This window comes from Oncorhynchus nerka, linkage group LG9a, assembly GCF_034236695.1.
Source record: "Oncorhynchus nerka isolate Pitt River linkage group LG9a, Oner_Uvic_2.0, whole genome shotgun sequence".
In the NCBI taxonomy this organism is placed as follows: Eukaryota; Metazoa; Chordata; class Actinopteri; order Salmoniformes; family Salmonidae; genus Oncorhynchus; species Oncorhynchus nerka.
This window is the reverse complement of record NC_088404.1, coordinates 43955455-44013923: the sequence shown is the minus strand read 5'-3', so window position 1 is coordinate 44013923 and position 58469 is coordinate 43955455. Positions and strand designations below refer to the sequence as shown.

Genomic DNA, 58469 nt, shown 5'->3' with positions numbered 1-58469 from the left:
TGAAGACCTATTATTCATCTGTGTTTTGATCCTTTTCCCTTGGTTATATTTGGACAGACTTCAATCTCTGATTGTTGTGTTGTTGGGTATATTTATCCATCTCACTGTGTGTTTTTGCCCACATTTACAGGCATTCATGCTGTGACCTTTACTGTAATTAGGCCAGTGGTATCGGAAAGCGTTGTGTCGCCTGACCCCTATGCCTTAGTGCGTTCTGGTTCCTGTGAGTAGCTGAGTACAGCCCGTTGCACAGGAGCCCTTGTGAATGGAATTACTGGGATGTCAGGTGACATAGTGTCGTACAGTCAGAGGAAAAGGCGAAGTGAGAGGGTTCACTCCTGTCAAAATCTCCACGCGGGAGTAGAGCTATAAGAAGACCACCCACCTTTGAGACAACGACTCCCGTTGTTTGTGCAGGGACAAGACCCTCTCATCATTATATACAGTATCTCTGGTACAGTGTTGCTCTCTGATCACCTCAGGAACTGACACAGTTTCTCCACAACACTTCCCTTCTGCTAAAATGTCCACCTATCGGCGCTCAGCAATGGCACACATTGGTTTATCACATATTTGCACGAGGCAGATGTATCACAAGCACCAAAACAACCAGCACACAATTTAAACCTATGAGTTAACTCCTTAACAAACCCATTTTATACCCTTTATAAGTAGTAACTGACTGTAAAGTGGTACCCATCTAACAAAATACTGTTTAAAAAAAAAAAATTTGACCGGTATATAGAATTGACCTGATTAAACATCACTTGTGGAAGTTATCAGAGTCCCTGATTCTTTCGCACGTCTGCAGTGATGAAGCAAACTTTATGCATGTAGGCTATAGGTATAGTCGTGTAATCTTGATAAGAGTTATAGACACCACCAGCACACCTTGTGTTGAAATTGTACCTGTACATACGAATTGGCTCCTTAACTGTTTTACCTTGATATCAATACAGGAGTAAACATTTGGTGAGACGGAAAAGGTGTGTTGTGTCCAGTACAGTACGATCTGATATCACGTTCAGGGTACATAAATCAACCTGGAACCTTTTTCAGTGAGTTGTCTCTCTCACCCCCAGGTAGGCTTGCGTATGTAATGAACTACATTGACATGTACCATATAGGGGATCCATTGGCCATTAGTATGTCTCCACCCAAGGAACCGGCCAATTGTAAATAAGTACTGTAAATGGTGCTGAAGCCCAGGAGCCAAACAGCCACTATTGAGGGGCATTGTTATTGATTGTGTATCGAGTGTATAACTACATCATAGGAGTTTTTGACACTAAAAGTTTATCAATGCCATCAGGCCTTATTTTTGATTTAGAGTTTGCAGCTGCATCACATCTTGTTTTTGTAAATGCGTGTGAGTAATTCCAGGGTAGCGTGGCTGAAATATCAACTTTCTCCTTAAGAGGAAACCTGAGAGCGAGCTTCCTGTCCTTACAACCAGACTCCTCTGCTCCTCATGTTCAGAAAACATCTCTGGAAATCAAAGTTTTAACAGGGGCCTTGTCAGATCAGCAGGCGCCCATGTCCGGTCAGCTGTGTTCAGGTCTGCATGGCTTTAGGCAAGCAGGAGAACAGGAGTTGGTGTTTACAGGGGTGTGAATGAGATGTTCCATGTCATTTAACAACCATATGAATCTTTTGGAATTGATGGGAGGGCTTATTTTAGGTCTATTGTGTCCAGTGTTGTTTTTAGTGTCCAGTGTTTTTTAAATTATTTTAAGTGTGTCTACTTGTTACCTATTCTTCCCCTTTCTTTGTGTCTCTCTGCCTTTAATTTGTCTGAGGATCATTCTTATGAGTCTTTTGGAATAATTTACTCAATTAAACAATGGAACCTCAACTGCAAAACAATTCATCATGTTTTTTTCCATCATTATGTTTGTTCCTGAACTTCCCTCCAGCTCTATCCTGGAACCCTTAAGGAAAATGGAAAACAGGGCGTCCACGAAATAACCGGAGGCGGGAGCTAGCAGCAGATACCAAAAGATGTGGCATGGGGTGGAACGAGATAGACAAGAACTAAGTAAGTAGAACTTCCTCCAAGCCAGTAATTACTGTAATGTTTTGATTACGTATCTCCATTTGGAATTAACTGGCAAATGCTTGAAATGATGTCTGCCACAAACAGGTATGCAAGTGCTAAGTACTATGTGTGTTCCATTGTAACTACTGGGTCTGTCTTTGTTACCACCATGTAACTCAGAGTCTACACTTCAATGGACAGTAATCTATTTGATTACATTTACACAACAAACAAACACGTAATATTACATCAGCCCAATGCGACAGACGAGGAGTTAAGTTGATTGAAATAGTCAAAACTTTAATAAAGAAACCACAGTAGAAATGCAGGTTTTCACAGTGCCAATGTCAGTCAATTACACTTTCCGTTTAGCAATGTACACCCAGAATTAAACACCTAAAAAAGAAAACAACCCAACACCCAAACCCCCAAAACAGTTTGGTTTCCTTTCCTGACCCCTGGAAACATTCCACAGGTTTAATTACTGACTGACCTTTGCAGTGAGCAGAGTCTCACCTTTTGAAATTACGCACAAGACAAAATAAATCGGTGTGGTTGAAGCTGAGTCTGTCAGTCACTGGTACACAAAATACATGTTTTCTTTGTCTCAGGAGTGCCCTCCCTACCCCCAACAAACAAAGCATGGGGATATGGAGTCTGTGCTTCTCTGTACAGGTTTGTGTGGAAACGTGAAGGGAACTCACTCCCATCGGCTGGGTAAGGATTGTTGGAAGGGTAGGGGTGGGCTCTTGGGATCCATTATCATCCAAAACTCTTTATGTTACTAGTATTACGTCTGTGGCGAAAGCAGGAAGGCAGACATCTCCTGTTTGACTTGGCCGGAGAGCTAGGTGGTGGAGGAGAAGATGCTTGCTTCCTGAAACCCAAAGCGATTGACTATCATTCAGTGATATATACAGTATATTGAAGTATTAATTTACATTCTCTAAAATATTCAGAACGGGATTTTTTAAATGTATTTAATTGACAATTTCAGACTATATCCCTTTTCCCCAATATAACACATTTTGACAGTGCTAGATTATATATATTCTACCTACACGCACAGGGCTTGAAGAGAAATAAGACTGACAACAATCCATCTAGAGACATGACACAATGCATCTAGAGTGATCTTGCAGGGCAGTGCAGCATGGGGATTTGGCCTCACCTGTTGTTGGCTGCAGCAGCAGCCTCAAAACGCATCACACGCAGCATTCTGCAGATCTGACATAGAGTCAATTTTGGGGCATTGCATGCCAAACTCGGGCGGGGGACATTACGAGGGCTACGGTAGGCGATGAGGGACATGTAGCCACACTTAGGGCCCTTCCCAAAGAGTTGGAGAGGCTGATGGAGAGTGCTGTTTCCATAACAGGACGCAAACTGGAGGATACATGTAGAGAGAACAATAAAGTTTTTAGTAGTCTAGTATTCTGAAACAACACAGAATGTCAAGTCTTTTTGTCTGATTTTAGTGCCAAAAAATAACAAATTAGGACCCTCGTCAATGAAAACGACTGTTTTCAAAAATAAAATGTGTTATTTATTTGTTAAGTTTTGTTCATTTTAGTTTCTAACAATGAACATTGTTTTAACAATTTCATCGTACTCGCACAATGCTAAATGTTATGTCTCTACCCAGAATTTCAGTAAACACTTCAGAAGAAACAGGCCACGTGAACCAGAGATATAAACACAGAACATTAACACTATCAGATCACACCCAATTAATTTGCATACGAGCCGTCGCTGGCCTCTTAATCACCCTCTCCATCAGAAACCCAAGCCCAGCACACACTCACAGGCTCCATCTATCACTGGATCCATCCATCTACCGCCATCTACCTCCACCTTGTAATCTCCCACATTTCTCCATTAACTAATAACCATCATTTCATCAAAACTCTTCTGCTGATCCAGTTCTGTTGAGGATCATCCATCAATTCCCCACATTATCCCAAAACCATTCTTATTACCCAAACACAGAAATACTCACAGGCACTACAGTTGCCATCGACTGAGATGGAGCGAGACTGCTCTGTCTGTTCAAAGTGCTGTGGTTCAGGTGGGAGGGTAACTTTGAGCCACTGTGCAGACATGCCACCTTCGTATAGCTTCTGAGACAGTGAAGCTGAATAGGCTACAGACAATAACATTACAGCCAATACAAAACAGACCTGCCCTCTTCTGACATCACCGACTGAGCTCACTGCTCCCTATGAACCTCCACTACACACACGGAAAACAGCAAAGAGGAGGTGTCATGTTTCAGAAAACCACAAGCAAGCTCTTAATTATTAAGAAGGCTTTTGTCCCTATGTGTACATTTAGAAGCAACCAGTGGTTGGAACCAAAATTAGTTTCCAATAATTTCTTTCTGAATTTAACCATTTTTTTTCTACGTTCCGACCAGCAAAATAAAGTTCTGAACCAGGTCGAACCCCCAAAAGTACTGGTTTATATCGTTCCTTTCTGTTCCTTTTTAAACCTCTGTAATCATATTTACATTTAGCTCAACATTAAATTACTTCACCAATCATGCACTGAGGATATAGAGCTCGCTAGGGAGCTTGTTATGGAGCGGGCAAACTATATAGCCCCACCATGGAAATGTCATAATACCCATAAAACATAGGGGTCAAACACGGAAGAGAGAATAAAGTAGACGGCGCGCGTCAAACGTTTGATTTATGACCCTAGGTCCGGATGACGTGTGCATGCCCAAATATGGGCATCCGGTCAGGACATCCTGGCAGGAAGTTATCATGTGGTTATGCCAATATTGGGGCATCCTGTCAAGACATCCTGTTGTCATGTGTTAGAGTGTGTGTTAATTTATGCATATAGTGCATCTATTCCTTTGAAGTTGTCATGATGATTGATGTGTAGGGACCTCGTTGAACTGGGGGGTATGTGTTTGAACATTTCAAAGAGGATGGCCCCACACCCCCTATTTTATTGACCTTAGGGCTGTTGTCTATGAAGCAGGAATGTCCGGGGGGTATTGTGTGTGTGTGTGTGTCTCTGCAGGGGTGTATGAAACAATCTTTTTTATCTAAACAATTCAACAATAGGAGGGCATATATACATAACGATACCCAAACAACAGGTGATTTTCCTGGGTAGGGGATCAAAGGAGAACTGCTCTCCAGGGTGGGGCTCCTCCAAATAGGATCGGACCTCCATTATGGCATCTGCTGAGGGATTCCTTCGTGCTGCATCCCCAGTTGCTCTCTCGTCAAACAGCATCCAAACATCAGAAGTTTGTGGCACTACTGCTGGTGCTTCTGCTCCATCTGATCCCTCTTCTTCCTGTTGCCCTGGTACCTGAGCCAGCTGACTGCTGGGGCTGTCCCTCCCTGCTGCTGAGGTTATTCTTTGAAGAGCCTCATCAATCACTCTGGCATCACGTGATTATATTCCATTCTGCGGAACTTTCTGTCCATTGATGAACATAGGGTGTCCTGTGGTTACATTTGCTTCTCTCTGGCGGCTGGCTGTGATTCGCTGCAGACCCTTACACAGGAGTATCATTTTTGAGGCTGTCACATAGCTGAAAAGAGAGAACAGTAACTTATTAGTCCAGGTTCATGTTTTGTCTACTGATACTACATGCTCATCTACATATATAATACTGGATTAAATAATGATGTAGTAATAACTGCTTACTGTACCTCTCTCCACTGATCTCCACAGTGACCTGCTCAAAAGGTTCCAGGACTCTGCACGCCTCCTCCACCACATCCCATTCCTCTTGGGTCAGAGCATCAACAGGTGAATGGACAATGGCCAGGGGAGAGATGATGGCATCCTTTGACTCAAGAAACTGCTTCAACATATAACATGTTGAATTCCACCTTGTAGTGCAGTCTTGTTTAGGCCTCAGCTCATGCATCCCCATCTGGCATTGTGTAGACTTTCATTTTTCAGAACCTACTGTGCTCCTGTGGAAGTATTCCACAGCTGCTTTCACTTTGTCCACAGTGGACTTCATCACCTTCAGAGCATCTCTTACAATCAGGTTGATTGTGTGGGCAAGACATGGATGATGGGTCCATTTAAAAATGTTCATGGCTTTGGTTATGTTACAACAGACCACTTTTCCATCTCCTTGCCATTCTCTGGCCACTCTCAACAGTTCCTCTGCCAAGTTCTCTGAGGTGTGTCTGTTGCTGAACTCAAAGCAGTCCAGAAGACAGCAAGACATCGAAAAATCTATGAAGTGACATGTAACCGACATGTAAGAAGTGGCTACCCTTGATGTCCAGCAGTCAGTGGTAAGGCAAACTGCTGTAGCTTTTTGGACTTTTTCCCACACTGAAGCCTGTGTGCTCTCGTACAGTTGTGGAATAAGTGATTTTGAAAGGGTTTTCCTGCTTGGAATTGTCTACATTGGATTTAGACTATTGCTATAATTTCTAAAACCTCTGTCCTCCACGATTGAAAATGGCTGGAAATCGGTGGCAATCATTTAAGCCAATGCAATATCAATTTGGCCTTGTTTTGCTACAGGCATAGACTTTGGCATAAACTGGTCCATAGAAGACTGCGTTGCTGTGGGTCGTGGAGTAGGCCTACTTGACTAAGTTGATACATCTCCACGTGTGGAGGTGCTGGCTTCACCACTATCACTATCACCGCTAGTTTCTCGAAGCTCTGCTACAGCTAGCTTCACAGTTGGGCGCACAGTTCGCATATGCCGGTGTAGGTTGTGTGTAGAACCGGCTTTATATGAGATTTTGTTTTGGCAAATTCTACACTGTGCTCTAACATTGTCTACATTATTAAAATGCATCCAAATGCTACTGTGATTCCAACTAATTTCCCAGATGTTGTTTTCACAGCTGTTCTTCCTCTCTCCTCGACTGCTAAGTGTGTGACTGTGAGTGAGTTGGCTTGGCCATCCCTCATGCATCTTTGGTTCATTGCATGTCTGATTGACAGGACAACAGGCGAGGCTGTTAGTCTGAGCAGACAGTCAGAACGAATGTGTGCGCTTGAGCATTTAGGCCTATATTATTTTATTTTGTTTTTCGTTTTTTGAATTAGTTAATTCTATTCATTTAAATATTTTCACGATCTTAATTTTAAAAATATTTTTATAAATAGATTTGGCTCTGATATGCGAGCCGGCTCCCAATGTTCACCTACGAGAGCCGACTCTTAGATCCGACTCGATGGGTCGCGAACGACCCATCACTACTACTTTGAAGTATCTCAAATATAAAATATATTTGGATTTTTTTAAACACTTTTTTTGGTTACTACAACTCTTGAATGAGTAGGTGCATCCAAACTTTTGACTGGTACCTGTTAAATCAATACCATTGAAATGAATATCTGATAAGACTCAGGGACACCCACTGGTTCTGGAATAGACAAGGTGTATATAAATACATTTAGCAATTTAGCTTCAATAACATGACAGTCATTCTATCTTAAAAACAAATGTGTGATTACCAATTAATGTGTAAAACCCACCATAGCAGGTAGGACTAAATAAGGTTACGTAACCTTGCTTACTAGCTATACTAATGATATGCTGTTCAGAGGGTAACCACAAACTGATTCATGTCTTCTTGCAGTACAGTAAGCACACTGTTGACTCAAGAAAGGATGCTAATCAGTCCATCTATGAAACCTCTCAACAATCCAGACCAAAATAATACAGCTAGCTTGGGTAGCTATAAGTCAAGTAGTTACTTAAAATAGACTACCCACCCACCCCTCACACACAGACACAAACAAACATTATTCATTCAACATTATCACCTAGCTTCACCATCTAAGTTAGCTAGCTAGTTAACTAACAAGCTAGACTCTTGGTTTATAAAATCCATGAATTTCCCATGCATTTAAATGGCTAGACAACAGGTTTCGTGCACGTTTTTTAACTTGCCCGAGACAGTTCACAGAATTCTCAATTTAAGCAAGTTGATCCTTCAGATCATCATGGCCCTGGTGAGGGACGTGAAGCTTGAGACAGGAATTTGTAGTTCTGTATGCAGATAATTAGCATATCATTTTGGGGGGGTAAGTACTTTGTCCGATAGAGATATACACGGTTATCAAAACGTCACGCCAGAATCGGCTTAACGTTGGACTAGAGAAGCTAGCCAACAAGCTTGTGTGTGCAGAGTGGCACCAGAATTAAAAACATGTCTGACCATTTTGTAGTTAATGAATTAAAAGTGATAAATATAGCATCCCTAACTAACATAGAAAAAGTTAATTAATTCTTCTCTAATAAAAAATCTCTCTCCCTATCTTCTGAATCATGCTTGTAATGTCTGTAGACACTGGAAGAAGTTCCTGATTGACAGAGGGAGGGTTTGTATAGGCGCTTTGTTGTGTTTTCTTGTGGGACTGGAGAAAAAATGCCTGGTACGTAAAATAATCTTATTAATCGGTTCCCAACAGTAAAGATCACTTTCATTCCCTTTTAAAATCAAATCAAACCTTATTTATCACATGCCCGAATACAAGTGTAGACCTTACCATGAAAGCTTACTTACAAGCCCTTAACCAACAGTGCAGTTCAAGAAGAGTTAAGAAAATATTTACCAAATAAACTTAAGCAAAAAATATAAAGTAACACAGTAACATAACAATAATGAGGTTATACACAGGGGTACCTGTACCGAGTCAGTGTGCGGGGTTACAGGTTAGTTGAGGTAATTTGTACATGCAGTTAGCAGTGTACAAAACAAATGGAGGTGGGGTGGGGGGAAATATAAATAGTCCAGTCACTATTTGATTAATTGTTCAGCAGTCTTATGGCTTGGGGGTAGAAGCTGTTAAGGAGCCTTTTGGTCCAAGACTTGCCGCTCCGGTACCACTTGGTGCTCCGGTAACAGAGAAAACATTCTATTACTTGGGTGACTGGAGTCTCTGACAATTTTATAGGCTTTCCTCTGACACCGCCTATTTCAGAGGTCCTGGATGGCAGGAAGCTTGGCCCCAGTAATGTACTGGGCCGTACTCACTACCCTCTCTCTTTCTCTCTTTCTCTCTTTCTCTCTCTCTCTCGGAGGACCTGAGTCCTAGGACCATGCCTCAGGACTACCTGGCATGATGACTCCTTGCTGTCCCCAGTCCACCTGGCCGTGCTGCTGCTCCAGTTTCAACTGTTCTGCCTGCAGCTATGGAACCCTGACCTGTTCACTGGACGTGCTACCTGTCCCAGACCTGCTGTTTTCAACTCTCTAGAGACAGCAGGAGCGGTAGAGATACTCTTAATGATCTGCTATGAAAAGCCAACTGACATTTACTCCTGAGGTGCTGACTTGTTGCTGTGATTATTATTATTTGACCATGCTGGTCATTTATGAACATTTGAACATCTTGGCCATGTTCTGCTATAATCTCCACCCGGCACAGCCAGAAGAGGACTGGCCACCCTTCATAGCCTGGTTCCTCTCTAGGTTTCTTCCTAGGTTTTGGCCTTTCTAGGGAGTTTTTCCCAGCCTCTGTGCTTCTACACCTGCATTGCTTGCTGTCTGGGGTTTTAGGTTGGGTTTCTGTACAGCACTTCCAGATATCAGCTAACGTAAGAAGGGCTATGTAAATACATTTGATTTGATTTGATTTGTAGCGCCTGCCGAGCAGTTGCCATACCAGGCGGTGATAAAACTGGCCAGGATGATACAACTGGCCACTTTTTGAGGATCTGGGGACCCATGCCAAATATTTTCAGTCCCCACTTCACGACTGTCTTGGGATATTTGGACCATGATAGATCATTGGTGATGTGGACACCAAGGAATTTGAAACTCTTGACCCACTCCACTACAGCCCCATCGATGTTAATGGGGGCCTGTTCGGCCCGCCTTTTCCTGTAGTCCACGATCAGCTCCTTTGTCTCGCTCACATTGAGGGAGAGGTTGTTGTCCTGGCACCGCACTACCAGTTCTCTGACCACCTCCCTATAGGCTGTCTCATCGTTGTCGGTGATCAGGCCTACCACTGTTGTGTCATCAGCAAACTGAATGATGGTGTTGGAGTCATGTTTGTCCACGCAGTCGTGGGGGAACAGGGAGTACAGTAGGGGACTAAGTACACACCCCTAATGGGCCCCAGTGTTGAGGATCAGCTTGGCAGACGTGTTGTTGCCTACCCTTACCACCTGGGGGCGACCCGTCAGGAATTCCAGGATCCAGTTGCAGAGGGAGGCATTTAGTCCCAGGGTCCTTAGCTTAGTGATGAGCTTCGTGGGCACTATGGTGTTGAACACTGAGCTGTAGTCAATGAACAGCATTATCTGTTCACTGATCCGGTTCCAACCCCTAGTGGGAACATAAGTGTAGTTCTGGCAATGAATAGGGAAAATAATAGGATGACACGCTTGGCATTGTGTCATCATTTAATTTTTTGAATTGCGCCCCTGGTGCTCATGCTTGACTTAGACAACTTGAGAGGACTACTCTGTACCCAGAGGAGAGCTTCCATTGAGCATAAAGGTGAGCTGCTGTATGAAAGTATGCCTTATCTATGCTATGCTTCACATCATTGCCAGTAGAAGCTACATTATGTATGTTACATCCCATTCACAGCACTATTCATATACCAGAGCGCGCGCGTACACACACACACACACACACAGACAGACGGGACACCTCATTTTAGGTTAAAAAAACCCCTGCTCTTTACAGTTCATCATGATTATATATAGGCCAGTTATTAATAACTTTATTTTGCCACAATTTTGCCAGGGGAAAAGAAACAGGGGCGACGTCCAGGCAGAAATGACTGAGAGCGGTCTCAACTGGTGTGCCCATAACCGAGTAAGATGGAGGACATTCGTCAATGGCCTATGCTCCTGTCGTAGTAAAGTAAGAACATTTTGCCATCAGAGGTGGTGTTGAATTACTGAGTTGAATCCAGTCTTATGATATGAAGCTCATTTAATGTAAGAATCCTCCTAGAAATGACAGGTTATTTTCCATCCTAATGCATGTTACTTTATGGGTGTGGAAAATACTCTCCTCTGTTCTTCTGCCACCTATGGGGAGACTCTTGAATTGTTATAAAACTTACAGCACAGATGAGTGTTTTTAGAACGCTATAGAACTTTCATGTTTGTAGTTTATCATCACAGCTTCTCTTAGAATTAAAAATAAAATCATTGTGATAATTAAATAGTCATGACATGTCTTTTGTGTTGTTTTGTAGAGCTGGACTATGTGTCTTACTGTTCCACCAAGCATAATGATGTGTGAAAGTGACTGTTTTATGGAAGCTGTGCATGCCATTTTGAGTACTGCAAGCTTTGACCATGTGGGCCCCTAGCAATTCGAGGTTTAGCCAATGAGGTTCAGCATCTTGCCATTTGAGTGAAAGCTAGCAAGAGGCCTGTCCCACGTTATCCAAGAGTATAGAGTACTGGGGAATATAGTACTGGAGAATATCTTTAATATCTAAGCTACCTGGAACTGCACTGACTCCAGCTTTCTCCAACAAAGAGTGCATGCTCCAGGTGGATCGCCAATAACACCTCGCCAGAAATGGACCTGAAAACTTGGCCATGGTAAACTTGGTCTCATTTACGTATATATCTAACAAACAGGTAGTCTGCATTTGCCTAAAAAGAAAGAAAGTCACACTCTATATACAGTTCGGAAAGTATTCAGACCCCTTCCCTTTTTCCCACATTTTGTTACAGCCTTATTTGAAAATGGATTAAATCATTGTAGAATACCCCATAATGATAAAGGGAAAACAGGTTTTTAGACATTTTTGCAAATGTATAAATAAAAAAAGACCTTATTTACATTTACAAGTATTCAGACCCTTCGCTATTAGACTCGAGATTTAGCTCCAAGACAGAATTGTGTCGTGGCACAGATCTGGGGAAGGGCACTTAAAAAGTTCTGCATCATTGAAGGTCCCAAGAATACAGTGGCCTCCATCATTCTGAAATGGAAGAAGTTTTGAACCACCAAGACTCTTCCTAGAGCTGGCTGCCCGGCCCAACTGAGCAAGCGGGGGAGAAGGGCCTTGGTCAGGGAGGTGACCAAGAACTTGAAGGTTACTCTGACAGAGCTCCAGAATTCCTCTGTGGAGATGGGAGAAGCTTCCCCTTCCAGAAGGACAACCATCTCTGCAGGACCACCAATCAGGCCTTTATGGTAGAGAGGCCAGACGGAAGCCACTCCTCAGTAAAAGGCACATGACAGCCCATTTTGGAGTTTACCAAAAGGCACCTAAAGGACTCTTGGACCATGACAAACAAAATTCTTCCTCTGGTCTGATGAAACCAAGATTGAACTCTTTAGCCTGAGTGCCAAGCATTGCGTCTGGAACCTGGCACCATCCCTACGGTGAAGCATGGTGGTGGCAGCATCATGCTGTGGGGATGTTTTTCAGTGGCAAGGACTTGGAGACTAGTCAGGATCGAGAGAAAGATTAACGGAGCAAAATATAGATAGATCCTTGTTGAAAACCTGTTCCAGTCTGCTTAGGACTTCAGACTGGGGCAAAGGTTCAACTTTCAACAGGACAACAACCCTAAGCACACAGCCAAGACAACGTAGGAGTGGCTTTGGGACAAGTCTCTGAATGTCCTTGAGTGGCTCAACCAGTGCCCGTACTTGAACCCGATCTAACATCTCTGGAGAGACCTGAAAACAGCTGTGCAGCGTCGCTCCCCATCCAACCTGACAGAGCTTGAGAGGATCTGCAGAGAAGAATGGGAGAAACACAAATACAGGTGTGTCAAGCTTGTAGCGTCATACCCAAGAAGACTCGAGGTTGTAATCGCTGCCAAAGGTGCTTCAACAAAGTACTGAGTAAAGGGTCTTAAAATATTTTTGTAAATGTGATATTTCATTTTTTAATTTTTTTATACATTTGCAAAAATGTCTAAAAACCAGTTTTTGCTTTGTCATTATGGGGTATTGTGTGTTGATTGATGAGGGAAAAAACAATGTAATCTATTTTAGAATAAGGCTGTAACGTAACAAAATGTGGAAAAAGTAAAGGGGTCTGAATACTTTCTGAATGCACTGTTTGCTCCCCCAAAAATATTATGGGTAAACCTAATAACCAATGTTTCGGCAATGCAGTTCCTTCCTCAGGGTTTCATAATGAATGCTTAATCCATGTTATGTAGACAAAGATTGCAATTAGGGTAACCAATGAACACAGTGAAGGGTGTGTTATAGTAATTAGGCTAATGAGGGATGAACATCAAGATGTTGAATACATTGGGCTATTATTTGCATTATCATATTTCAAACATGATTAGATATGGTAGAATACATGTTATTAACCTCATTAATCTTTGTTGTTTAATTTAATTTAATTTGTTTCATTGTTTCAATTTAATGTCATCTTTGTTTTATGTCACCATCTTGTGGTTCAAACACAAGGCATAATAAACATTAGTAGTCAGCTATCACAATCTCCAGTAGACTGGGCCTCCATGGTTGCTTGAGAAAGTTTGAATCCTATGCAAAACTGACCAGTGTGATCACTTGTGCTTCCTGGAAAACATTGATCATGCAAGTGGTCCAGCTTTAAATGAAGTGCAACTTATGAAGGCTTCATAAGCACTACATACATTTGTCACAAATCATCTCTAACTGTATGTCATGCTCTATAAAGGGTTCATAAATGGGGCCTAACTGTGCGATATAACCATCAATGTCAAATATGATAAAAACCTATGCTTTTTAAAGTGTGGCATAACCACAGCTTAATAAAGGCTTTAAAAATAATTCAAATTGAGGCTTCACAAAGCATCTATAACCTTGTAATGTCATACATTTCTAGGATGTCCCAACCTCTTTCCCTCTTGGGTGCATAGCCAATATTGGACCTGACCACAACCTAAAATGCAGTCCTGGAAGTCACATTACACCAGGCAACACTTACTGTACCTTGATGAAAGCCCCCAACATAAGGAAATTGAAAGTGGCTTTCTTCTGGAACTAAGTTAGTGCCTTGCGAATGTATTCGGCCCCCTTGAACTTTGCGACATTTTGCCACATTTCAGGCTTCAAACATAAAGATATAAAACTGTATTTTTTTGTGAAGAATCAAGAACAAGTGGGACACAATCATGAAGTGGAGCAACATTTATTGGATATTTCAAACTTTTTTAACAAATCAAAAACTGAAAAATTGGGCGTGCAAAATTATTCAGCCCCCTTAAGTTAATACTTTGTAGCGCCACCTTTTTCTGCGATTACAGCTGTAAGTCGCTTGGGGTATGTCTCTATCAGTTTTTCCCATTCCTCCTTGCAAAACAGCTCGAGCTCAGTGAGGTTGGATGGAGAGCATTTGTGAACAGCAGTTTTCAGTTCTTTCCACAGATTCTCGATTGGATTCAGGTCTGGACTTTGACTTGGCCATTCTAACACCTGGATATGTTTATTTTTGAACCATTCCATTGTAGATTTTGCTTTATGTTTTGGATCATTGTCTTGTTGGAAGACAAATCTCCGTCCCAGTCTCAGGTCTTTTGCAGACTCCATCAGGTTTTCTTCCAGAATGGTCCTGTATTTGGCTCCATCCATCTTCCCATCAATTTTAACCATCTTCCCTGTCCCTGCTGAAGAAAAGCAGGCCCAAACCATGATGCTGCCACCACCATGTTTGACAGTGGGGATGGTGTGTTCAGGGTGATGAGCTGTGTTACTTTTACGCCAAACATAACGTTTTGCATTGTTGCCAAAAAGTTCAATTTTGGTTTCATCTGACCAGAGCACCTTCTTCCACATGTTTGGTGTGTCTCCCAGGTGGCTCGAAAGCAGGCTTCACGCTGAAGACATAGAACGTGTTTCCATGGTTATAGCTCTTTGGGAAGTGTGTATACAATGACGTCAAAGTGATGGCAACTTTTCCCATTACAAGAGAGACTTTGGGAGAATGCATGCCCTGAGACTTCTGCTTTAGCTAGAGACAAAATTTAAACAGTTTTATAAGCTTTAGAGTGTTTCCTATTCGATAACAATTTTTAATTGCATATATTAACAACTTTTGACAAAAATTTATCATGGTTTATATGGGTGCCGAATTCCTCCAGAAGGGGCAGTATTCAGGGCTAGCCCTAACAGTTAATGCGATTTGTTAAGCATATTTTTTATTCTTTATTACCATAACAAAGGGGTTGAATAATTATTGACTCAAGATGTTCCAGCTTTTAATTTTTTATTAATAAAAAAACAAATCTATAAACAAAATTTTACTTTGACATTGTGCTCTTATGTGTGAAAATCTGAATGTAATTATTTTTTAAATTCATACATTATTTTAATATTTTAAAGTCTATTATCCCTCTGAAGAGTATGAATTTGTCAAGGCTCAGAAGACCCAGATGCAGACAGTTGAAGTAACAAAAGTTTATTTCAAAAACAGGGTGGCCCGCAAATGACAGGTCAAGGGCAGCCAGAGGTCAGTAATCCAGAGCAGAGTCAGAAGGATACAGAACGGCAGGCAGGCAGAATGGTAAAAACCCAGAAAACAGGGACTAGAGAAAGACAGGAGCACAGGAAAAACACTGGTAGGCTTGATGAAACAAAACGAACTGTCAACAGAGAACACAGGTATAAATACACTGGGGATAATGGGGAAGATGAGCGACACCTGGAAGGGGTGGAGACATGTACAAAGACAAGTGAAACAAATCAGGGTGTGACAGAATTAGGCGGTTTAAATCCTAAGCAACCTGCCTACTTATTGTTGGAAGTACAATAGACCAACATAACCACTGTAATAGGTTAAAGCCGTGTGCTGGAAAACCTTGGTAGAGCATGGGTACACCTTGTGGTGCTGGTGAATTTCCTTTATTTTTCAGCTTCAGACCAATGCCTACTTCTCACTTTGTTTTTAATATCCATGGTTTTTACACCGGAAGGTGATAATAATACATAATACATAATAGAGCAAAACACAGTAATAAAACTAAAGGTGTTACGGTTTTCTTGCGGTGAAGGAGAGGCGGACCAAAATGCAGCGTGGTTATTGGTATACATCTTTAATAAAGATGAAAACACGAACAAAACAAACGTAACGTGAAAACCTAAACAGCCTATCTTTTTTTTTTATATAAAAAATAATTTATTATTACCTTCAATACCATTCATTCTTTACAACTCATAATTTTCATACATACTCCAATAATGGTATTTTAATTTAACTAAACAAAAACCCCAAACAAAACCTCAGGGGAGCATCTTCCCTCCCCGTTACCCTACAAAATACCTCTCCCTATCTCCCGTCCCTAATCTATCCTCTTACAAATCTAAATGACACCCAGCCCTAAACCCCCCTTCCACCTCTCCCGAGCAGCATGCTGCCCCCACTTCCTCTCCTCCCTCTTCATCCTCCCCCTCAAATCTCCTTCCACCCTCCTCACTATCCCTTCCACCCCCCAATCTTTCCCTGTCTTCACCATGTTCTGCCTTGCTTCCCACAGCCCCCGTTTAAAGAGACTCATGAGAAGCCAGAGCAGAAACCTGTCCCTATCCGTCCCTCTCGCTCTCCCTACACCCCTCTCTAACCTGGCCCACGTCAATACAAAATCCCCCTTTACCAAACCTAACAACACCAGTGCCCTAGCCCATACTACTCCGGCAAAGGCACAGTCCCAAAAGACATGGCGCACAGTCTCCTCCCTGCCACAAGAGGATCTTAGACAGGTGGGGGATTGCACCAAATTATACCGGTACAAGATGGAACGTACCGGCAAACACTTATGAAGGCTCAACCAATTCAGGTCCTTGAGCCTGTTATCCAGACCCCGCGACTGCACTCCCTCCCAGACCACTTCCGAGATGCCCACTACAGGCGCCGGACTCCCTGCCTTTCTGACCTCCTCGTACAGGTGCCTGTGATCTAAACCTACTCGGGCAACTTCAACCTCAGGGTGCGCACGCAGCCACTTGGCCGCATGACCAAAGTGCCACGGCAGCTGTTCCGCCCGAGGACCCGTGTTAGACCACACCATTATGCTTCTCGCCTGATACGAGAAAAACACCCGCAGGAGGTAACCGGACGGGTGTATCACTGGCTGAGCAAGCTCCGTTAACAAGAAGGAAACAAAAATTGAGTCCAGCTTGAGGGGGAAATGTGGTACCCCCTACCTCCCTCCCCGATGGGACAGATCATGCGTGCCCTGGCGACCCACTCGCACCTGCCACTCCACATAAACTGAAACACAAGCCTCACTAGAGGCCTCCTCAGACAAGCCGGCAATGGGTAGATGTATGCCAAATACAAAAGAGACGGCAACACATCCACCTTTAGGACCAGGACTTTGCCCATAAAAGACAAATACCTAGCTTTCCACATTGCTAGCTTCCTCTGTACCACTGCGATACGCATGTTCCAGTTTAGCGTCGCTGAGCCGGAGGTCTCAAAATGGACCCCGAGAATCCTCAGGGCCCCCTCACAGAGAGATAACCCCCCAGGCACATCCGTTCTACCGCGCCATCTTCCGAAAAACTTGACAGAAGACTTTGCATGGTTCAGAACTGCTCCCGACGCTCGGGTGAAATCCCCAAAGATGGCAAGGGACCTTGTCAGGCACGAGTCCTTGCACAACAGCAAGGAAGTGTCGTCGGCGTACTGCGTCATCTTAACACGCAGCCCACCACTTCCAGGGATCAGCAAACCTTCCACCCCTGTGTCTGCCCTAATGGCAGCCCCCAGAGGCTCCATGTACAGAACGAAGAGGAGAGCCGAGAGTGGGCACCCCTGCCTGACCCCAGACGAGAGGTCAAAAACATCACCCAAGTGACTATTTACACTAACTCGGCACCCCGCTCCGACATATAATGTACGAATCCATCCTATAAACTTCTCCCCAAATCCTAATCGACCTAACACTCTGAATAAAAGGATCTATTCACGCGATCGAAGGCTTTCGCCTGATCTAGCGCTGCTACCATTAAAGGCAGACCTCTATCTTCAACCCAAGCGATGGAGTCCCTGATTAACTGTAGGTTCCATCTAATAGAGCGGCCCTCTACCCCGCACGTCTGATCCTCATGAACGACGTAGGGAAGGGCTGTGCGCAACCGGTCTGCTAAAACCTTTGCAAGTAGCTTGTAATCTACACACAGCATGGTCAACGGCCGCCAGTTGCCAAGGTCTGTTACTTCCCCCTTCTTATATAAAAGTGACAGCACACCAACAGCCATTGATCCCCGGGACCCCCGTCTCAAGGATGGCCTTCAAGACTTCGAGGACCACTGGTCCAAGTATACCCCAAAACTTGAGATAAAACTCAGCCGGCAGCCCATCTATCCCAGGCACCTTCCCTTTTCCCATCCTCCTAAGAGCGCTCTCAACCTCTTCTAGTGAGATCTGGGCCTCCATCACTTCTCTAATGTCCTCCGGCAACCGCCTGGACAAGTGTTCTAAAAACACATTTCCCTGCTCTACATCTATTTCCCTTTCCTTAAATAAACCTTGGAAATGATCAGTTGTCACCCTGACCATATCCTCTGGTTCTCTAACTATACTACCATTTTCTTCCCTAACACCATGCATTACCTTCCTACTCTGTCTTGCCCTAACCAACTTAAAGAACATAGCAGAACAAGTCTCATTATGTTCTAGAAAGCCACTATGCGCTCGCTCAAGGAAAGCTCGAGCCTTCCGCTCCTGCAACTCCCTGAGCTGCGCCTTTAGGGTTGCGGATCTCTCCCAGTCAAACGACCCGCCGAGGTTGCCTGCCTCGTATTCGAGTTCAATTAACCTCTGGATACGATCCACCTCCCTCCTCTCCTCCCTTTTTTTCCTCTTGCAATACCCTATTATAAAAGCCCTAATCCTCACCTTAACTAATTCCCACCACTCTAACACCCCTCGCACATGGACCGGAGGCCCTCAAGCCTCCAAAAGAAACCATAAAACCCGTCAACAAAAGCCCGCTCCTCCAGCACATCCCGATCTAGCTTCCAGTACCCTCTACCAAAGAGGCAGACTGGCGACCCCACCTGCAGGAGCACCCCGTCGTGATCCGAAAGAAAACAGGCAACAGCCGCCCAGACAACTTACCCAAAGACCTGGGTACAAAAATATAGTCGAGCCTCCGCTCAACCCCCCTGGAGTTACGCCATGTAGGACCGTCCATTTTCGGAGTAGTGTGCAGACCACCATCTACCAGACCATGGCAAGCCATTAGCCTGGCAATGGCGCCCGCACTGCTATCCCCCTCTTCCTAAATCTGTATTAAAATCCCCCCCTATCACTAATTTCCTATTTGTGACACACAGGGGCGTCAGACAGTCCACCATCTCCCTTCTGTCTGCCACCACCTGTGGCCCATACACCACCACTAATCTAAATTTACAATCCCTTATCGTGACATCCACCCCTATAACCCTCCCCTGCATTACCACGAAAGAATCCTCCACTTTTACCTCCCTGTGCCCACACAAAATCCCTACCCCGATGAGTGCACCTGAACTCTGGACCTGAACTCTGGTCATGAGGCGTGCTTCCTTCCCCTCCTCTTCTTCCCCCATCCCCGCTCCTGCTCCCCCCAGCCGCAGACGCATATGACCTCTGACGGGCCGGGCACCCCTCCACAGGTGTGCTGACGAGCCACACCCATGGCACGTCTTAGGCTTGTCACAATCCCTCGCCTCGTGATCCTCAGATGCACAAAATCTGCATTTTCTTGCACTGCATGAGGCGAATATGTGACCATAGGCCATACAGCGTCTGCAAAATGGGGGCTGACGTGCATAATACAACGTCCCCCTGTCAGCCCCTAGGGAGAACATAGCAGGAGGATGGAGGTAGCCACCATGTCCCCTTGGGTCCTCTCTGAGGAGGGCCTGGAAGCCTCTCCTCCCATTCCAAAACCCAAGGGAGTCTTTGAGGTGCCTTGCTGAGGAGACGTTATCCATGTATCTCCCCAGAAAAGCCCTCACCTCTTCGTCCTTAACGTAAGGGTTGTAAATGTTCACAAATCAAATCAAATTTTATTTGTCACATACACATGGTTAGCAGATGTTAATGCGAGTGTAGCGAAATGCTTGTGCTTCTAGTTCCGACAATGCAGTTGGTGACCCCTAATATAGGTTATTGGTATTGAGAGGCGCCCACACGTCAAACAGAACTATGCCCATGAGGAAATAACACATTTACATTTAAGTCATTCACAGTTACAACCCTAAAGTTATTCTTCGCCAGGCTTGTTATTTCGTAGTGGCACATCGGCCTCTCACCTCCCACTGCTCTTGCCCTTCTCAGGATATCATCGTGTTTTTCCTCTGTATATAGTGCAACGTCGTATGTTCCCTCCAACGAGTTGCCTTGGAAACAAAACACGTCCTTTCACCGTCAGCTTTAGAATCCCCATCAATATTATCCTTCCAAAGGATTCCCGTCCTAAAGGCTCAAACTCCTTTTCCTTCCAAGCAAACCGAATCGTGTTGGCCAGCCCAATCCCAGGGACCGACCGTGTTGATGTATTTAGCACCATCTCCGCAAGGAGAATGGCGCTCGTTCTCTTCTCTTCCAAAACAATTGAAAAGAAAAAACCAAGTGACTGAGCCTATCTTGTGCAAACTAACACCGAGACGGGAACAATCACCCACTAAACACTCAAAGAATATGGCTGCCTAAATATGGTTCCCAATCAGAGACAACGATAAACACCTGCCTCTGATTGAGAACCACTTCAGGCAACCATAGACTTTTCTAGATAACCGCACTGTACCACAATCCCAATACCTACAAAAACCCCAAGACAAAACACACCACATAATAAACCCATGTCACACCCTGGCCTAACCAAAATAATAAAGAAAACACAAAATACTAAGACCAGGGGCCTGTTGCACAAAAGTAGAATTAAGACATCCGGGATAAATGACTCAGCTGAGCTCAATGAAGCCAAAACATGTGCGTCCAGGCTTAATTGGTTGCACAAAAAGACCAAGCCAGGATGAGCAGACACGGATTCATTAAGCCAGGTGAAACCAATCCTGGATAGGTGCGCGCTCACGGCTCACTCAATTAGACCCCGCCACAGATCACAGATTAACTGATTTACCATGGCAACTAGAGCCGCGTACTTTTCCCCGTCGGAAGCACAAATCCTCATGGAGGCATACGAGGAGGTAAAAGATATAATTAAGAAGAAAGGCAACACCGCCACAGTGATAAAGCAAAGAGAAAAAGCGTGGCAAAGTATTGCAGACCGCCTGAATGCGTAAGTAGTGCACAATTACACACTCACCGCTCCGCTGAAACATCACAATTACAATTCAAATATTTAATTCACATCTCCAAAAATGCAGTTGTACTGTAATTATGAAACGGTAAAATGTTTAATTGAAATGCACTGCAGATATGAGTGAAATTGTGTAAAGTAACTCCATCACACTGTATAAAGCTATGATAAATTTTTTGATATTTTTACTGAAAACAAGACAAAAATACCAAGTAATTTTTGCAGTGTGACTCCATTAAATGTGTGTGTGTGTGTGTGTGTGTGTGTGTGTAGATTAAACATGAACGGGCCAAAACGGACATGGCAGCAGGTCAAAATCAAATACAAGAACATTCTGCAGAATGGTATGGTCCCTGACTAATATTTAACAAAGCACAAGCATATATTGTACCCAGAAGGTGCCTGCTCACACATTGTCTGTACTGTTTTAGCAGTGAAAAAGAATACCCACAGACAAGGCACGGGTGGTGGGTCACCAAAGGCTGACCTTACCCCAGCAGAGGACATGGCCTTGGAGCTAAATAAAGGCAGGCCCGTCTTAGAGGGGATCCCTGGGGGGAAAGAGACGAGCATAGGTTCCTCCCAAGATGCCACCCGCTTCATTCGAGGTATGTCCTTCCATCTCTACATGGGATACAACCACATTCATATTGAATCAATTTGGACTGTCTGACTTTGGTTTACCTATTGCCTTGCAGTGCCTGGCAGCATTGTGTTCCTGTTAGAGCCACCAGCACAAGCACCAGACGATGCTGATCAAGTGAGTACTCCATCAAAGGCATACTGTAGGCCTGGCATGTCTTGTCTACTAGCTTCAATATGAATCCGATTAAATGTGATAGGGTGAAGGCCCCAGTGCAGCAGCAACAGCACATGATGGAGACGATGATGAGGAGGAGACCATCTCTCTGGATTCCAGAAGGCATGAGGTATCATGTTAAGACTGTGAAAGTACTATTTACTCTACAATGGTGAGGAGTCCTCATCAAAATCAAAAAATAATTTCTTTTACAGGACCCAGATGCTATACAGTGGGAAAACCAGCCTGGCAACATAGTGCGTATTAATAAAAGGACACCACATCCTGCCAAATTCCAGCTGCGCTAATTGTATTGTGTTCACAGAGCTCACAAGCTATCAGAAAGTTGTATGGCAACCACCTCTGGCGCCAAATAGAACTGGCAGACATAGACATTCAGTACAAGAAGAAAAAGATGGAAAATCTTGCACTGGAGTCCGAAATAAAAAAGAGGACAATTAGGAAACTGGACCTTGAAATAAAAAACTTGAGAGGGAGGTGAGATATGCCTTCAATGTACACTGTATGCTAACTGTAACACAAATGTATTAATCATTATTTTTTTCCTCCCCCAGCTCCAAGAAGATGACACAGCTCAAAATAAAAATTAGGTATATTCTCGTAAAGTCAAGTGAGCCATGACATATGAGCTCTTATTGTGAGCACACAGGACGGTGGCATCTTTCTAAGGTTTTTTTTATTTTCCCAGCAATCAGTACAACCAAGTCATCGTTATAAGGCATCGCCCTCTTTTGCCCACCCCCCCAGCATCAGGTGTGGCCACTAGCCTATATGAAGGCCCAAAATTGTGTGTTCCTTTCTGCTCTGACAATGGCATGCCCATTCGTGCGAGATGTGGTGGATGAAGAAGCACTTGTGCTGAGGAGAGCCTTCAGGCGAGAAAGGGTCTTCAGGGACCGGTTGGACCCACTGGCCTTCCCTGATGACCATCTATATGAAAGATACAGGTTTTCTGCAGATGGCATCAGGTATCTATGCAGACTACTGGGTCCCAGGATTAAGCACCGCACTGCACGGAGCCATGCACTGAGTGTGGAGCAAATGGTTTGTGTGGCCTTGCGCTTTTTGCTAGTGGAGCCTTCCTGTACTCAGTGGGGGATGCAGAACAGCTGAACAAGGCCACAATTTGCCGCACAATAAGGAGTGTGTGTCTGGCTATCAAAGCATTAGCAGATGTCTTCATCTCCTTCCCTGGCCACAGAAGACTCTGTGACATCAAAGAGGAGTTCTATAGGATTGCAGGTAAGAGGATCTACAAATTACAGGACAACTGTTAACACATAGTAGGATACTCATTACTTTGTGTGACAGGTTTCCCCAATGTCATTGGTGCAGTGGACTGCACACACATAAGGATAAAAGCCCCCTCAGGTGCCCATGAGGCCGATTTTGTGAATAGGAAATCCTTTCACAGCATTAATGTTCAGGTGAACATAACTTTTGATATTGTCCATTGACGAACACTCTGCATTGCCAGTGATGTGCATTGATTGGTGTAATATTCCTCATCTTATGATTTCAGATGGTCTGCAATGCTGACTGTGTGATCAGCAATGTTGTGGCAAAATGGCCTGGCTCAGTCCATGACTCCAGAATCTTTCGGGCCTCTGAAATCTATCAGTGCCTATCACAAGGTAAGCCACACAACCCCTATTTATAACCATCATGGCTGTGTCAAGAATATCACTGTGTTTATGAGGTAGTAATGATGAGATTTTGTGTTGACAGGTGAATTCTCTGGTGTGTTGCTGGGAGACAGGGGTATGGCTGCCAGCCTTTTCTCCTGACACCTTTCACAGACCCCCAGGAAGCACAGCAGGCCTACAACCATGCCCATGCCAGGACCAGGGCCAGAGTTGAAATGACCTTTGGCCTCCTGAAGGCACGCTTTCACTGCCTTCACAAATTAAGGGTCAGCCCTGTTAGGGCATGTGATATTACTGTGGCTTGTGCTGTCCTCCACAATGTGGCCTGCCTGAGGAAGGAGAGGGCCCCCAGAGTGCCACCAGCCATGGACTGGGACAATCCGGCAATCTTCCCTGATGACGACAGTGGTCGGCTGCTGAGGGACCAATATGTGTTGAATTATTTTAGTTAGTATGTGTGCTTTCAATTTTGGTTAAATATGTCCTGCGGTGGCAGAGGAATTTGGTTTTTTTGGGTTCGTTTTTTGACGAATTTGGCCTCTTATGATGTTTGTGCGGTATACTGTGTGTAATACAAGGCTGCAGGGAGGCTACTGCATCCATTCATTTGTCTGTTCAGTTGATGTGTATGGATTTGTCCTGCATTTATTTTAGTGTGCAGACATGCAGGGTGTGTTATATACAGACCTTTGAATGTGTATGTATCATTTTGTATAATATGCTTGGATTCTGTGCTTTCCATCTTGTAGAGTCACTGTGACTTCAGTTTCGAAAGGAGCTGATGGTTTACCTGCTTTGTTTTGTCCTTATTCAATAAAGGAACATAATGTTACACATTGTGTTTTTATATTCATATGAATGTGTATTTGTTTATATGACAGAGTACTAGGGCCACACTGAAGAAAAAGGATAAAGTCATAAATTTATGAGGCTGGTTCTTTCTGCAGAAAAGCTACATATTGTTTTTACAGTTTTGATACTTATGACAATGTGATACTTAATATTCTGGCACATCAGCATGTCTTTGTTTATGAAACCATACTGAAGTACAATTTCACGAAATGCCCCACATCTGTCATTTTAACAACTGTCCTCCTTTAAAACAACTGGTTACAATATTATGACTTGTGTTTTTTTTCCCTCTGTGGCCCTAATATTCTATCATTTTATATATAGCCTTATAGTCTATGGGAAACTGTAAATTATCTAATGATAGCAACATCATCTAAAAATCATTTTTTATCCAAAATCATTGAAATTAATGATCACAAACGTTTAAATAATAACAGTGGGTCTAGTTATATGTGATAACAATGTATAGTGAGCAGTGAAATAACTATTGGTTTCCATTTGTGGTGACTGCTGACTGACATTAGGGATGAGATTAAATAGATCCTGGAATTTAGCCTGGTCTGGAGCAGGCTAGCTCCACAGAATAAATCTCCATGGTAATTTATACCATAACATATCCTCCTGCCCCCTATCCGTCTTTAGTGCAACCGGATTACGGATCAATTGAGCCAGGATCACCAAGATATCCTGGCTTAATCCCTTATCCTAGTTTTGTGCAACAGGCCCCTGGGCGTGACAAAAAGTACACAATAACAAATGGCAAAATAAATAATGCATTCCAGTATTTATTTTAAATGAACAGCTGATTTTCCGGAGGGAAGCGAAAAACCAGAAACCCATTTAAACCAATATGGATTAAGCTGGAAACATTTTCCCTGATCTCTTTAAACAAGACGATTGAGAAAGCTCATGGAAAATGCACAAAATAATCAAAATGTACTTTAAAGTTTAAATGGCAGTATAAATACGAAAAGGGGAGTACTCACAGATTTGGAACATAACATACATAAAGTGCTACTGATGGTGTGCAATGTACTGTGTGCATATCAATACACGTCATTTGTTTGTCAGCTCCACGTGTGCCAGTTTGACGAATTTCTTAGCTTCTCAAATGAAAGAAAATGAGAAACGTTTACAACCTGTGCAACTTGTCGTGTGCATTTGTACCATACTACGGAAGAGGGTAACGACATCTTCCTTGATAGTTTGAGAGCTGGTCTCTCCAACTTTCTCTCCTCGGTAGTAGCAAGACGCACGTACAATACAAGTTAACGTCACACTGTCCCTTGCCACTCAACGATGCTCAACCAACCCCAAGACCCTTTTAAGAAAGACCTAATACATTTACAATAAGCATGAGTGCCGGAAAGAGAGGGGGATGTCAAAAACGATACACGAAAGAGAATGATCAAAATCTCCCCTCGGGTAGGCGGACTTCGAGTCGCAACGCATTATTTCCGCCTCATGCAGAAATTCATGTTGCTCATTTGACCAGAGAAAGTGAAATATTTATCGAAATTAAAATAGACATGACGAACTGCTAATAATAAAAATGCAGGTATTCCGATACACGTGGCTACTAATTCAGTGCAGCGCGAGAATCAGGAGTATGTTTTATAAAAACAGTGTTGACAGTGCTGAATAAAGACTTAATCATACAACTCTTTGCTGTAATCTTTGATGGTTTCTCTATGGTCATAGTTTTAAAAGTTACTAAATCTCAAGTAGGCAGGTATCAAACTTTGCTGTGGAGTACTCGGCACGGTGACTTGAGCTATCAGATTGTCCAGAGCAGTAGGCGCACTTGATTTACGCACAGCTCTCCTGGTCGGCCGGGTAGGCGGAGTTTTTCCCTTCAGTTCAGACAAATGAAATAGTTCAAAATGTGAACACTGCCTTTTCGGCGCACAGGGTTTCTGAATCAAGTGCACGTAAAGGCAAAAGCGCAAAGTCGAATTAAAAAAATATATAGTAATAAAGGACCGCAAGCATTTATCGTCGGCTTTTCTACAGAAATGTTTGGTGATCGACTGGGAATACATAGAATGGTCGATCGCGATCGACCGGTTGGTGACCCCTAATATAGGTTATTGGTATTGAGAGGCGCCCACACGTCAAACAGAACTACGCCCATGAGGAAATAACACATTTACATTTAAGTCATTTAGCAGACGCTCTTATCCAGAGCGACTTACAAATTGGTGCATTCACCTTATGACATCCAGTGGAACAGTTAAACGCATGTTTAACAGGTTCTCTATTAGACTAGTTTAAAAGTGAGTTTTTATTTGATCTCAATCACATCTAAACATGAATTAACAATGCAATAATGATCTCATAGCTGTAAACATTGAGGGTAAAAATAAGCTAGAGCGCTGTGAAGTTGCAGAGCGAGCAAAACGCAGATAGATGAAAGACTGAGCTGTGAGCAGTCTTGAGTGATGAATAATTAATGATATGCTAATGAGCTGGTCGAGTAAGCCCAGTCAGGGCTGAGAAATGAAGTAGAAGTTAGTACGCGGTCAGTCGGCCAGGGGGTCTTTACGCGCTCCTTTAGTTTATGCTTTTTCAGTGGACACTTCAACATCGCAATGTCTCCATTGGTGTCCCCTCGGGTTTTCTCTGAGATGGAGGTAGCCCGTCATTGCACAAAATACTCATGTTGGGTATTATTGGGGACGAAAGTTTATGATGTGACGGGATTCCTTCGAATGCATCCGGGTGGAGAGGCTCTGATATTACACAGGTCAGGGAATGATGTCAGCCTGGAGATGGAGGGACCCCCGCACCGCCATTCCGAGAACGCACGGCGGTGGATGGAACAGTACTACATTGGAGAGCTGGACACAGACAGTAATGCCGATGAAACTCAGGTACAGGCTATAATACTCTGCTCTGATAGCCTACTCTAAACTGTAACCCAAGCATAGTTTCTTATCGAATCAAATCGAATTGTATTTGTCACATACAACAAATGCGTGTTTACAAGCCCTTAACCAACAATGCAGTTCAAACAATAGAGTTAATATAATATTTAATAAATAAACTAAAGTGAAAAAAATTGAAACAATCAAAAATAAACAATAAATGTACATAACAATAACGAGTTAACTATATACAGGGGTACCTGGACCGAGTCAATGTGCCGTGTATAGGTTAGTCGAGGTAATTTGTATAGTGACTGCATAGATGATAAACAGCGAGTAGCAGCAGTGTAAAAACAAAGGGGGTCCATGGAAATAGTCCGGGTGCCCATTTGAGTAGTTGTTCAGCACTCTTATAGCTGGAAAGTAGACTGCAGTAAATTAAGACGATGTACATGGCGGTGTGATTTTCACATCTGGTTTGAGACACATTGCCTATTTGCATCAAACAACAATCTCACATTGCCCCTATTTGTAAACCACATGCACATGCATGCATGTGGTTTACAAATAGGAGATGATGATGGCACAACAATATGCCTATTAACACAGTCAGTGGATTTGGGAGAAACTTTCCATTACTCTAATGGTTGTAGGCTACATGCAAGTCAGTCGCAGTCGGTGCTGTTTAAGTTGAAGGCAGGCAATTTTCTTTTTTCCTGAGCATGGCCTTTTCTATTACAGCATATTGGATGACTGTCATTCATATTACATTCATCCAGTTCATTGTAACATTGATAGGTTTAGGCTACTACATGATACTCTAATTTTCCCTATACCCATCATGAGGTTGCTACAACCTAGCTTATGAATTAAAGTTTACAACGTAGGTGTACACAGGTCAAGATAAAGATTTGAGGTGACAGACAGTGACACATTCAATACCACCTTGCATACTTGATTATAGTTCAACAGTTGCAAACAAGAGTTTCTATTGGACAAAATCAGATATGTTTATTCCCATTTCATTCCGTTTGCTTCTGTTTAAGAAACGTTTTTCAACAGAATCGGCTAAATGAATACACCCCTGATCGGACATAAACCCAGTTCACTTTTATAGCAGCCACGTTGTATTCCTTCTCGCATCTACCCACTCTCCTCCTCAAACCTTTTCCCTTCGCTTGTGGACTTCAATGCACAACACATCAGCTGTATGCAACCAGGCTAAAAAACCTTTCCAAGCCAAACCATGTCATAACCGCTACACAGCCTACCTCATTGTCCCCATATTAGCTAAAGTAACGTCATAGTCAACATAGCTAATAGAACTAGAGTTAATAAACCCGCTACAATTATGCAGTAATGTTAGTGTACAGTGCAGTAAGCAGTTTAGCACTTACACCGGTGGGCCCGATGGCAATAAATTAGTAAAACCAAAAGCTTACCTTGACTTGGAAGAGTTTCAGTGTTGTGTTGGATAGTCATAGCCAGCTAGCTAATATAGCATCCCTTTGATTGAGCTGGGTGTTTGAGTAGGTTAAACTAGCTAGCTAGCTGCATTTACTGGCAAAGAAAGTGAAAGTGAAAAACAAGACAAAATATAGTTCTCTCCCTCTCTTGCTTCTCTATCGTTTTTGAATAAATTAATTTGTTAAAAACTGTAAAGCAATTTTCTTTCTCTGAGTCATCTATCACCACATTTTATGCACTGCAGGGCTAGCTAGCTGTAGCTTATGATTTCAGTACTAGATTCATTCTCTGATCCTTTGATGGGATGGACATGTCAGTTCATGCTGCAAGATCTCTGATAGGTTGGAGTATATCCTCTGGATGTTGTCATAATTACTGTGTAAGTGAATGGAAGGGGATGAGAACCACGAGCCCCCTAGGTGTTGTATTGAAATCAAATAACATTTTATTGGTCACATACACATGGTTAGCAGATGTTATTGCGAGTGTAGCGAAATGCTTGTACTTCTAGTTCCGACAGTGCAGCAGTATCTAACAAGTAATATCTAACAATTACACAACAGATACCTAATACACACAAATCTAAAGGAATGGAATCTAAAGGAATGGAATAAGAATATATAAGTATGTGGATGATTAGTGACGGAGCTGCATAGGCTAACATGCAATAGATAGAATAGATATAGAATAGAGTATATACATATGAGGTGAGTAATGCAAGATATGTAAACATTATTAAAGTGACTAGTGGTCCATTTATTAAAGTGGCCAATGATTTCAAGTCTGTGTGTAGGCAGCAGCCTCTCTGTGATAGTGATGGCTGTTTAACAGTTTGATGGCCTTGAGATAGAAGCTGTTTTTCAGTCTCTCGGTCCTAGCTTTGATGCACCTGTACTGACCTTGCTTTCTGGATGGTAGCGGGGTGAACAGGCAGTCGCTCGGGTGGTTGTTGTCCTTGATGATCACCCTCTGGAGATCCCTGCGGTTGTAGGCGTTGCAGTTGCCGTACCAGGTGGTGATACAGCCCGACAGGATCCTCTCAATTGTGCATCTGTAAAAGTTTGAGGGTTTTAGGTGATAAGCCAAATTTCTTCAGCCTCTTGAGGTTGAAGATGCACTGTTGCGCCTTCTTCACCACGCTGTCTGTGTGGGTAGACCATTTCAGTTTGTCTGTGATGTGTACGAAGGGGAACTTAAAACTGTCCACCTTCTCCAATGCTGTCCCATAGATTTGGATGGGGGGTGCTCTCTCTACTGTTTCCTGAAGTCCACGATCATCTCCTTTGTTTTGTTGACATTGAGTGAGAGGTTATTTTCCTGACACCACACTCAGATCCCTCACCTCCTCCCTGTAGGCTTTCTCGTCGTTGTTGGTAATCAAGCCTACTACTGTTGTGTCGTCTGCAAACTTGATGATTGAGTTGGAGGCGTGCATGGCCACGCAGTCATTGGTGAACAGGAAGTACAAGAGGGGGCTGAGCACGCACCCTTGTGGGGCCCCAGTGTTGAGGATCAACTAAGTGGAGATGTTGTTTCCTACCTTCACCACTTGGGGATGCCCCATCAGGATGTCCAGGACCCAATTGCACAGGGCGGGGTTGAGACCCAGGGCATCAAGCTTAATAATGAGCTTGGAGGGTACCATGTTGTTGAATTCTGAGCTGTAGTCAATGAACAGCATTCTTACATAGATATTCCTCTTATCCAGATGGGATAGGGCAGTGGGATGGCGAATGCATCGTCTGTGAACCTATTAGGGCGGTAAGCAAATTGAAGTGGATTTAGGGTGACAGGTAAGGTGGAGGTGATATGATCCTTGATATGATCCTAGTCTCTCAAAGCACTTCATAATGACAGAATTCAGTGCTACAGGGCAATAGTCATTTAGTTCAGTTACCTTTGTTCCTGTACCCAAGAATGTAATGGTGGCCATCTTGAAGCATGTGGGGACAACAGACTAGGATATAGAGAGATTGAATATGTCCGTAAACACACCAGCCAACTGGTCTGCACATGCTCTGAGGATGCTGCTAGGGATGCCGGCTGGGCCGGCAGCCTTGCAAGGTTTAACACGTTTAAATGTCTTACTCACGTAGGCCACAAAGAAGGAGAGCCCACAGACCTTGGTATTGGGCTGTGCAGGTGGCACTGTATTCTCCTCAAAGCGGGAAAATAAGTTGTTTAGTTTGCCCGGGAGCAAGACGTGGCTGTTTTTTTTGTAGTGCGTGATTGCCTGTAGACCCTGCCACATGCGTCTCATGCCTGAGCCGTTGAATTGCAGGTCAAGTGCGCAGATGTTGCCCTACCGGAGTTACACAGTAATAGTGTTACTGCTATTGGCTTCACGACTGACAATTGGACCAGCGATATCAGCCCCATGAGCATGCTGAGTCTGACAGCACAGTGGGTCGTCGAGGATTTCGTACTGAGGAAAGTCGTATTTCATGCTCATGAATGTGCTGGTTGTCATACCGCTGGTGCCATTTCAATGGCATTTGAGAACATGTTTGAAACTTGAAACATTAACACACTAGCTAGCTCTATTCGAACAACTGACTCGAGAAATAAGCTCACCAACTGCGCCTGCAGCAGACGTGATACCCTCTGTCATGGCATTGAAACGCCTGCTCAACAAAACTGCAGACAGTCTGTGAACAAGTGATTCGGTGGCATTCTCTCATTACTGTCCACTACTTTGATGCAGACAAAAAACAGGTTTCACGTGAAATGTTACAGACACAGCTGGACAAGATGGAAACGGACACAGTGACAGTGCGCACCGAGGAAGAGAGGCCACGGACAAACAGACAGCTGAAACTTCACTGTATGATGAAATCCTGGTTGAGAATGAAACGACTGAACAAATGAACAATGAAACAGCACAGCAAGTAAGTGAAAGAAATAGGTTTTGATGATGTTTTACTGGTAATGGAAATGCAAACAAAATAACTTTTTGGTCAGTGTGGTGTGTGTGTAAACTTTATTTAACTAGGCAAGTAAGTTAAGAACAAATTCTTATTTTCAATGACGGCCTACACCGGCCAAACTCGGACGATGCTGGGCCAATTGTGCGCCGCCCGATAGGACTCCCAATCACAGCCGGATGTAATACAGCCTGGATTCAAAGCAGGGACTGTAGTGACGCATCTTGCACTGAGATGCAGTGCCTTAGACCTCTGTGTCCGTGTGTGTGTTAACTATTTAACTGTACTAGAATGCTTAAAAGGCCGCTAAAATTTTAAATATCGGTTATCGGTATCGTGTTTTGGCAAGGAAAATATTGGATACCGGTATCGGCCAAAAATGTCATATCGGTGCATCACTACTTATAACACTAAGTTTCATTGGTCGACTCTGACTTTTGGAAACTGTTGCTACCTCTACAACCGCATCATAAAGTGTGAGTGTTGCAGAGAGGAGGCAAGGGATGCATGTGGTTGTCACTGCCTTGATCCTGTTTACTACAGTTAAACACGGTCACTGTGTTGATCCTGTTAACCACAGTTAAACACTTTACTGCTCCCTCATGCAAGTCTTTATGCCTAAGTATGGCATTCTCCTCTCTGTCAAAGTCTTATTTTATCACATGTCAATTCAAACATTGGGTTCAGTTTCAATTGACAGGCTTGTGTTTACAGTGCTGTCAGGGTTTTGCATTGATTATAGTGCTGGTATTATAAACAAGAGTTTTGGTGATGCGCCTCTTGCTTATTCAGTGGTCCCTTTATGTAAACATTAGGGGCCAACCCAGAGGACAATTCTCTTTACATCCGCCCATTAGCCCATCTTCTGTCTCTCTTCGAGGTAGCAGAGGATGGAAGTACTGGTAGAGTAACGTAATGCTGCCGTGTCATAGGAGAGACGTTAATGGATGATTGGGTGATCCATGTCAATTCTTAATTGGATGGCATAAATGGGGGATATTTGGAATAGAATTTGTTTTACTCTCTGACTTGACTGGAATTTAGATGGAATTGACCCCAACCCTGTTTTGTTGCTCTGGATTTGGCTACTCAGAGTAGCATTGTGCTGTCCAGTATTTTGTAGCCTATCTTGTGTGTATGAGAAAAGACGCTAATCTGGCTTCTAGCTGGCTTCCGTGCATTGGCAGGGCAGAGCAGCTTCGTCTAGTAAGATGAGGGGCGGGAGTGTGTGTCTATTTGTCAATAACTGCTGGTGCGCAATGTCTAATATTAAAGAAGCCTCAAGGTATTTCTCGCCTGAGGCAGAATACCTCATAATAAGCTGTAGAGCACAAAAGAGAGTTGTCATCTATATTATTCGTAGCCGTCTATTAACCACCACAAACCAATGCTGGCATTAAGGCTGCACTCTACGAGCTGTATAAGGACATAAGCAAACAAGAAAATGCTCATCCAGAGGTGGCGCTCCTAGTGACGAGGACTTCAATGCAGACAAACTTAAATCCATTTGACCTAATTTCTACCAGCATGTCACATGTGCAACCAGAGCCAAAAAAACTACCTTTACTCCACACACAGAGACACATACAAAGCTCTCCCTCACCCCCCATTTGGCAAATCTGACCATAATTCCATCCTACTGATTCCTGCTTACAAGCAAAATCTATAGCAGGAAGTACCAGTGACTCACTCAATACGGAAGTGTGTCAGATGACGCGGCTACTACGCTACAGGACTATTTTGCTAGCACAGGCTGGAAAATGTTCTGGGATTCCTCCAATGACATTGAGGAGTATACCACCTCAGTCACCTGCTTCATCAATAAGTGCATCTAGAGATGTCGTCCCCACAGTGATCGTATGTACATACCGCAACCAGAAGCAATGGATTACAGGCAACATCTGCACCGAGATAAAGGCTAGAGCTGCCGCTTTCAAGGAGTGGGACACTAATCCGGATGCTTAAAGAAATCCTGCTATTCCCTCAGACGAACCATCAAACAGGCAAAGACTCCTACTACACTGGCTCTGACACTTGTGGCAGGGCTTGAAAACTATTACGCACTACAAAGGGAAACCCAGCAATGAGCTGCCCAGTGACGCGAGCCTACCATACGAGCTAAATGCCTTTTATGCTCACTTCGAGGCAAGCAACACTGAAGCATGCATGAGAGCACCAGCTGTTCCAGACAACTGTGTGATCACGCTCACCGTAGCTGATGTGAGCAGGACCTTTAAACAGGTCAACATTCACAAAGCCGCAGGGCCAGACAGATAACCAGGATGTGTACTCAAAGCATGCGCAAAGCAACTGGTAAGTGTCATCACTGACATTTTCAACCTCTCCCTGACCGAGTCTAATACCTACATGTTTCAAACTGACCACCATAGTCCCTGTGCCCAAGAAATCGAAGGTAACCTGCCTGAATGATTACCGCCCATAGCACTCACGTCTGTAGCCATAATGTGCTTTGAAAAGCTGGTCATGGCTCACATCAACACCATCATGCCGGAAATCCTAGACCCGCTCCAATTTGCATACCGCCTCAACAGATCCACAGATGACGCAATCTCAATCGCATTTGACACTTCCCTTTCCTTTCCCACATGGACAAAAGGAACACCTATGTGAGAATGCTGTTCATTGACTGCAGCTCAGCGTAGTCAACACCTTAGTTCCCACAAAGCTCATCACTAAGCTAAGTACCCTTGGACTAAACACCTCCCACTGCAACTGGATCCTGGACTTCCTGATGGGCCGCCCCCAGGTGATAAGGGTAGGCAACAACACATCTGCCACACTGATCCTCAACACTGGGGCCCCTCAGGGGTGCGTGTTTAGTCCCCTCCTGTACAACCTGTTCACCAACGATTGCATGACCAAGCATGACTTTAACACCATCCTTAAATTTGCTGACAACACAAAAATGGTAGGCCTGATCACCGACAACGATGAGACAGTGTATAGGGAGGAGGTCAGAGACCTGGCAGTGTGGTACCAGGACAACAACCTCTCCCTCAATGTGAGCAAGACAAAAGAGTTGATTGTGGACTCTAGGAAAAAGATGGGCCACCCAGAATATTTACATTGATCCCCCCTTTCATTTTACACTTGCTTCTACTCACTGTTTATTATCTGTGCATAGTCACTTTACCAATTACCTCGACTAACCTGTACCCCACGCACATTGACTCTGTACCAGTACCCCCTGTATATAGCCTTTTATTTTTTACTTTAGTTTATTTAGTAAATATTTTCTTAACTCTATTTCTTGAACTAAATGCTGAAATCAGTTTCAGTTTTCAAATCTGTTTAGGACTACTGACTGTCCAAACAGCAAGCTACAAGTGACCAAATTTAATTTGTGTGTATTCAGGCTAGGGTTGCACATTTTTGGGGAATATTCAGCGGTGGAAACTTTCCGTGGGAATTATCGGAAATATATGCAAATTAATATTAATACCATTTAAGGAAGGACCAGTTGCGCTCTGAGGAGGCTGATGTTGGTGGGATTTGGAGGATGATGGAGGCAACAGGGGAAAGAGCCTCAGATCCACAAAGTCCCTTCTACCAGGTGGCTGATGAGATATGTTGGCACGACTGCCATATTGCATCACCATCCCAAAGCCCTCGCTTGGAAGTGTAATTCGCCAGACTGCGAAGAACCTTTCCCCCATCCAGGCCAAGGTGGCGAGACACGGTAGTGAAGACGCCATAGGCCTTGTTGATCTCTGCACCAGACAGGATGCGCTTGCCAGCATACTTGGGGTCCAACATGTACGCTGCGGCGTGTATTGGGCTTCAGGCAAAAGTCTTCATGCTTTTTGATGTATTTCAGAACTGCAGTTTCCTCTGCTTGTATAACCGATGTGAAATGGCTAGCTAGTTAGCGGTGGTGCGCGCTAATAGCGTTTCAATCGGTGACATCACTCGCTCTGAGACCTTGAATTAGTTGTTCCCCTTGCTCTGCAAGGGCCGCGGCTTTGTGGAGCGATGGGTAACGAGGCTTCGTGGGTGTCAATTGTTGATGTGTGCAGAGGGTCCCTGGTTCGAGCCTGGTTATGGGCGAGGGGACGGACTAAAGTTATACTGTTACATTGATGCTGTTGACCCGGATCACTGGTTGCTGCGGAAAAGGAGGAGGTCAAAAGGGGGGTGAGTGTAACTGATGTGAAATGGCTAGCTAGTTAGCGGTGGTGCGCGCTAATAGCGTTTCAATCGGTGACATCACTCGCTCCGAGACCTTGAAGTAGTTGTTCCCCTTGGCTTTTGTGGAGCGATGGGTATCGATGCTTCGTGGGTGACTGTTGTCTGTGTGCAGAGGGTCCCTGGTTTGAGCCCGGTATGGGCGAGGGGACGGACAAAAGTGGAGCAACAGTGAAGTGGGCAGGGCAGTACGGATTTCTTCTCTTACATCTGCAAGAGTCTGAACATCAGACAGGATGGCATTGTCTCCCTCAATCCGTGCAATGGCTACTGCTATAGGTTTCAGGAGTTTCAGGCTGCTTACCACTCTCTCCCAAATGCATCATCCAGGAGGATCCTCTTGACGGGGCTGTCCATATCTGCAGACTGTGATATGGTCATTTCTTGGAAAGACTCCTTCCCCTACAGGAGACTGTCAAACATGATGACAACACCACCCCAATGGGTGTTGCTGGGCAACTTCAATGTGGTGCTCTTATTCTTCTCACTTTGAGTGTATCCATTGTTTTCAGTGCCATGATGTCCTTGAGGAGCAGATTCAATGCATGAGCAGCATAGCCAATGGATGTGATATGAGGGTAGACCAAGTAGCCTTCATGTTCGCAGTATTGTCTGTCAACCTTCTTTGGTCCAAGGTCATTGATGACTGCCTTCAGCTCATCTGCAATGTAGAGACCGGTGTGTCTGTTGTCCCTTGTGTCTGTGCTCTTGTAGAATACTGGTTGAGGGGTAGAGATGATGTAGTTAATTATTCCTTCCCCATGAACATTTTGACCACCTACCAGAGATGATTGCAATACATTCTGCTTTCTCTATGATTTGCTTGACCTTCACTTGAACTTGATTGAACTCTGTATCTAGCAAATGAGTAGATAAAGCAGGTGTTGGTTGGAGGGGTGTATGCTGGGCAAAGAACACTCAGAAATCACATTGCCTGTGAGCATCAGAGATGAACCAGTTGCATACACAGCTCGAGCAAGACATTCATCAGAATTTATCCAGGAAGACCATAAGGTGTTGCTATCGATAAGGTGTCTGATTTTTTCATTTTCACCTCGAATAGAAGTAGAGGGACTTTTGTCAGAGGTTGCTTGTTGTGAGCGCTGAGGGAACTTTATGGACTTGGCCAGATAGTTCTGCATCTTTGTTGCATTCTTCACAAATGTTTTGGCACAGTATTTGCAAATGCACACAGCTTTTCTTCTACATTAGCTGCAGTGAAATGTCTTCATACATCAGATAGTGCCCATGGCATTTTCCTGTAAAGATGAAGGAAAAAATAAATTTAAAAACCCCCAAATACAATTCCATGTTGTAACGCCTGCTTCAAACTCACACTCTCAAACACATAGATCCCCTGAACACAATCACCTGAATTCTGATCACCTGTTCACACACCTGTATGTCATTATCACACAGTATTTAGTTCAGTTCTTTGCACCTCATCATTGTGAGGTATTGTTTGTTTTGTGACACACTTCTATTCAGAGCTCTGTTTTTCCCTGTAATTTAATCCGCCCATGTATGATAGTTTTTAAAACTTTTTGGACCCCCGGTGTATGACCTTCTGCCTGCCCCTGGACCCAGCTACCTGCTTCCTCCGGTGGTCCTTTATAAATCAACACCTGCTGCGCCCTGCGCTTGAAACCATCTCTCTGTCTCCCATAGTGTTCATTACACATGTACAGATAAATAGTTAAGCAGTTAGATTAAACAACTCCTTTGTAGGATAATTTTTTAAAATGAAACGTGTGGAAACAGGTGAATTAACACTCCTCAGTTAGCAGGCTCAAGCAAGCTAAAACCCACATGGTAGCAAAAACTAACTAGCAGAAATTGTTAACAAGTTAGAAATTATTTAAACACTAGTTACTAGTTAACAAAACATAATGTATGTCATATAAAATATATTCACCCCACCCAGTATTGTAATTAAAACTTACCAGAAAGCTTGTAGTCCTTGGTCCAGACAGTGTAGTAATGTGGGCTCAATAGCATCTCATTAGTGTGCAAGATCTTGAGAATCAGCTGTACATGTGATGGAAGAGTGCACTGTGCATGTAGAGGGTTAAAAGTCCATTGAATTGGGGATAGTTTAACCAAAATATGCCACTAAAATTGCCTTCTGTGTATCCCACAAAAAAAATTCACTGTTATAAGCTAACTTTTTTGATGAATTTAAGAAAAATTACCCAAACTCCCAGGCTTAACTTCCCATGGAAAATGTCCAGAAAAATGCTGGAAATTTACCGGAAAGTTTCCGACCCTTTGCAACCCTAGTTCAGACAGCAGTTATTTTATGACAAGGCTACACTAGTTGTCATAGTAATGATGGGTTTGTGTTCAGTGGTGTAGGCTGATTGGTGGTGGTGCTAGTGTTTGCTATCACTCAGAAGTTAAGGTAACAACAATGCCTGCCATGGACGTTTCCCAGTTGCTTTGCATTTTCAAAATCATTAGGGTAAGAACATTTTTAAAGCCTCAAAGGATAAGATGATCCAACTTTCAAAACAAGTCCTTTTTTGGCTAGCCACAGCAGTCAACTAGCTAGCTACGTAGCTGTTTAGCTTTCTAGCATAATCACTAATTTGTTTGTAAACAATTAACAAGCTAGTTAGCTACCACATGTTCTTGTCAAACTGTCAACAGAGCAGCTAGCAAGCAACAAGATATTCCAAATAGCAGTCTAAAAAACACTTGAGGGCAAAATAAATCAGATTTGACCATTCAGACATGTCACATGGCCAGCTATCAGATTTATATCGGATTCAAGCCATCTATAAAGATGGTTTGAAATGTGGCTTGAAATATCTGATTCTATGTGCTTTTTGGCTGTTCAGACTGCAGGAAAAAGAACAGATTCGAATCGGATATGCAAATAAACAGTCACTTTTTGAGTCACTTCAAACTGCCAATGTGAACACTGCTTCAGAGACTTACCCAAAAACATGTAATGTAATGTAACATGTAATGACTTGGGGTTGAATACTTATCTAATCAAGATATATTAGTGTTTTATTTTTTTTTGTATCATTATAGAGCAGGGCTGCCCAACCCTCTTCCTGGAGATCTACTGTCCTGTATGTTTTCAGTCCAACCCTCTTCCTGGAGATCTACTGTCCTGTTTGTTTTCAGTCCAACCCTCTTCCTGGAGATCTACTGTCCTGTTTGTTTTCAGTCCAACCCTCTTCCTGGAGATCTACTGTCCTGTATGTTTTCAGTCCAACCCTAATTTAGCATATCTGATTCAGCTAGTTAAGGTCTTGTTGAGCAGCTAATTAATATAATCAGTTGTGTTAAACCCACAGGATGGTAGATATCCTAGAAGAGGGTTGGGCAGCCCTGTTATAGACTATTGTGTGTGGATTGTTGACCAACAAACATCAGTTAAATCAATTTTAATCCCACTTTGTAACATAACAAAATGTGTAAAAAGTCAAGTAGTGTGAATACTTTCTGAAGGCATTGTATTTTTATGTGTGTGTGTATGCATAGGCTTTTGTGAATGGTGAATGTTGGCCATCTGGCCTGATGTTGCCCTCCAAAACTCTTTAGGACAGAGTACCCTCAGAGAAAAAAGCCCTATCAGTGGACTGATGATAACATTTTGGGAGGAATTTGTGAGGGCAGTCGGTGGTGCCTCAGCCTCGAAGGAATGTTTCCTCTTTATGGATCGGAATCACATTTTTTCTCTCAAAGGCCTTATTGTATTTCATCACTCATCCCCAGGGACATGACCAAGCATTATGCAGCAGGCTACTGAGGGGGTGGAAACTAGAGCGCCTCAAACGTTCCGTTTGTAGCCGCCATCTCATCTCCTTTTGTAATTTGACGGCAGAATGAATTCATAAAGTATATTTTATCTGCTGCAGTTGGCCTAAGTGAATGCTAGTGTTGTTTAGCTTCTGCCTCCATGGAGACAGTTGTCATAAGCCTTCAATTGGCACACATCTTCATATGTAGGTCCCTCATGTAATGCTCTACAACTGCTGGTTCGAGCCAAAGGGTGGTGAGGGAATAGGGGGATGTAAGCGGGGAGGAAAGGGCCGGAGAGAGAACAGGTTGTGAGGTCCGATTGATTAAGACACAGCACAAACACAGCCGGCATGTTTCACCTGTCCTGTCTGAGGATGGCTGGCCTGCTCTGCCACAGTAATTGCAATAAGATGTGGCGTGGGACCCTGGGAGAGGCAGCAGGGGCAGAGTTGAAGAGGTGAGACTGTCGTCACCAGGATATAGAGAGATCCAGCGGGATCTCATTGGCTAGTGTGGCAGGGTAGTCCCTGGCATGAGGAGCCCTGAAGGCTGGCAGTGCTGAGGGGTGAGGGATGCCATGCTTTATTTGTCTCTGCAGCCTCCTGATTCTCCTTACCCCTCCCCGTCAGGAGAGCCAAGGATAGTCAGTTTCTCGCTCACAGACATCATTTTGTATGATTGCAGACCAACTCATTAGTGATGGGGGAAAACATCAATCCAGTTATATTATTTTTGACAATATATTGCAATATTATTTTTGACAATATGGTTATATAATTTTTGCACTGGTCGGCTGTATCTGTGCCACTTTTTAAATAGTGAGCCAACATGTTTTTAGCACGTGTTTTCATGACTGATCAAAACTCACTTTTTCACGGCTCTCTCCCGTCCCTCTGCAGCAGACATGAGAAGCAATATGTTTGGAACATCGAATCACAATAAAATCGCACTATCAAATCTCAATACATATAGAATTGTGAGAATCACAATACGTATCATATCGGCACCTAAGTATCATGATAATATCGTATCGCGTGGACCCTGTCAATTCCCAGCCCTACAAATGATACTATAGCTGTTTAGCTAATAGTTTTTTTGCTAACATGCTTAGTTAATAGGACACTGCACAGGTCAGATTGTATAGCAAGGAGGACAAAAGGAGCTCTCATGATCATTTCTCCCATAGCTCTGTTTATTTCTAACACAGGCCTCTCTCAGCCTCCAGGGCCTTGAGGACCACTATACTAGAGCCTGTCTGTTGGTATTTATATAGGAAGGACCTAACTCTCAACGCCAAGTCAATTTCATTTTTCAAGCACCACCCAATACCAATTCTCTGTCATGTGTATTTATAAACTGCCTATGGCTAAATGGTAGTAGCTCTATAACAAAAATGTGTTTTTATAAAACAAACCGTTAAAGGGTCGGTGAGCAAGTTTGGAGTGAATGACTGAAGGCACACCCTGGCCCAGCATTTGGCTCATGTTAGGCGTATCTTGACAAGCTATGGTGATCAGTAGTTTAGCAATTGCTGAGTAGCTGTAATCTTGGGTGGGAGGTTATTACCTCTCCCTTTAACAAAGTAGAACATCCATCTGGGTCAGCATGAACAGGAGCCTATCATTCCATGACTTACTTACTTCTTCTCCCAAACACATCCACACACCCTTTAAACCAATAATATCAGTGATTAAGTGGAAGATAAATCTCTCTCATGCTGAGCTAAGAGCACGTAGAACATATAAAATGATCTTTCTATTCCTATGCTAATATCAGCGTTGTTCTGGTAATTTATGATATGCATGTTAGCACACATGAACATGTGGATAGACCTTTGCACCTGGCTTTCCCAATCTGTGAGCTATGAACTTCTACCTGCCACTTGTTATGAATCTGTGTATTGAAGAATCTCCCCCATTTCCATGTCAAGAGATTTTTTGTGGTTGTCTGCTGCTCAGACTGAATCTAGGTCAAAACTCACTGGTCATCATGCCCATATCGTGTTTGAAGTCTATCATGGTTCTCCTGGTTTATTGTGGTAATATAATGGCAGTCTCTTGTCATACTTTGTGTATGTAGTAACAGGACACTCGGGCCAAAACGTCTCCAGCTACAGTTTGTCTCTGATTTTAGTACCATCCTCATCCACGATTGCGTGTGTGTGAATGAGAGTAATCTTCATTTCTTGCCAGTCAGGTTTGACTGGCTTTGTTTACTAAGAGAAGCTGAGTGATCCTGTGTGTGTGTGTGTGTGTGTGTGTGTGTGTGTGTGTGTGTGTGTGTTTGTGTGTGTGAAGAGAGGAAGAGGAGAGGGAGTCACCCACCTCCGCACCCTGTCACTGTTTCTCTCCACAATGTCTTCCACAATGAAAAGTCAAATGTTTTGTGAAAACATGTTACTCCCCTGTAAGAGAGAGACTGCTCTTACATATTCTAACAGAGCCATTTCAACTGATTTGTGCTTGAGACTGATCTGACAATGACACTCGGTAAATGGTTCTTATGTACATGTGTGTGGCAAAGGGGAAGTACACTTATCTCTCTAAACTCTGTAGCCCGTCCGACTGTGTACCCCGGCACAGATATGATAGTGATGGTTAACCATTAACCAGGATGAGTCACAAGACCTCTTCACTGTGACCAGGGATGGAACTATTGATGACATCTGGGATACACCTTTTTTAACTGACGTTCACAAAATCCACCACCCTCCTGCTGTGACATATTGACCGGTGATACTGTTACTTGAATAATACTGATTGTGTATCTGTCGTGTCTCCTCTTGTTACCCATCTACTCTGGCTACACCATTTCGGCCTCCAGTGTGGGCTCAAGGACTCCAAGAGTGTGACTGTGAACTTTGAACCTGTATCCACATTGGAAATGACCATACAGCCCAACCCAGCAACTGTTGGCAAACACTTGAATAATCTGCTTCATACTGTTAAAAAGAAACTCCCTGCTTTCTCTTACTACTCCTTTATACAACAAGCTATCCATCCATAATCTCTAACAAAAGCCTTGACGTAACATGTATTGAGATTGTGTTCTGTTCCCTCTTCTCAGCCATTGACTCACCCCACTCATTATCAGAGCTGCTCTCTGGATAGGAGCAACACTAGCCTGTTCTGTGTAGGCCTACTTCCAGTCCAGTAATGTGAGCGCCAGTGGTTGCCGGTTTTGTCTTGACAAAGAATAAAATAACAAGGCAGGATTGTGCTGTGGCTCTGGCCAGCTGGGCGGGCAGTTATTCATATTGCCGGTCTGTGACCTCACAATTCCCCATCCTAAACCAAGCATTCCCCTCCCAAACCACGAGCCTGCGCCTTCCTCTGCCACACCCATCCGCCCAGTGCCCCACCAACACACTATGGCCCCTGTTCTGATGGTACCAGCCTGGACTAGGGTCTCCTCTGTCCATCCCCTTTGTTTTTTTGTCACTCATTCTTTCCTTAATTCTCCTTCCCAGCCTATTAGATGGAGGACACACAGAGTGCCTTATTAACGTTCGCTCCCCCACCTCTCCTCTCAGTGTAGGGCCGAGAGGACCGGGAATGAAGAAGCTCTATTGTTTGACTAAATGACTAAAATGTAACTGCTCAGTTCTCCCAGCCTGCATGCCTCCACACCAGCTGCAACCAGAGACAATTACCCCCATTCCCTTGAAACACTCAGACCCGTACTGTAGAAGTAGCAATAGGGGTAGTACTGTAGTAGTATAGAAACATGCAGTACAGGATATCTCTTATAATTAATCTTCTAGGTTTAGTCACCAGAAAAGGTCCACATCTTATTTTTGAATGAGAATATAGTTTGATGTCTGGCAATGCGAAACTAGGCCTAATTTTTCCATTACTGTCAATGCCCACACTTGGTTCCCTACTATGAATACAGGAAGGTGTGGTATATTAAAGCTATAAGGCACGAGGGGGTGTGGTATATGGCAAATATACCACAGCTATTGGCCATATACCACAAACCCCTGAGGTGCCTGATTTGCTATTATAAACTGGTTACAAATGTAATTAGAACAGTAAAAATAAATGTTTTGCCACACACATGGTATACGGTCTCATATACGGCTTTCAGCCAATCAGCATTCTGGGCTCGAACCACCCAGTTTATAAAAGGAATTATAAATCAGGTGGTTCCAGCCCTGAATGCTGATTAGCTGAAAGCCGTGGAATATCCGACCCTATACCATGGGTATGACAAAACATTTATTTTTACTGTTATAACTATGTTTGTAACCAGTTTATTTAAGTGATAATGCCCGAGAAGCCAGTGTTTGGAGGATATATTGACGCGGGTGTTGTTAGGCCAGAGATGAAGTTGAGGGCCAGCAAACCGTGCTAATACATCCTCCAAACACCAGCTTCGAGGGCATTATCACTTTTAAACAACGTTTTAACAACATATTCAAATAATGATTGACATATTTTTTTAAACGTTATTTTTCTGAATTTATTCATACTATTTCATCCTTCCACAAGAAGGTTTCTACCCAAGCCGGCTGGCCATTCATTCTATCGGTTCAGTTGCTAGAGACGCGACCCGGTCGTTCAGTCTTTTTGTTCTGTATCTATGGACGTGACCCAGTCGTTGGTTGTAAATGTTCCTTTGCCGTCCTGGCTGGAAACATTCTTATCCTTTGCTTGCAGCCAGATTAACAGAAAAGTACCTGCATTTGCATTTGTTTAAGCTGTTTTCTAGTGACATTTATTTGGACACATCCATAACAATGAGCTAATGAGGTGCTATTTCGCCTGGTATAGAAGAATGTGCTCACTCATCAGGACACTGTTGTTCAGAGGAGTTCACCAACAACACAGTCACTACAACACAATCACTTCAAACTGAAGCTGGGAAGACTGCAAACTAGATGCACTTCGTTTCGTTTGACCTTTTTTGAATTTACATTTATTTGTATATATCCATAAGAAGGATGTCAGCTGATTCATGATTTTGACTGGTTGAGAAACTCTGCTTGCCTGCCTGCCTGCCTGCCTGTCTGTCTGTCTGTCTCGTCCCGACACGTTCATTACTATGGGACAGCTGGAGATCGAATTTGAATATTGAAACAATGTTGCAAATGTCGGGGACAGACAGCAAGGTTTATACAAATCTCCGCTGTTGAAAATGAAATGTTATTCTAAAATAAATGTGAGATAATATCTAGATGCTTTTTATAGTATAGATCAAGTTTATAAATTGCCTGGCTGGGCTGATGAGACAGTGGATTGAGCAGTCAGATGGAACATAGTAAATAGCCATTTTAACGTCACAGATTTAGCCGGTGGTAACTTGTGGCATAGACACCGGCTGGAATGCTGTTTTAACCAATCAGCATTCAGGATTAGATCCACCCGTTGTATAAAATAGCAATAAGACACCTCTGGGGTTTGTGGTATATGGCCAATATACCACAGCTAAGTTCTGTATCAAGGCCTTCTGTGTTGCATCATGCATAAGAACAGCCCTTAGCCGTGGTTTATTGGCCATATACCACACTCTCTCAGGCCTTATTGCTTAATTGTACACCCACAAACATCAGAAATGAGTGGTCCATGACCTTTGAGTACGTATTTTGTTAACCTAAATTGTATGCTGTGACCAGGGGTGTAAAAAGTGTATAGTACAGTATTTGCAAACTCTAACAGTAATTCAATACACCATGTCACCTCTGTCAATATTCCTTGCGTTCCACACATTGTCATAGTTCACATAGTAGGAGTATACACAGGCACAACCCTATTCTGTGTAGTACACCTAGTCAGATTTATGCCGGCTTGTCTCGCCCCAAGCGATGAAACTAATGTGTGCGCATGTGACTGTCTGTTTTCACATTTTGAGACTGAGTAGATGTCTCAGAGAGAGAGAGTGAGGGGACACTGTACTCTACGCTATGAGCTGATGGGAGGCCCTCTGTCCGCTCCTCTACTCTGATGTGTTACCATGGTGAGGCCTACCTGAGTGAGTGTGTTCAGTGGATGGGAGGTAAACTGGTCTGGTGTGGAGGACCTTACTTAATGGCCCTGCCTCTCTCTTAGCAGTATCCATCCCTCACTTACCCACCCTGGCTGAGCAAATTAAAGCCTTCCGCTCTCTCCTCTCCTCAGGCCCTCTCCCATTTCACATGGAATAATCAAAGCCCTACACACCGAGACACTGCTCTGCTGGAGCAGCTTACAGTCTAGAACTTCAACGGATAACTTTGTATTTTTTTATTAAATTATATTATGGCTTAATATAAGTATCAGTAAGCTAGTTGATTTACACACTTGTTGGCTCTGACGCCTGTGTTCGGTTCACAATAACTTACCCTAAAGTTCAGGTCCATGTTAAGAGTGGCCATATTTCCACACATGCTGGTTTCAAATCAAAGCCATTGCCCAGGGCGATAAAAACTAGGCCCTGAACAATCATTGCCAGACTCCAATTTGCTGCTGATTCCAACCAAGCCTTCCAATAAGTCAGTGAACTCAACTCCGGTTACAACGTAGAATCAGGTCAGGTGCTTCTACACTTCTTCACTTTCTCAGGGGTCTTATGACAATACTCTCTTAAGACTTCTCTGGGAAATAATATGTTCTGTTCCTCTTCAGAAATGCTAACACGCCAGCTGTAATATTCAATGGCATTTTTAGTGTTGTAATACTTTTTTTGTTCAATTGCTTTGGTGCAGTTTTCACAAGTACTGTATGTGGTACATTTTCACAACCCTTAGTACAAAACTCAAAGCAGATCATCAAAAAGGTAATTGTTTCAAAACTTTTTCAATTGACTCGGTACAACAGACAAAATCATAGTAAATTCTTCTCCAAACTTAATCAGTGTTTGATGTTCGCTACGCATCATGATACATGATTACAATACAGGTGGAAGGTGTATGATTGGGCGACAGATAGACTACCAGAGCGCTGGGTCAGTAACCGAAAGGTCGCTGTTTTGACTATCCAAGCTGACAAGGTGAAAAATCGGTCAATGTGCCCTTGAGCAAGGCACTTAACCCTAATTTGCTCCAGTGCGTACCACTATGGCTGACCCTGTCAAACAGCACATTTCACGGTTCCTATCCAGTGTATGTGACAATAAAACATTATTTGTATTTTTTTGTTTAAAAGAAATTGCCATCGCTATGACCCTCCTTCAGGCAATGGATGAATCAAATCAAATGTTATTTGTCAGATGTGCCGAATACAACAAATACACCTTACAGTTAAATGCTTACTTAAATGCCCTTAACCAACAATGCAGTTTTAAGAAAAAATAAGTGTTAAATAAAAGTAACAAATAATTCAAGAGCAGCAGTAAAATAACAATAGCAAGGCTATATACAGTTGGGACCGGTTCAGAGTCAATGTGCGGTGGCACCGGTTAGTTGAGTAATATAAACATGTAGGTAGAGTTAAAGTGACTATGCATAGATAAGAAACAGAGAGTAGCAGCAGCGTAAAAGAGGGGAAGGGGTGGGTGGGGGGCAATGCAAATAGTCTGGGTAGCCATTTGATTAGCTGTTCAGGAGTCTTATTAATTTTTTTTTTTTAACCTTTATTAAACTAGGCAAGTCAGTTAAGAACAAATTCTTATTTACAATGATGGCCTAGGAACAGTGGGTTAACTGCCTTGTTCAGGGGCAGAATGACAGATTTTTACCTTGTCAGCTTGGTGGATTCGATCTAGCAACCTTTCGTTTACTGGCCGAACGCTCTAACCACTAGGCTACCTAGCTGCTAAGTCCTTTGGACCTAGACTTGGCGCTCAGTAATCACTTGCTATGCAGGAGCATGCAATTACATCAATACAGACCAATGTCAGGCTTGGAAATGCCATGCCAAAAGGTTTTTCCAAGGTGCATGAACAATGAGGACATTAAGTGCTTTACTGCGATGTCAATGAGAACCTATGACCAAATGCTCAAGACAGGATTTGTGCATCAATGAATGTGAAAGATGTCTTCAATGATCACACATGGGATAGAAATGATGGAAATGTGATTTTCTATTTTATTGAAGTGTATTGCCTTATGTGGAAACATTGCAATGTAATGTAGCGTAGTACATTCAAAGGGCAATTGTGAATTGTTTGCTATAAAATTAATTGGGTGTTAAAATCAAATCAAATCAAATTTATTTATATAGCCCTTCGTACATCAGCTGATATCTCAAAGTGCTGTACAGAAACCCAGCCTAAAACCCCAAACAGCAAGCAATGCAGGTGTAGAAGCACGGTGGCTAGGAAAAACTCCCTAGAAAAGCCAAAACCTAGGAAGAAACCTAGAGAGGAACCAGGCTATGTGGGGTGGCCAGTCCTCTTCTGGCTGTGCCGGGTGGAGATTATAACAGAACATGGCCAAGATGTTCAAATGTTCATAAATGACCAGCATGGTCGAATAATAATAAGGCAGAACAGTTGAAACTGGAGCAGCAGCACAATCAGGTGGAAGTTGAAACTGGAACAGCAGCATGGCCAGGTGGACTGGGGACAGCAAGGAGTCATCATTTCAGCTAATCAGTTCAGTTGCACTAATACATTGAAATATCAGTGTGTCATAAACCAAAGATTAAAACATGCTGAAGCTCACGTATGAACGGTGTGCCATAAAAGTCCTGCCTAGGTGATCATTAACTTTGTATTTTTTTGTGCATCTGTTTATAACTGTAATTGAGTTTCCATCATGTGAGTTGACATGTTTTTTTTTGCTTGTGTGTTGTATTTGCATTCAACATAGTTTTAAGTAAGCTCATGGAACACATTTATAGTGCCTTGAGAAAGTATTTTATTGAAATGTATTGAAAATGAAATTCAGAAATATCTCATTTACATAAGTATTCACACCACTGAGTCAATACATGTCAGAATCACACCTGTAATCGCTGCCAAAGTTAAGTCTTTCTGGATAATTCTCTAAGAGCTTTGCACACCTGGATTGTACAATATTTGTACAATTCTTCAAGCTCTGTGAAGTTGGTTATTGATCATTGCTAGACAGCCATTTAAGTCTTGCCATAGATTTTCAATACATTTTAAGCAAAAACTGTAACTAGGCCACTCCGGAACATTCACTGTCCTCTTGGTAAGCAATTCCAGTGTATATTTGGCCTTGTGTTTTTGATTATTGTCCTGCGGAAAGATGAATTTGCCTCCCAGTGTTTGTTGGAAAGCAGACTGAACCAGGTTGTCCTGGTTCAGTCTGGGAGTTGTCTGTTCTTAGCACTATTATGTTTATTTTTATCCTAAATAACTCCCTAGGTTTTCCCAATGACAAGCATACCTATAACATGATGCAGCCACCACCATGCTTGAAATTATGAAGGGTGGTACTCAGTGACGTTGTGTTGTATTTGCCCCACACATAATGCTTTTTATTCAGGACATAAAGTTAATTTATTTGCCACACAGAGAGGGAGAGAAATAATAACATTTTGGAACTTTTTGTGAGTGTAATGTTTACTGTTCATTTTTTAAATTGTTTGTTTCACTTTTGTTTATTATCTATTTCACTTGCTTTGGCAATGTAAACATATGTTTCCCATGCCAATAAAGCCCTTAAATCAAATTGAGAGAGCGAGAGAGATGGTGGAAACGGTTGGAGGAGGCAGAGAGTGAGATGTAGTTAGGATTTAGAGAGAACAAATGAGGTGTTGCGTAGCCGTGGAGATGCGTGAGTAAGAGGGCGGGAGTAGAGGAGGGTTGTGGTTAATCATTTGTGTAGCTGGAGAGTTGAGATGGAGAGAGCTGCCGCTTTACACCTGATTAATATTGCACCTGTCTGACTCTGAGATGAGTTGCCAGGCAATGACTCGACCAGGGAGAGCTGAGAGGGGATGCCCGGGAGAGAAAAAGAGATGGCCTCGCCTTGTCCCTGGGAAAGGAGGGGAATGGGAAGACTACCACAGGACAGACCTGGTGGGAGGAGGGATGACACTGAAAGACAGACTCTAACCCTAGATCACAGGGAGGCGAACCTTCACCAGGTAGTTTAGGTCAAATTTGTTGCTCAAGAAACCACAGATCAACTCTGTGAACAGGAGGGTTTAGACTAGGGTCAATAAAACCATCTCTTACCCCCACTCGTAACTTGAGCTATGAAATTCACCTTCAGAAATGAGCATGGGATTCATATTGGAATATTCGCCTGCCCTTTTATAAGAATGAATGATGGAATCTAAAGGTATTGTTGAAAAGTTAAGGATGGAGGTGTGTTCTGTTGTTAAATAGTTACTTTGTCGCTTTGTGTAAATAGTCAACACCCATAGTCAACACCCAATGCAGGGCATTGGGTTACAAACTGAGGCATGCCTCTCTGCCTATTTGTTTTAATTGTACAAACTCCTCACGTTACATTTCACCAAGCTTGACAGCATGGCTATCCAAGGATCTAGTTATCCTTCCCCTCCCTAGAATTTTCACCCATTTAGTTTTATGACAACCTATGATATGGCTGAATCATGATGATCAGCTGACAGAGCTACACTTTGAGATGACCTGGTCCTGAGCATAAACCCAGACAGCCATGTAATGTGCCCTGAGACATACATAAAAGGATGCCTTACCAAACAATATGAACCGAAAGAAATGCACTTTAAGATATAATCAGGGCTGTGTCCATGTTACGTCCTTCCCATTCTTCAAGGAAAATTGCAAAGGCAGACGTATATGCTCTATGCCTCTGACTCATACAGTCAATAAACCAAATTGTATGTCCCCATGGTAACATTATATTGTGCATCATATGCTTTAGTTTCAAGGTTTAATTTCACATGTACAAGTCAAGTAAAATGCCTTTCTTGAAAGCTCTAAACCCAACAATGCAGTAATCAATGTATTCCTAAAAATAACATAAGGTAGAACAAAAACACTAAAGCAATAAAAACAACAAGAGAAAGTAAGTAAGCACACTACTGTGTATATATATATATATATATATAGGGTCAGTATGTTCCAGTACCATATTTACAATGTGCAGGGATACTCGAGTGATAGAGCTATGTATTGGGGTAATGTATTAGGATATATGATAAACAGAGTAGCAGCAGAGTATGTGATCAAGTCAAATCCAATCAAATTTTATTGGTCACATACACATGTTCAGCAGATGTAATTGCGGGTGTAGCGAAATGCTTGTGTTTCTAGCTCCAACAGTGCAGTAATATCTAACAAGTAATATCTAACCATTTCACAACAATACACACACATTTAAAGTAAAGGAATGGAATTAAGAATATATAAATATTTGGGCGAGGCATAGACTAGAATAGAATAGAATACAGTATATACATATGAGATGAGTAATGCAAAATATGTAAACATTATTAAAGTGACTATTATTCCAATTATTGAAGTGGCCAGGGATTTCAAGTCTATGTATATAGGGAAGCAGCCTATAAGGTGCTAGTGATAGCTATTTCACCGTCTGTTGGCCTTATATGTGAGTGAGTGTACGTGGTGTGTATAGAGTCTGTATAAATGTATGTGTGTATTATGTGTGTGTGAGCAAATGATGAAGTGAGTGTTTGTGCGTGTGTTGGGAGTGTCAGTGTGCGTGAGTGCCTTAATGGACATCCGGCCATGTTCGCATTTTGAATTGCAGCTCACAACCTTTGTCTCCCGTTGTTCCACAGACAGTGAGGGAGAGGAGGAAGACCCAGGAGCACACTGTGGACGAGGAGCCTTCACCCCTCAGCAAATGCAGTCAAGTCGACCTAGACACGGTGAGAGAAAAATAAAGGGAGAGAGAGAATCAGAATGAAAACTGGAAGAAGAAAAGAGTAAGAAAGATCTAGAGCAGTGTTTCCTTTTTGGGTTACTGTACCACCAATTGAATTTAGCTCTGGCCGGAGTACCCCTGAAGTACCCCCTCGTGCATTTTACCAGTAGGCCTATGGTCTCATGAGTCCTCTCAAGTACCCCTGGTTAAGAACCACTGATCTAGAGGATGCCCGCAGGGTCCTCTGGACTTCCCTCTTTGATCAAGCTGAACATCAAAACCCAACCACTGCAGGCTTTCAGCCAGGCAGGAAGTGACAGGTGATCATATCAGGGGTTGGTTATGGGGTTCAACTACAAGTCAGAGTTGAGCTCAGATCTCAGAGCCGTACTGGGTCGTCATTGGCCCAACACTTGAAGCTATGTCTCCAACCTCGAAGCATCGTTACCCATCGCTCCACAATAGCCGCGGCCCTTGCAGAGTAAAGGGAACAACTACTTCAAGGTCTCAGAGCGAGTGACGTCACCGATTGAAACGCTATTAGCGCGCACCCAGATAACTAGCTAGCCATTTCACATCGGTTACACAGGCAGGGTAGCAGGCAGCCAGGGTTGTGCAACATCAATGTGTCTGGTCCAAGGCCCTTGAGTTCAACGCTCTTGCTGCTCTGACTGTGGCCTGTAAGCTACAGTACACTGCTGCATTGACACATCGTAAATTCACTCTGGCTATCTACTCTGATTTCAGAGCACTCATCTGAATAACTGATGAATTTCCGAATGCTCAACACCCGTGGAATATGTCCGGTGTCAGTTAAACATCGGGCTAAAAATATTAATTAAATTGTTGCCAGCAGCAAAGTAATAGTCACAAAATGCTCTGGATAACATGAAAACAGCCTAACCAGCTCTGCTAGGGTGAGAAAAATGGTCAGAGTGAGGTGTTCTCTCATGTATGTCTGGAAGTAGCTAGCAAGATAGATAACTTTAGCCAGTTAGCTTGGGTGCTTGACTGCCGTTGTGAGGTCAGAACGCTTGGATCAACCCTACTCCTTGGCCAGAGAGTCCAGTGTGGGCTCTGAACCCCACGAGAGCGAAACGCTCTAAATTTACGAATGCCCAGAGCACTCTCTGAGCACTCTCTGGCACTCCAGAGTGAATTTACTAACGCCCAGAGCACACTCTGAGCACTCTCTGGCACTCCAGAGTGAATTTACTAACGCCCAGAGCACACTCTGAGCACTCTCTGGCACTCCAGAGTGAATTTACGAACGCACACATAGAGGGAGAGAGTTGGGAAAGATGGAGACGTGCTAAAAATTGTGTGCCCACCCGTTTTCACAGCGAATTATTAAAGACCGTGGGGGAGCTGCTTCGGGGCATTCATAATCATAGCTTATGACCGTTTGTAGTAGATATGAAGATATGTGGAAGGTTTATTGGGTGTTCAGTATAGATAGACAGGGTATGGTATGCAGGGAGAGATTCCTTTGTTCTCACTAACAGAACAGGTATTTCTCAGGCCTTAGGAATGTTTTTGATTAGCTAGTGAATAGCAGCGAGTCACCTTTACTTTGCAACAGGGGCGGCCAAGGCCAGCTGTGTGTGTTTGTCATTGTGATGCGTTGAGCGATGGCATGATGCTTGCCATTGCTTGTTACGTACCTAGTGCAGCGTCTCTTCTCTTGGCTCATTCAGCCCTACATACTTACACAGTGGAGGAATCTGTGGCCTGAATACCATTACACTTTTGTCACTCATTGTTATATTATTGACCTGTTTGTTTGCTTTTCAACACATACCTGACTGAAACCCCATTCCTCACTTTTAACCTCCTACCCCAAGACAATCGATGTCCTCAATTAATGGTTTGTTGACATTTTTGTTTCTCTAAATTGATCCAAACTTGTCTACTATACTGCCCTACCAAGAAAAAAGGAAGTAACTGCTCATTTGTAACTGGTCATTTTTGCTTGTATTGTATTGTGTTTTGGAGAAAGTGGGGTTCATGTTAGCAGTAACTGCATAAAATAAATAAAAGTAATTTTTCTCAGTTCCACGCTATGAGCAGTTACTGCCTTTTTGCTTGGTAGGGCAGTATAGTAAATATATATTTCATGCAGTCTATATAAACCTGACCCACCCTATAATTTATTACAGTGCAGAGGAGACCATGACTCTAAGAACAAGCCCATCTCAGTCTGCCTGGTCTCTATCCAAGGTCACGTTAACGGTTAAAGGAGACGTTTAGTAAAGAGTATGGACAGATATATGATCTGCAGATCCTTCACAGAGATTGGATGACGCGTTTATCAGGGAGTTGCACAACACCTCTACTTCCTGGGTCTGAAGTCTGGTGTGGTGGAGACTTTCCCGTGGACATCTGTCTCAGTCTCTCTACCGCCACCTGCTGGACAGAACACCATCAGTCAGAAGGGCCAAGCCAAAGTGATCTCACTGTCACATAAAGTTATGACTGAAATGAGTTATCGAGTCCAATTTCCATTGGATTTCGATTCTCCATGAAAAAGATGTAGTTTAACAATTCAAGCTTTTAGGCAGAAGTGGTGCTAATGGGGTTCTAAAACATTAGAATCACCTTGTATTGTATGATGCTGTATGTATGTATTGTACTGTTGTGTTGTGTGCTGTAAGCCTTAAGCTACTGTACTGTGTTGTAAGTTGAGCCGTGGCTCTTCCTGCAGGACCTGGTGGACTGGCGGAAGCCCCTGGCCTGGCAGGTGGGCCACCTTGGAGAGAAATATGACACTTGGGTGCACCAGCCTGTGGACCGGCCCATTCGCCTGTTCGGGAACGAGTTTCTAGAGGCCAGCACTAAAACGTCCTGGTAAGAGAGAAGAACGTACACTTCGGGACGGTTTTCCAGAGACAGATTAAGCCTAGTCCTGAACTAAAAGGCTATTTCAATGGAGACTCTATTAAACATAATTTTAGTCCCAGACTTGGCTTAATCTCTGTCCGAGAAATCGGCCCATACAGTGTAGAAATGCACTTATCCTAGAAAGATAAGCTTGGGTTTAAATAAGTCATTTGATTGTCTGCGTGTAGGTACATGGTCCCTGCTGTGTGGATGCCACTGGTGTTCTATCTCAGCTGGTACTGCTACACCACCTTGGCACTGGAGACAACCAGACTGTTCGCCAGCACAGGTAACAGACCCAATCATATCTCTGTCTCTCTCTCTCTCTCTCTCTCTCTCTCTCTCTCTCTCTCTCTCTTGCCAGCCAGCCAATACATGCTTTTCCCCATGTACAGTCTAGTAGATATCTATATCCTGTATCTGTCCCACCACCTCCCTCTCCAGACTACTCCGTCTTGGTGCACAAGTACAGCTTTCCCCTCATCTTCATAATGGGCATGGTCATGTGGACCTTCATCGAATATTGCATCCATCGCTTCGTCTTCCACATGCGCCCGCCCGCCCACAACTATTACCTCATCACCATTCACTTCCTGCTGCACGGACAGCATCATAAGGTGAGATACCGACATACACAGAAGAGTGAATGATACTCTGGAACTAAATGTTAATGTCGTTTTTTTTTAAACGGATAAGTACCTACATGTGTTTAATGCCTCTTTGGTTTATGATTAATTTGGAATTCAGAAACTTGGGAAACTGCAGGAGGATATAATTTTTGTTCCAAATCTAGGCCAAGCCATATGCATAACTGATGAAACCAACTTTTTCAGTAACAAGTCAATGTCTATCTGCTCCTGAACTAACACCATGTTTAATCCTGCTGTTTCCTCCCTTCAGTCACCCTATGATGGCTCCCGCCTGGTCTTTCCTCCTGGCCTGGCCTCAGTGGTAGTAGGCAGCTTCTACCTGCTGCTAACCAAGGCCTTCCCCGAGACCCTGGGGGTGTCCCTGTTTGTGGGGGGGCTGTTTGGGTATGTGGTGTACGACATGACCCACTACTACCTTCACTACGGCTCCCCTCAGAGAAACACCTACCTTTACAGCCTCAAGGCATACCACGTCAAGCACCACTTTGAGCACCAAAGAGCAGGTAAGGAGGACCAGAATAGTCTCTTTGCATCACCATACTTCTGTTGGCATAGTAACTTCTAATGAAGAGAATGAGGGACATAGAAAGTGAAGTATATGACCTCAGACTCTTCATACGTCTCTGTAATTCTCTGCAGTTCAGCGTATGGTTCTTATATCTATTATACCTTATGACTCGGTCTGCTCACTGATGACATGCATTGGTTTCCCTCTGCAGGGTTTGGAATCAGCACCACATTGTGGGACCATCCGTTCAACACGGTGATCCCCGAACAAACCTTTTAGAAGACCCAACTGAATCTACTCTCCAGAGAGGGGCGACCTTCCCCCATCCCTCTTACACCTGACAACTTAACCCTTCAATAACCCCCACCCTGTGACTCCAGCATGTCCCTCTAAACTACTACAAACCAGTCTGTCTGTCTGGCTCACTGCTTCACTGCTACAGTGCTACTCTCGTCTCCGAACAAAACAAAACACACTTCTCCATAATGTTCCACCTGCTAGTCAAAGCAGGAAGGTATCTTTTCAGAACTGGAGGGGGTGCAGGGTCCGGGATGGGGAACATGTTTATATTTCTTTATTGTTTATTCATTTTGCTTATAATGGACAAAAGGATACAATTAAGATTGTATATGACTATGATGCAGTAAGGAGGAACTTACATGCAGTCCCAGGTTCTAACGGTCAACATCCCACCAGAGACAGTAGAGAGAGTGATTTGAAAGTGAGAGAAGGAGTGTGCATGTGGAAAGAGAGGAGAATGAGTGATGTTTAGGAGGGCGGAAAGTGAAAGAGATTACACTTGTCCTTATAGAAGCTGTCCAAGTTTATACATTTACATATACCTTTAAGAAAACTCAGGAAAGTCCCTTCTCTATCCCTGGAGTGTTGATGCTGCAGAATGCCCTCCTCTATTCTAAAGGTCAAGCGTTACTAATGCTCTTCCCACAGAAAAAAAGCTTTTGACAGCATGTGCTCACCGAATCCAAAGATGGTTCATCTGTAGTGTCTTGCCTTCACTGGGACATTTCCATAAAAAAATCTGTGGGAAGGTATGAAGGGAGCTGATTTACTCGTTCACTATGTTCATATTAATGTATATTTCAACATAATGTCTATTTGTATTAATTAATGGTATGACTAAATATATAGAAATATGTGTGCAGACAAAGAGATACTGTATCTTTCCCATTCCATCTCTCTCATAGACACTGGTTTGTTGTTGACATGTCAAATGAAGCTTCAGAATGAGTTGATGTTGTACTAGGTGGAGAGAGATGGAGTCGGATGTATACATCCTGATTTTTGTGTGGGTGGATGTATTGAAGGATGGCTGGATACGTGGTGTTATGGATACAGAGACAGAACGCTGAGGGCATGAGACCGGTCTATCAGGTCTCCTGCTGTAGGGAGCAGCACGTGGCTAATGCGATAAGGTGAAGGATGGGGCCCGATTTATATTAGGACCTCACTATAGGTGCCCGTTCTCCTCCCTGCATGTAGGGTGATGATCTAGCGTCAGACTAAAGTGTAGGAGACCCTTGGTTCAGTTACAGGTTGATCCTCAGCTGTTCTGACGAATTGTTTTCAATCCTAATGTTTCTATCTTCTGCATTCCATGTGTTTTTGTTCATTCCCTTCTTGATTTTCTTTACAGTTTTAATTAACCCTTAGGTGAAGCCACTACAGATGAGCCCAAATACTCCTACTGTTCCTCAGGAGACCATGGAAACAGACAGGGGACTGGGGCCTGACGAAGCCCATGTGGTCTCAGACAGTGATTTGAACCATTAGTTAGGTCATGTTAGTGATAGTATATTGCTACAGTAAGGAAGGCTTCCGGGGGCCACAGTCTCCTATCACCTCCAAGGGCCTTGATTGGGGTGATTTATAAGACGAGAGTAATTCTTCATTGCAAAAATATTATGTGTAATCCAGCATGTACTTAACAGTATAAAAACTGCAGTGGGGGTGGGAGTGGTCTGTTTGGAACTCAGGTCAGGGTCAGGGGTCGGGGTTGGGTTGTGTTCACACTGTATTCAGACAGAGAGCGGTCAGCAGAGCATCAGTAAGATATCCAGATTAGCATCAAGGACTCACATTACAGTACTGAGATGATGCATGTTCAAACCAATATTTGTACTCATGCTTATGATGACTTGTAATGATAAACTTTTTACATGACTTGATAAAGAACCAACAATTGTTGTGATGTCGATAATGATAATAGTGCTGAAAATAAGGATGTTGATAATGATAATAATGGTGATGTTGATGCTCCCTCTTCCCTGCCCTCCCCTCAAGCTTCTGGTTGGGTTAAAGTAATAATACATATATATATATATATATTTATAAACAACTTGTAAACTTTAATACTGTCAAGTGGAAATATCTCTGCTAAATTATGCATTTAAATAATTTTCCAAATCTGTTTACCACAATACATATTTTAACTTTGTCTATGCAAATGCAGATATATCTGTAAATAAATACCTGTATATTTCTGATGATCACTTGTTTTTGAGCCAGCCCATTTTTGTCTTCTAAACTACTATTATATTACACTGCTCAAAAGAATAAAGGGAACACTTAAACAACACAATGTAACTCCATGTCAATCACACTTCTGTGAAATCAAACTGTCCACTTAGGAAGCAACACTGATTGACAATACATTTCACATGCTGTTGTGCAAATGGAATAGACAACAGCTGGAAATTATAGGAAATTAGCAAGACACCCTCAATAAAGGAGTGGTTCTGCAGGTGGTGACCACAGACCACTTCTCAGTTCCTATGCTTCCTGGCTGATGTTTTGGTCACTTTTGAATGCTGGCGGTGCTTTCAGTCTAGTGGTAGTATGAGACGGAGTCTACAACCCACACAAGTGGATCAGGTAGTGCAGCTCACCCAGGATGGCACATCAATGCGAGCTGTGGCAAGAAGGCTTG

At 43.2% G+C, this 58469-nt stretch overlaps 1 protein-coding gene and 3 long non-coding RNA genes across 5 annotated transcripts; 3 read left to right on the top strand and 1 right to left on the bottom strand.

Annotated features, from left to right (window-relative positions):
• Positions 1 to 2312: 2312 nt before the first annotated feature.
• LOC115134775 (uncharacterized) lies at positions 2313 to 4249 on the bottom strand. The gene is made up of 3 exons (XR_003864374.2): positions 4038 to 4249; positions 3210 to 3424; positions 2313 to 2915 (listed from the first exon to the last, which is right to left on the bottom strand). It is a non-coding gene; the product is annotated as an uncharacterized LOC115134775 (long non-coding RNA).
• A 16563-nt stretch (positions 4250 to 20812) lies between these two features.
• On the top strand, positions 20813 to 21838 carry LOC135573279 (uncharacterized). The gene is made up of 3 exons (XR_010464643.1): positions 20813 to 21215; positions 21510 to 21580; positions 21668 to 21838. It is a non-coding gene; the product is annotated as an uncharacterized LOC135573279 (long non-coding RNA).
• Positions 21839 to 21984: 146 nt separating this feature from the next.
• On the top strand, positions 21985 to 24534 carry LOC135573278 (uncharacterized). 2 transcript variants are annotated; one of them, XR_010464642.1, is made up of 7 exons: positions 21985 to 22165; positions 22251 to 22292; positions 22361 to 22533; positions 22611 to 22646; positions 22745 to 23298; positions 23579 to 23690; positions 23785 to 24534. It is a non-coding gene; the product is annotated as an uncharacterized LOC135573278 (long non-coding RNA). The 2 variants fall into 2 exon arrangements; XR_010464641.1 differs by having other exon boundaries at positions 21987 to 22165; positions 22251 to 22533.
• Positions 24535 to 27033: 2499 nt separating this feature from the next.
• LOC115134378 (fatty acid 2-hydroxylase-like) lies at positions 27034 to 58032 on the top strand. Its single transcript, XM_029668275.2, has 7 exons — positions 27034 to 27427; positions 51399 to 51488; positions 54189 to 54331; positions 54553 to 54653; positions 54809 to 54981; positions 55265 to 55517; positions 55734 to 58032. The coding sequence occupies exons 1-7, from the start codon at positions 27146 to 27148 to the stop codon at positions 55799 to 55801; spliced, it is 1110 nt and encodes a 369-aa protein (XP_029524135.1). The 5' UTR covers positions 27034 to 27145; the 3' UTR covers positions 55802 to 58032.
• Positions 58033 to 58469: the final 437 nt, after the last annotated feature.

Excerpts from the sequence above, each read along its gene's own strand:
- LOC115134378 (XM_029668275.2), top strand. The coding sequence starts at position 27,146 with ATGTCTCCATTGGTGTCCCCTCGGGTTTTCTCTGAGATGGAGGTAGCC. Across the intron at positions 54,654-54,808 it reads CAGACTGTTCGCCAGCACAG|ACTACTCCGTCTTGGTGCAC; the intron begins GTAACAGACCCA and ends CTCCCTCTCCAG. Across the intron at positions 55,518-55,733 it reads CTTTGAGCACCAAAGAGCAG|GGTTTGGAATCAGCACCACA; the intron begins GTAAGGAGGACC and ends TTCCCTCTGCAG.